Source organism: Oreochromis aureus, linkage group 3, assembly GCF_013358895.1.
Source record: "Oreochromis aureus strain Israel breed Guangdong linkage group 3, ZZ_aureus, whole genome shotgun sequence".
NCBI lineage: Eukaryota > Metazoa > Chordata > Actinopteri > Cichliformes > Cichlidae > Oreochromis > Oreochromis aureus.
The window spans coordinates 64,960,468-65,032,556 of NC_052944.1; the positions used below are offsets into that span (position 1 = coordinate 64,960,468).

Consider the following 72,089-nt stretch of genomic DNA (forward strand, 5'->3'; position numbering starts at 1 on the left):
ACACACACACACACATACACACACAGTAAAAAGAAAGCACACGCTCTTTCATCCAAACGTTTTACATATCAGGACACAATAAAAATCCTCTAGTCCTGTTAAAAGTAGTTCACAGTGATGCACGGAAGTAGCTGACTAAGTAATCTAAGCAGCTGCTCGTGCTCCCGCGGGTGGCAATAGACGATCACTTTTTGGAACAACCAGTGGCGGAGCGGGGGGGTGGCTTACTGGGCTTAAGCCCGGGTTGTTTTTTCAGAAGCCCGGGGTCTTTTGGAGTGTAATTTTTTCATAGTTAGATGCTTGGCTGACAACTGTAGAAAACAAAAAACTACACACAATATTCGAAGCACATAGTGCACACTTTGGGAATTTACGACTGTGCGTAAATCCCCCCTAATATTGGTATGATCCGAGCTCAGGCACTAAGCGGGGCGGGGCAGCTGCTGCCTGTGAGTGCGCTGTTGGACAAACGGAGCTAGGCAGACAGAGGAGAGCTTAAGTTTGACCAGGTACCAAACATTTGTACTGTACAAATAATGTAAATATGACGGTGTATCACAAAAGACTGATGTCAAACTGATCACTTGACCCATATTACGTTACTTGCTCTTCAAGTGAATCAACAATTGGCGAAATGAAAAGCCAAACAACAACAATGCTGTTTCTTTAGAGTCTTAGCTTACATGTGTGTTTATTTCATATTTTCAGTTGTTTCCCTCCACGGCTAATAAATCGGTTTCAGTAATGTACTGATATACAATAATGGACATAAGGGGCTTCTTTCAAAGAAAAAACTCTGGTAGTATTTTATATATTATGCTTTGTATGTTGTTCTACGGAAGCGTAGAGCTGCCACCCAGGCAAAAGAAAAATAGAAGTATATCACGTTATAACGTGAAAAGTTTATTGTTCTAACAAGATACTTTTCATGTTTGTACAATATACTATCATGTTTGTACAATATACTTTTCACGTTTGAACAACATAATATCACGTTATTACAATATACATAATTATCACGTTCGTACAATATAAATATCACGTTCGTACGAACGTGATATTTATATTGTACGAACAATAAAGTTATCACGTTATTACAATATACATAATTATCACGTTCGTACAATATAAATATTATATTGTACGAACGTGATCATATATTGTACAAACGTAAAAAAAAATACCATTAGAATAACATTTTTTATTGTAAGAACGTAAAACGTCTTGCGTTCGGAAACCCAAATCTATGGTAGGTGTGGAGAGCGCATGCTCTTCAGAACTGGCACTTAACTTTCAATGCCCTGCTTTCAACATGGACATAAACACTAATAGCCCACTTCTGAGATTTCTTCGGAATCGTGGTGTACCTGAGGACTGTCTCTTACGAATGCTACAAGAACGCGTAAGTGCTCTCTTGAGGGGGAAATTTGTTAAACTCGCTTTTTACGAAGTTACAGCGTCTAAAAATGTGACATATTGCTAAGTTAGCAACCACAGCGGTTTTCGCTTCTCTCGCTTTGACTGCGTAAGGACGTAACGGTAGGCTGCATTGGTGTGGATCCAGAGGTGGGTCGAGTATCCAAAAATTGTACTCAAGTAAGAGTATCATTACTTTAAAATATTATTACTCAAGTAAAAGTAAAAAGTAGTCGTCAAAAAAGTTACTCGAGTAAGAGTAAAGAAGTACTTGGTGAAAAGGCTACTCAAGTAAGAGTATCTAGTGAGTAACTGTTTGAAATGTCCGATTTATTTTATAAATAAATGCTATCAGACAATCAAAAATAAATAAATATACAAATTTTAGTATTTTCAAAAGGAATATATGTAAAAAGATCCACAAAATAAGGCACAACAATTCTAATTTCAAGATTTCAGTTTTTCACAACGTAAAGCTTTTTCAAGCAAAACCCACAGTAAATATATTCACATTTACAGCAGCCTCAGAGAAAACATTAGAACGAGGCAACTTCAACATAACAGACTGCAGCTGATGCGCCAGAATGTCATACTAGGGCTGGTTCTTTTAAATACAAGGAGGGATTAAGTAAATCAGAAACAAATGACACAGAGATGCAACAGGTATAATCAGGAAAAGTTTATTCCCAAGGCAGGCAGCAGGAATAAAAAAAACAAAAAAAACCACATCTGTGCTAAAATTCCATAAGAATAGACATTCTAACAAAACTTATTCTGTATACTAAAATACCCTGAAGTATAGACAGTGGATTAACACAATGTAATATGTAAAAATGTAAAAACTACACTCACAAATAAACACTGAAATCAGAGTAAAACTAATTATAAAAGACAAATACAAATTTCCACTATGTGGATGTTCGTATGTGTATGGCTCACTTTACCATAAATTGTTTCTTCAGTGAAATGGTGGTTCAGCTTCAGCTGAAAGATTAATTGCCTCTGTTTTCAGTTTTGTTCAAAAAAGAATGACTTCATATAGGGAAAAATATATATCGCATATGCAGGACACCTTAAACTAGTTTTTAAATTAAGCAGCAAGGCAGAACAAAGTCGGGGCTGTATCAAGACACAGGGACTAAACCCCAATTCAACCAGACCCAGAACTGATCTGGAATTAAAACAGGACTACAACAGTTCAAAATCAGGACTACTTAGGATTTAACCAAGACAGAACTAGAACCAGAACTAGATGATAGTAGCACTAAAAACCATCATAGACCTGCACTACACTTATTTTTTAATTCTACCAAAGTCCACTATTTAGATTCAGAAAAGTTTATATAATTATTTAGCCTTGTTGTGCAAACAAGCCTGCATAACTTAATAAATATAGAATTTGAAAAATAACAAACCTAAAAAGAAACACTAGGTACGAGATACATGAGTACCTATGATACGGTGATACTTTTGGTAAACAACCATTTGACTAACATGTGTGTCTCACCTGCTCTTGTTCCTCTCTCTCCCTCTTTGTGCTGACATTCATCAAATATACAGTGGAAACCAGATATTTATAAACTCTTCAGATAAAAACACAAACATTTTTAATTGTAACATCAAATCAGACAGCAGTTTGCTCTCAAGGTTCTTGCTGTGAAGCTGTGACCGTTTGGCAGTGAACAGGAGTCCTGCATGACTAAAAAGTCTCTCACAGGCTGCAGATGCAGGAAGAGCTGTATTGACTTTGATCGACAGCTTCTTGATCTGAGGAAAGCCATGCAATAGATCCACACCTCCAGTGAATGGACATTGGACAGTGAAAGGTACCTCTCCAGTTCCTCTGCTTCTGGCTTTCCTGACCCCATGGATCCATCATCTTCGTCGGTTAGGCTGCTGTTTGTGCTGGCCTCATCCAGCTCTGTGTCTAGGTGATGTCTGATGAAGTGGAGACCTGTGGAAAGACGTAAGGTTTTCAAAAGAATTCGGTCTGGTCATCATAGTGCTGTATACACTGCCAAGCTGCAGATGTTTGTTTGGAGCTAGCCTCCAAAAGCTGCCCATACACTGTGCGATTTTTGGCCCATTTTGAGACGATTTTTCAGTCGCGCAACAGTTTTGGGGATCGGCCGTGTTTTGCCTTAATCATGTGTGCATCGTGTAGTATACATGGGGTAACAAAAAGCAGCTAACACCTCACGACCAGCTCCCAATCATCAATCGTATTGTCGCATGATAATCAAACCAGTTTGAAATCCACGACTACAACAACCAAGAGTTGAATGGACATTGCTGCTCAATCACAGCTGCTTGGTCAATGTTTTTCATTAGTAATTTAGCAGAGTTGATGTGTGTCTGAGTGAGTGAAAGACAGAGAGGGAGAGCGAGGGACAGATTTTGTATGATAAGCTTCATGTTACGGACGCACAGTTTGAGCACTCAGGTCGCATCAGAGCATCAGGCCGTATAGTGTGAGACCCTGCATCGTGACCTATGAACTTCTAACCTCTGCGATTTAATTGTACAGTTTGAGCAGGAGCGGAATAACGTGACTGAAAAAAACTCGCACAGTGTTTGCCCAGCTTAATGTGGACTGTTTGAACTAAACAAGCTGCTGTTTCACATAATAAACCCTGTCAGCCGCAGTATTGCCTTCTGTTTTAACAGTTAAAGCAGTAGAGACGAGCTGTTTGCATGTGCGTGGAACTCTAGCGTCATTAACCAGGCTAGCTGTTAGCTTATAGCTCACGCTAGCTAACCAGCGAGCAGTTAAAAAGACAGCCGAAGCTGCACAAAACACCCACAAACTTATCTCACTACAACGTAGGGCCGGAAATATGACTCGTAGCTCGAGCTCGACACAGCTGCTGTAACATAAGACTGACATCCAGCTAACCACAGCTAAAAAGATATTTAGAGAAAACTTACCGTTTCCTCAGGTTAAACGAGTTGAGTTGTTTCACGCTGGTTTGTTTTGGCTCTCACTGAAGACACCGACACTGCAGACATAGCTGTTCTTTTGTGCTGCTTTTAAGCGAAACATTCTTTGTATGTGAGGCCAAAGATGTTCGTCCTCTTCAGCTCTAGCGTAGACTCTGCCATCACATTTCTTCTTTCTGTGTGTCCGCTACTTTGAAACGCTTGGGCCGCTCCGCCCGCCACGGTTTCAAACTGGTCATGTGACTGTATGGCCACGTCTCATTGGTAAAAAAGTTACCGGAAACTCCACTGACGGCATGTTATCTAATGTGTTAAACTAATTATTTTTTTTAAAGTAACGAGTCGAATTTTGCAAATGTAGCGGAGTAAAAGTACCGCTTTCTTCTTCATAAATGTACTCAAGTAAAAGTAAAAGTATTGTGCAAAAAGGTACTTAAAAAGTACATTTTTTTCAAAAACTTACTCAAGTAAATGTAACGGAGTAAATGTAGCTCGTTACTACCCACCTCTGTGTGGATCTATATGGAATCGAGAATGTAAAACAAATTAACCCGCTGTATAAAACTGGGTCGTTGTTATGACCACAGTTATTAAATGTTACTAATTGCAGATTCCAGGTTTCTTAAATATATCACTATATTATGTGATGCACAATGTTTCCTTGTTTATCTAAAAACAAATGAATTAAACTGTGTTTATATTGATATTTGGCTTCAATTTTAAAAACCAATGAGTTCAACCCTTTGTGCACTGTGCAAATGAAAGATACGTGAATACTAATTTACTTTTTCAAATGTTGTATATACTGTAATATTTCTATTAATGACATGTTAGGGAATCTGATTAATGTTGCTGGCATAGAGAGAGAAAAAGAATAAATGCTAAATATTGATGGCTGCCACTAAAATAATAACAGACAATTACACAAACACATGTGAAATGTACATACATTTTTTTAGTGAGGTACCTCATGTGGTGTGGCAGCAGGTATACCTTGTACTTCTGTATGGTAATAAATATCTCTGTTATTACAGATTGATGCCACAGTGATTGATTTCATGGATGACAAGACCCTGTCTGGTTACATCCCAACATATGGTGATCGAATAGCTGCCAGACGGTTCTGCTTGGAAAACAGTGGTGCAAGTACTAAGGAATCAAGAAAAAACTCATTGCTCGAAAAATTGAAGGAAAAGATGGGAATCAATGAAAATGAGAAGAAACCTGATCATGAGGAGGCATTTGTTTCTAAGAGAAAAAGAACATATGCAAAAAACAACAGATGGGCTGAGAAAAAGACTCGAAAAATTGAGTTAGGGTGGATCCATGAAGGTAAGCAAGTGAGAAAGCGCAGAGGAGGAGGAACAAGGACCTTTGATGTGCCCAAAGACTCCAAAAAAGCTGACATGTTACAGTATGCTAAAGATCTTTTCTTTCCAAGTGGAAAAAGCAAATTTGGAAGATGGGAGGTGTTCAGTCATGACATATTAGACTATCAGGAAGAGGCTGTATTTGATGAAGATGTCACAGTTGGAGAACTCTACTCAGCACTTAAAATGGGAATATTGAGATTTTACTTGTGCACAAGAAGATTTTCCAATGATGAAGATGATGAAGAAGTTTATGATAGAGGGAAAACACATGTAAACAATGTTACACAACTGACTGACTCACATCAAGGAGATGAAGAAGCTTTCCACACTGTTGTGATCTCATCATCAGAATCTAGGAATGCTGATGAAGATGTATTATTAGACACATCTGAGGTAATGATTGGACCCTACCTTGGAGAGCCTCTGCCTTGTCAACTTGATGACACTGTAACAGATGAACCATTCCTGCAGTTTGAGGAAGATGATCTGGTCATCACATCCATTACACTTCCTCCAACAAACACAGCAGTCAGTAGTCCAGGTACAAGCAATGAAGCAATAAGCTCTGCAGGATCATATGATGTTGTCTGCATTACCATCAAACTTCACAGGGTTACTATTCTGGAGGAGATGATCAGCCAGTTCAAAGATCCAGCACTCCTCATACACCCTCTAAAATACACCTACATTGATGAAAAAGGAGCTGATGCAGACGGTGTATCAAGAGATGTGTATGCTGCATTTTGGTCAGAGTTTGTGGACAACACAGCTGAAGGAGAGGAGTTCAGAGTGCCATCACTGTCACCTAAATGGCAGGAAGAAGAGTGGAAATCCATGGGTAGAATTTTACTGAAGGATTTCAAGACCATGGATATTTCCTTGTCGCCTTGCTCCTGTTTTCACAGTGGCACTCATCTTGGTGAGAATCAAGTATCAGATGATCTGCTGTTTGAAAGTCTTCTCTTTTACCTAAGTCAATCAGATAGGGATCTGATAACAAGGGCTCTAAAAGAAGATCTTTCAGATGAAGACAGGGATGAAGTGCTGGATCTCATGGATCGCCTGGATGTATCAGTGCTTCCAACCAAAGAGAACTTAAAAGGCCTTCTTCTGAAAGTCGCACACAAACAATTAATCCAAAAACCAGCATATGCCGCAGAGAAAATGTCCTTAGTTGCAAGCCACTTCCTAAAAGAAGCTTTTCAAAGCCCACAAGATGTCCTACAAATGTATGAAGATAAAAAGCCAACAACGAGAAAGCTTTTGAAGTTGCTTACTGCCTCTCCCACCACTCAAGCAGAGAAGCAGAGCTTCAGATTTCTGCACCAGTACATCAGAGGACTTGACGATACAGGACTGAGAAGGATGTTCAGGTTTCTTACTGGGTCAGATGTCATCTGTGTTGACAAGGTTGAGGTACTGTTCACGCCTGTGGATGGACTGGCACGACGACCTGTGGCACACACATGCGGCCCTCTTCTGGAACTACCATGGACATACACGTCCTACCCAGAACTACGAAATGAACTGGACAATGTTTTGGCTGCTAAAAGCTCTTATGAGTTCAGCATAGCTTGATTAAAGTCCATCATGTTTAAACCAAATAATGAAAGGTTTGCAATAATAATGAGGGCTATGAAGCTATAAAGTTTAGTTAAACCCACAAACAGGGTGTTCCTGTTTGTGGGTTTAACCAAACGTTATAGCTGTATATAAAAAAAAAGAGCTTAGATTTCAGGGAAGTGTTTTATTAGTAACCCCCAAAAACTTTTTTTTTTTCATATTTGAATTTATTTTCAAAAATTGTGGATAACATCAATTTGTTTCCACCATGAAAATGTAAATTTCAGTTTAAGTTTTCATACTTAAAAGTTTTACTAGTTTAAATGTTAACTAATTATGTTTAATAAGTTCATATGGTTACCAGCAAGAGGTGAACTATGCTTATTATTAGTTCTTATCATGTGTCAAGGTCCTTTTCCACAGGTCTGTGGTACAGTTTTGTAGGATACAAGATGTCTGCTAGAGGGGATGTTTTGTTTAGTAATAATTCAAAAGATTTAATATTAATTATTTTCAAGTATCTTTTTTTTTTTTTACCTTTCCACAAGTCATTTGTTTAGAACATATTTTAAGGGAATAACTTTGGAAGGCAGTGTGTTTGATGCAATAGTTGACTGGGATAAAAGACAGAAAATTGGCACATAAGTTAAGTTTTGTAGTGTTTATCAAGAATCCGTGTTTTCTTCTCCTTGAACACAAATAAAAGGGAGGTTAACATCTAACAGTGTTTGGTAATTATTACATAATGCAGAATTTTTATATTTGCCAGTTTACAAGAAACTGTTCGTGGGTGAATAACAGTTGCACAATGTTTTCAGTCAAATTGAAAACAATATTTCATGAATGAGAATGTATAGGATCAGCAGTTTAAAAATGTTTTTCAACAGTCTTAAAACAGAAATCAGATATAATAGAAATTCAGTTAAAAAATAACTGGAAATGCCAAAAGGTTGAGATTATTCAATGCACGTCTTTCTGCTGATTTATTTTTAAAACATTTTGCGTATTCAAGCATTTACTTCAATGTTCTCATTAATAAACAGGTGTCAAATGTTTTCTTTAGATGGGAAGCAAACACCTGTTTTTTGCATAAATGTCTCAGTCAAAATATTAAAAAAAGAAATGCAATACTAATACAAGGACCTGCTTTAATTTTGATTCTTCACTGAGTACACAGATTTGGTTAAATATATTTAGACATGCTTGCTTGCTACTATCTTGAACCAAAAATCCAAACAAAATAATAATAATTGTCTTTTCTATTGTTTATTGCACAAATAAAACATTGTACCAAAAAATATGTGCGTAAAAAGTCCCAAACCCAATTATATTAAGGTTTATAAGTCCTTCAGTATATAGGCTCTCAGGAAGAGATACAGTTCAATGGATTCATCTGCTGTGCTTGGTGGAAGTAAGAAGTTCTCTGACATTATAAGGCAACACAAGCTGAAAACGGTTTCATCACAGGTATAAGGTCCTCTCTGTTGGCATTCTTGCTTACAAGCATCCACTGCCTCCCGAGAAACCTCTTTCAGATGATCCTGTCCTCCAAAGAGATGAGGGATGGTGTACATGAGAATCGGACGTCCACTTGGAGCAACTGCATTTCTGCTTTCTGCGATTATGTGGGTGTTCCACATATGTGCAACTTGCTGCAGCTCTTCCTATTAAATATTAAAAATTAAAAAATCTCATATCAGTAAAAGAACACATTTCTCTTGGCTCAACATGTTACCCAAAAGCACCACACAGTGACAGTCAGAAAAACAGAGTTTATCAAAAATACTCAACAAGAATAACAGTGATAGACACGTGATACAAGTTATTAAACGTGAATTGTTTTAGACAGTGTGATTTTATGTTTCTGGTCAGTGAAATATGCATTTTTTCATATCCTGAACACAGTGATAATAGGGATGGTGCATGATGGGTGTTAAAGCAAACTTTTTATTCTCTCTCCGTGTCTCTCTTTCTCTCTAACACACACACACACACACACACACACACACACACACACACACACACACAATGACTCATTAAAAGAATATAAACATGGTTACATACCTCGATGACGTTCAGGCACGTAAACAATATGAGCTGCTTGTCCAAAAAACATCCAGAAAAGCAGTCATGGTCTTTTAGTTCCTGGAGACGATTTATCCAGTGCTGAGCATGATGTCGTCTCAGAAAGGCCCACCAGCCTTCAATACGCTGATTGTGATTGCTGGATCCAGTAATAAAACAGTTTCTGACGTTCGGATCCATAGTCCATCGCAAGAATCGTTGCATCTCCGCCATTATGACATTTTCTGTTCCCAAATCAGAGCGAATCCTAGCAGGTGTTCCCATCCTCTTTTCAACTTCTGCTATGAAATATCCAGCAATGACTTTGGGATCATTGTTTGTTGAATAGGCATGAAGCCAAATCATAACTCTCGAAAAGCCATCAATAGCTCCATTTATACAGATTCCAAAAGGCTTGAGTTTGTCATAGGAGTCAACATGCCACATGAAATTTGGTCCAGGATTTACATACGTGCGTCGCATTAGGCGATTTCTGCGTCGTTGCTCAACACCGTAAGGGTCAAGATATTTCAGTAAATGTCTCACAGTACTCTGCGTGACAACATAACCTGCCTGAATGCAGTTCAGGTGGTGTAGTTTGTATCCATGGAGCCTCCCGTGTCCCTCCAGTTGATCAATAAGAAATCCTGCCACCTCAATCGGATCGGACTCATTCTTTCTCCTGTACAGTCCCATGCGTTTTAGGTTTCTTCTAAGTGTCCGCATGCTTATCACAATACTGTCCAAACTGCTCAATAACAGCAAAATCTCCCCATGCCTCAATCCAAGCATAAAATAGAACTTAATTAATTCCAATAAACGTGCCATTTTCTCGCACTCTGATCTGTACTGTCACCACTTCACTATGTTTTACGGCAATATATCATGCTCGAACAATAAAAGATATGTTATAACATGAAAACTTTATCACGTTCGTACAATATAATATTTATATTGTACGAACGTGATAATTATGTATATTGTAATAACGTGATAACTTTATTGTTCGTACAATATAATTATCACGTTCGTACAATATAATATTTATATTGTACGAACGTGATAATTATGTATATTGTAATAACGTGATATTATGTTGTTCAAACGTGAAAAGTATATTGTACAAACATGAAAAGTATCTTGTTAGAACAATAAACTTTTCACGTTATAACGTGATATACTTCTATTTTTCTTTTGCCTGGGTGGCAGCTCTACGCTTCCGTATTGTTCAGTATATTTCTATGCAAAACAAGAGGAATTTCAATACACAGCAGTTTATTCACAGTTTAAACCAGATATTTACATACACTTTATGGAAAACACAAGAACATTTTTTTACTGTACAACATCAATTTAGAGTAAACTTGTTTTGTTTTGGATAAATAAATATTGAAATATTTTTTGAATTAGTTAAATGTCAGAATAAAGAGAGACAGAGCTGTCTATCACTTTCATCAAATTTAGGAGTACATATACACTAAGTTTACTGTTAATTAATAAGAAACTCCAGACGATTCCATTCTGAGCTGAAGAAGCTTCTGATAGGTTAGTAGAGTCCATGTGAGTAAATTGGTGGCACAGCTGTGGATGCATATAAGGCAAAACACAGAGCCTGTTTCTTTGACATGGGAAAATCAAGAGATGTCAACCAAAACACCAGGAAAAGAACTGTGGAGCTCCATAAGTGTGGCTCAATTTGAATACAATTTGGTGCCATTTGCAATTAAGAAATACAGATAGTTTCTCTCTTTACTCTTAAAGTTAACAAATATGTTTTTATATTTATCAATCTAAAAAAAATAAACATTTAGTCTGATTTGATGTTACAATGAAAAAAGTGTTTGTGTTTTGATCTGAAGAGTTTGTAAATATCTGGTTTCAACTGTATATTTGATGATGTTGGTGTTTGGCTTGATTGTCAGCACAAAGAGGGAGAGAGAGGAACAGAGAGAGAGAGAGAGGAGCAGAGATGGAACAAGAGCAGGTGAGACAGACATGTTAGTCAAATGGTTGTTTACCAAAAGTATCACCGTATCATAGGTACTCATGTATCTAGTACCTAGTGTTTCTTTTTAGGTTTGTTATTTTTCAAGTTATATATCTATTAAGTTATGCAGGCTTGTTTGAACAACAAGGCTAAATAATTATATAAACTTTTCTGAATCTAAATAGTGTACTTTGGTAGAATTAAAAAATAAGTGTAGTGCAGGTTTATGATGATTTTTAGTGCTACTATTATCCTAAGTAGTCCTGATTTTGAACTGTTGTTGTCCTGTTTTAATTCCGGATGAGTTCTGGGTCTGGTTGAATTGGGGTTTAGCCCCTGTGTTTTGATACAGCCCCGACTTTGTTCTGCCTTGCTGCTTAATTATAATATTTTTCCCTATATGAAGTCATTGTTTTTTGAACAAAACTCAAAACAGAGCCAATTAATCTTTCAGTCATTTCTACCCCCCCCCCCCCCCAAAAAAAAAAATCCCACATGCATACTACCCTTTAGGGCTAAGCCCCGGGTGTTTCAAATGTCTGGCTCCGCCTCTGGGAACAACACCGGTAAACACCTCCGAAACGCGCGTGTCCGTGTATCACATGACTTACCCTAACAGACCGAACCCTTAAGGAGCTTAATGTTCAACATCCTTTATCTATTAAAATTACAGAAGGAGAAGTGTCACAAGAATAATGTATATATGTGTGATCAGCTACATGAAATGTAGCCTTTCATTATTTGTCATTAAGCAAATTTCTAAATTACTTTTCACCTAGCAGGGCTCTAGACTAACTTTTTGACATGGGCGCACCGGTACGCCTAACTTAAAAAATTTAGGCGTACCGGCACAAAAGTTAGGCGTACCGGCACAAAAGTTAGGCGCACTCAAATTTTTCAACCGCTTCGGTTAACACCGCAGTTTTACATGTGCACCTTCTTTGGGGGGGAAGTCCATACAGACAATATTCATTTCTAAATTATTAACTAACAATCTTGTGCTTAAAGTGCTTTGTCAATATTGTAGAAAATGTTAAAGTTAATCATCATCTTGGCTCCTCTGACGACCTGTTTGCTGCTGCCTGCTGCTGAAAGGCAGTGGGGAGAGGGGACACTTGGGCAGTGCATTTATTGCAGCATAAAGTGTGTTTTCTGGATACACTGCTGCTTTTTCAGCATTCAAAGATTGATGGCACCATGTCAGAGCTGGCTATGAATTTCAGACAGATCAGGCCTTAACTTAACACAAAAGTTATCAATAGTTATTTTCATCTTTTCTTATTACCCACAGCTACATCCACTTTTCTCAAGCCTAGGCTGCTCACTAGGGCTGGGTATCATCACTGATTTCTATAATCCATTCGATTCCGGTTCTCAAAGTCCTGATTCGATTCAGTTTAGCCCCAGACAGTCAGAAATATTATAATTCTGATCGTTTATCAGTACTGATACATGTGAGACTTCATCAGAATTGTGAACATCACAGCAGATGCCTTTGTGTCATAGTAACTGAGAATAAAACACAGAAAAACATGAAGGAGATTTTCCTGGTCTGGCGTTTTATAGCAGATAACCTTAAAAATATTCTGCAATTTTGCATAATTTTAAGAAGTTTAAATTTCTTCAGTATTGAACAGCAGAAATTAGGCTTTCTTGTCGGACGTCATTTACATGAAAAATGAAAAAGACAGCGCTGTAAACAACGGTAGACTGGTGGGTAATAAGCGAATGAATAATCCAGAAAACAGAGATTTGAGACGGGAAACTGTTCTTGAAGTACACACAGAGAGCTGTGTAGGAAGTGTAATTTTTATCGTGGTGGAAGCAAAACAGCAAAAGTCAGAGGGAATTCATGACGACATTGATCAAATGTGAAGCGTAGTTTGCTGCTTCTTTTGCTGCTGGCTCGGCGAATTTTGGTTGGAGAGACAAAACCTGCAGCTCAGAATCAGCGCAAAAAGACGTAAACACAGCGCGGACCCGACGCATCAGAATCGCTAAGCTCCGACAGCGTGTCCGTCTGCGGGCCGTCCGGTGAGAAAGCCGAGAAAGACAAAGCTGATTCTGATGCGTCGGGTCGCTCTGTGTTTACGTCTTTGTGTGGAATCCGTTAATGAATTGATATTGCCTTATTAAAGCTACTCACCTCCCTCTTCTACCTGCACTTTCCACTGGACCACGGCCAATCAGAGAGGTCCCGCCCCTGACTATCTCTGATTGGTTTAGTCCACGATAGGGGCATAATGTGTGTCTGTTGTTGACCACACGGAGAGTTGCAGAGATTTTTTTTTTGTTACCCAAACAGGTGCGACCAAATGTTGGTAACAGTTGGTCGCACCGGTGCGACCAAATGTTTTTTTTTAGTCGCACCACGGAAAAATTTGGTCGCATTTGCGACCAAATTGGTCGCACTCTAGAGCCCTGCCTAGTAACTTGTGTGATGAACTTATGCAGATACTAACCGCTTCCTGTTTTTAAAGAACATTTAGATGTAGAGAAGAGAAAGCTCAGCTCTTTTTACAAGAACATACAGATGTAGAAAGGGAAAAACCCGCTGCTCTGAGTGACGTTGTTATCTTTGTAACACACACACACACACACACACAGAACAATCTTGTATAAATAAAGAACGCAGACGGTGACAAAGCGCGAGTCCATGAGTGTCTCCTGTGCGAGCGAGTGCGAGAGAAAGAACTGCAGTGTTTGTGTTTTCTAACTCAGATGTCTCAGCTGAAGAACGGCAGGGTGATTTAAAGAAATCCCCTGTCAAGAAGAAAATAATCATCAGAGCAGGAATCATGATAAATAGATTACCAGTACATAAAAACATATCATTTGCATAATTTCTCTGATAACGCTGCATTGGATGGGTTTATTAACGGTAGGCTGAAATTGTACTACAGTCTGCTGATGAGGAACTATTTTTAGTGTTGAATAAAAAGTCCTCCACAATCTGTATATGAATTGTCATTAAAACCATAGAGATTATTACTTGTAAAGGAAAAAAAGTGGGACAATACCCATCAACATATAGTGTATATTTTTGGAAACACTACAAAGATACAGGTAATTCTGGGTTCACCGGAATTGCAGATTAGACTGGTGGACAACTGGTGACAGCATCAGTGACAGGGATGCCAAAAGGAAGAACAAATTAATCATCAACGCTGTAAGCAGAATTAGGAGGCGTCAGAGTCAGCGAGGGTCAGAGGTCAATGAACAAATTGCTCACCTTCATGGATAATGCATCACCCTCAAAAGGATTCAAAATCTTGGCCATGAAGAACAGTTCAGGAAACTTATTTTATTGTTTCGTCTGTGAAACTGTACAAATGAAATGTAAATTATGTTAAAGGCAAACACATTTGTAAGCCATAAGAAACAAACATGCTTTGCATTATGCCTTTAAACATCTGTATAGATTTGATACAGTATTTATTAAATGAATTTTCTAACATGTCTTACATGGTGAGAGTATTTTCTTTTTAGACACCTCACCCTCACTACTGGAACTTCAACATTATGCACTCCATACTGTACATTAATGCCACTGTTTTGCACATACCAACCTCTGTATATTTTATATTTTATATATCTTATTTTATTGTTTACTCTATTTCATTTGTAAAACATGTATATACACACTCACACACACACACACACACACGTAGAAAAACATATTTAGTACACACATTCAGTAATGTATATACCTTTATATATGGTACATATATTTATTACTTTTTAGATTAACCATTTTTATATTTTGCTTGTTGCACGTTATTGTATTTTGCACAACTCTGTTGCTTGTGAAGCTCGCACACAAGAATTTCACTCGCATGTACTGTACCAGTGTACCTGCACATGTGACGTGACAATAAAGGTGATTTGATTTGATTTGATTTGATCAATGATATGTATTTTTTTATGACTAATTAATACTCTACTGAACACACGGCAATGACAACAAACGTGGAAATTTTGTAATTTCTTGTTTAAATTTGATAATATTTTAGGCAGTATATTTTCTTAGCCTCTGTCATACTCTGTTAACACAGCAATCTCAGAAACCGTACAGTAAATTTGTCTGTGGATGACAGGGTGAAGAGTGGAGAAGGCCTAGAGTCAGAATCCAGTGAGATATCTGTATCACCTTGTACAGTTTATATGTAATCTGATGTCAAAGATGAAGATATTAAAAGTACAGTACTGTGTACTCAATTTTGCTCTACATGGGCCTGATATCCACTTACGAGCACTGTTCCCTCTAACGTGTGCTCATGTGCAATGGCACACTGCTGACACGGCCCCTACGCACAGAAAATCTGTGCTGCGCACAAAAAAAGATCCAACCTGACTTGGAATTACAATAAATACATGTATTTATTTTAATTTCGCAGATTTTCTGTGCGCAGAGACCGTTTCAGCACTGTGCGATTGCACACGCGCACAGCTTAGAGGACATTATATATTATACTGCTGCTGTTCAATCAAAATTTTAAACGAATATCCTCATATGTGGCTTTCATTTTTCTTAAAAACAAAAATTAGGTAAAAAAAAAAAAATCTGGTAATTCTTTGTTTTTACATTCATCGGGCCCCAATGTGCCCAAATATCAAAGTTAAAGTTCGGGTCTTAGGAGGTTAAAGGTTCCTGTGATTAAACAGTTAATTCTTACCTGCAGATGTAAATGACAGGAGAAAGCCAAACATGACCCCGCAGATTAAGACAGATGTTCCAGCTTCCATAGTGCGCTGCTCTCTGGATCAAAAGGTGTGAGTCTGTCCGAAGATGCTGCTACTTATCGGGCCAACCCCGTCTGTTGACGATTTTCAACGTCGGCGTAGGCAAGATCAGACATAGTTTCTGAAAATGTGAACTAGCTCCGCTGCTTTCAGTCAGTCAGATACCATTCCATGTGCATGCTTCCTGTTTTGTTTGAGTAGAGTAGCTCAGTCCAGAGCACTTTATTTGCTTGTGGCGCATTTTAGTTATTTTTATACTGCTAATACTAAATGCTTAATAATTTATAGTTGTTTCGTCATATTATTATTGTCACATTGGCTGGTTTTGTCTCAAAATCTGTCATTTTGTTAGTATTTTAGAGAGTCTGAACACACACACAGCAGGGCCAAACATGATGAATAACTAAAGTGCTCAGCAGGAAGTTTTCATAAAGTAAGACTAAAGTTAAATGACTGAAATAAAATCTCTTTAATGGGTTTATTTAAAGTTCATAGAGGAATGAATCACTGTTTATGTGATGTTACAGCTGTCTGTGTCACTGTGAGATATGAATGAATTTATGTTTATAGTCAGTAAACTTTCACAGTATTTTACTGAGCTAACTGAAGATCAATGGACTACAGTAAAACATGTACTGAGATTGTTATGTATGTTTGCACTGATTGCCGATCACGCTTCAACTGAGTCGTCCTCGGTCAGAAGGAATGGTACTCCACAGTGACGTAGTTCAAATAACTTTAATAAGGAGGTGGCAGATGACATCAACAGGATGTACAGCTTTGGTGGGGAAGCGATGGCATTACAGCATTCACATGCAGGTAAAGGGAGTGTGAGTGTGTATATGAGTGTGTGTGGTCATCTGTCAACAGAAAGAACAAACATTTGTATTAACCCCTATGAATAGCAGTGTACCGCTTCTGCAGTACTGTGGGTTTCCAGCGTAATGTTATATGAGCTGCCATAACCTCATGGCCACTAGATGGCACCCTAAGACCATAAATGAATTTCTAGCTGGTATATACATTAGCAAACAGGATCTCTACAGATTACAACGATTCAGATAATAAACACAGTAAATAGTTACATCCACCTCCAACCACAATGCTTGACCGTAGGTCGTATATTAGATGAGATATCAGCTGCGAACAAGGCTGCCTGTAGTAGGCCAACAACGTAGCTTAGCGATAGCAACGGGACTAGCTTCTTACGTAGCAAATTACACAGAGCAGATTACACAGATAAAGTCAAACAATTATCACTCTCATCTTATAATACTCACATGATAAGCACGCACACAGGGTTAACACACACACGAATGCAAGGAAAAACGTTAATCCTCCGACACCTCCGACACACCTCTCATCTGTGCAGAACTGCGCTGAACACGTTCCCAACCGGAAGTACAGATACCGAGGTGCATCATGGGTAACGTAGTCTAAACAGTTAAAGTGACCAAGCGGACTTTTAACAGCCGCCCCTGTATTTGTATGGAAATACACACATGCTAAAGTCCTTCTATTTTGAAACAGTATCATCTGAGTCCTCAGGAACTTTGGGAAGTTCCACCAGCTTAGTTACCGGGCGAACATAGATACTGTCTTTAACCTTGACTTCGGCAGCTCGAACAATGCCATCAGTCCCTGGAAAAACTTGGGAAATGGTACCCACAGGCCAAAGGCCTCTAGGCAGATTAGCGTCCACAATCATAACAGCTTGTCCCACGGCCATGTTGTCAGTGGACTTCCTCCATTTCTGTTGGAGTTGCAGTCCTGGGAGATAGTTCTGTATGAACCGCTTCCAGAAGTGGTCGCTAATGACCTGACTGTGTCTCCATCTTCTGGTTGAAAGAGTACCTGAGGGCCGTAGAACTGCCTGGGGCAGTGCTGAATCATGCCGCCCATCAAGAGAAGATTTGGTGTGATGGGATCTGGGTCAGCTATGTCAGCTGATGCATAGCCGAGTGGTTTTGAGTTCAAAATGCCCTCAATCTCTATGAGGGCTGTGAGTAGGACTTCTTCGGCCACAACTTGGTCCTTCAGGACTACTTGCAGAGCTGACTTCACTGCTCTGATTTCCCTTTCCCAGGCTCCTCCGAAATGAGGAGAGTGTGGGGATTGAAGCAGAAGTTGATAGTCTGCTTGGCTAGCTGCTGCTTGAGGTCAGGCTCCATGTTTTCAAACGCCGCTTGGAGTTCTCTGTGACCACCTCTGAAATTGGTCCCTCGATCCGACCACATCTCGTATGGCTTTCCTCGGCGCATGCGATAAATCGGCGTAATGACATAAGGAAGGAATCGGTGTCAAGACTAGGGAGGAGATCGAGGTGCACGCATCTGGTTGTAAGACACTTGTAGATAATTCCCCAGCGTTTCTCTCTTCTACGACCTATCTTTATCGTGTACGGTCCAAAACAGTCTACGCCCGTTGACCAGAACGGGGGCTTATAGAGTCTCAGCCGTGATGAAGGTAAGTCAGCCATTTTGGGTGTAGAAGGTGAGGCGCGCCATCTCCTACAGTCCACACACTGGTGCTGGTGTTTCTTAATGGCTTGGCGCCCTCTGAGAATCCAATAGGTGCGCCCGATTTCATAAACAGCCTCTCTGCACCTGGATGAAGGAGCTGGTCATCATAAGTTTTTATGATGAGCTTGGTCAGGGGATGTTCAGCTGCTAACACAATGGGATGAATACTGTCTGGATCTAAGTCGGCGGCTCGACGGAGGCGGCCTCCGACTCTGATGAGACCGGTAAGACTGTCATATTCAGGGGACAGCACGCTAAGACGGCTGTCCGAGCGGACTGGGTGACTGATCTGGAGGGCTTTGGCCTCCTCTGGGAAGCTGTCAGTCTGAGCCGAGCGAAGCAGCATGGTCTTGGTTTCTAGTTGCTCCGCTGCTGTAATAGGAGTGTCGGCCGCCCCGTGTAGGGTACGGTGTGTAGCAGCAATCAGCTCATCTAGTGTGGCATACTGTGTTGGATCTGGTAAGGTCGGGGATACCGAAGCGTGCCCACAGAATGCAGTCTTCCTGAGCTCTGCCTCGCTGCATGCCGGGAACTCTGTTGGCAACTTAGGCCAAGTGTCAGCAGTTTGTGACAGGAAGGGTGGACCATGTGACCAACGATTGGGGACTGTTAGGTCGGCGAGATGTTTCCCTCTGGTGATGTCATCAGCGGGATTGAGGTCAGAGGTCACATACCGCCACTGTTCAGGTGATGTCAGCTCCTGTATTTCACAGATTCTAGTCCCCACAAATACCTTATAGCGACAGGAACTAGACTGGATCCACTGCAGCACCGTCGTAGAATCTGTCCACAGGTAGATCGACTGCAGGAGGATGGTGAGCTCTGTCTGGAGTACTTTGGCCAATTGGGCTCCTGTGAGTGCTGCGCAAAGCTCCAACCGGGCATTGACACCTGTTTGCGTGGGGCCACTCTGGAGCGAGCCATCAGGAATGATGTGGCGATGGGCAGTTGTTGCTCGACACCAAGATAAGCCACAGCCCCATAAGCCTTTTCTGATGCGTCGCAGAATATATGAGCCTCATATGTCGCATTGCTGGAGTTGTGAGGAGGAGCGTAGCAGCGGGGAATGGTGACGTGCTGGAGGTGTGACAGTTCACCTTCCCACTCAAGCCAGGACTGAAGTAGATTCCCTCGATGGGCTCATCCCATCCTCTCTCGGTGCTCCACAGGGCCTGTACAATCAGCTTGGCCCTTGTAGTATAGGGACAAATGTAACCTAGGGGGTCATACTGGGTAGCTAGTACCTTGTACACATTAGCAGCGTGACCGTGGAGTAGGTTATAGGGCGGTGCTTATATCCCAGGACATCTGTCGGGCAGTGCCAGCTGAGTCCTAATGTTGACTCTTGTGGGTCGAGACTTTTGAAGTTCAGCCAAAGCTCGCAGCTCTCTGATCTAGCTGAAGCGGGCAGGTGAGCAACTACTTGGGCACGTTGCTCGCCCCACTGTCGTATCTCGAATCCTCCTTGAATAAGTAAATCTCTCATCCGGTCGATGAGCTGCTTTGCCTCTTCTGGGTTGGACAGGGACTGTAAACAGTTATCCACATAGAAGGCTGTGTGGACAGAGTCGCAGATGCCCCTGTGGGTGTCTTTGTGCTCCCTTGCATGTCTCTGTAGGGCGAAAATAGCACAACAGGGGCTACATGTCGTTCCGAAGGGCAACACTCTCCACTCATATACGTCTGGGGGCCGGTCAGTTTCACAATCCCTCCACAGAAACCGTAGCAGAGGACAGTCCTCTGGGAGCAGCCGAATCTGATGAAACATGGCTTTGATATCTCCACCACGGCTACAGGGTGTTGGCGGAAGCGGAGCAATACCCCCAGCAGAGTGGGCCCCAAGGGAGGTCCTGGTAAGAGATAGTGGTTCAGGACGGACCCCTGAAACTCAAACGAACAGTTGAAGACCACTCTAGCCTTATTGTTGTGATGTACCATGTGGTGGGGTACATACCATGACTCGGAAGAGCTATGTGTCTCATCTGGGCTCAGCTTAACAACATAACCAGAATCTACTAACCTGTGGATCTCCTGGTTGTATGTGAGGGTCAGATCAGGGTTCTTGGCCAGCTTACGTTCAGTAGATCTGAGGAGGCCTTTTACTTCTTCAGGAGGGACACACATGCGTGGAAAGTCTCTTCTTCTCAGCAGCGGAGTGGCGTATCTCTCGACACCATCTACTGGGACTCTGAGGGTCTTTGTTTCCAACATAGCTACTGCCTCTCTGTCCTCCTTCGACCGTGTGACCTCCTTCTCTGTCCTGTAGGGGGAAGCATCTAGTTGCCACAAACACTTCACATCTTGATGCAGGGCCTCTGCAGGAGAAAGGCACATGTTCAGGCACTGCAGGTGCCCCTCAGATTTAGGCATACTACTGGCCGGCCCCTGGATGGCCCATCCGAGCTTGGTGCAGATGGCTACTGGCCCTTTGGATGACCCCCGAAGGACAGGACGGACGGGGGTGATGAGATGAGCATTATCTGAGCCAATCAGCACCAAAGGTTGGACCTGGTTGAATCCTTCAATCTGGGCTTTCTGCAAGTGAAGATACTTCTTCTTCAGCTGGTCAGCTGGACATGACTGAGTAGCTAGACTCAGCTGCTCGGCTGTGAAGGCATGTGTTACTTTGTACCTCACTTTGGGCTTAGCCCTTGGTGACACCTGAAATGAGACAAAGCCTCCCTCCATCTGGATTACATCTCGACGGATAGTTCTTAGTGAGAGTGTTGCTTCCTCCTGTTCCAAACCTAGAGATTTAACTGCCGCAGGAAGCACAACAGTCTTCTGAGAGTCATCATCAAGCACAGCAAATGTGTCCAGAGATTTGCCACCATGATGTAGTTGGATGGGTACTACCTTAAGCATAACACGACCTGAGTGACTTGAATAGTCTAGGTAAACCATACTAGTACTCACAGTTAGTATGTTAGGGTCCCGCTTCTTGGCCTCAACCAGGTCATGGAGCACCGACAAATGCTGGTCACCACAGGTGCTGCACGGCTTCCTCAGAGTACACTGCTCTGGAGAATGTTTACGGCCACAGCGCCAGCATTTGGCCTTCTCGGTAATCCAGGTAGCCATAGCTTTGAGGTCAGCCTTTTGAATCCATCACAGCCATTCAGATAATGCTCTGTCCCTTCACAGTATGGACAATAAGGTTTGAACTTCTGTCTCTTCTTAGGTTGGACTGTCGGATCTGGAGCTGTAGATTCTCCCTCTTGTTTTAGCTTGGCTTGGGCTGGATTTGGGCCGTAGTAGATGGACGCAGATTTGTTGTGTGGCTTGAGCCCTGCTGAGGCTTTGAGTAGGTTCTTCTCTGGACGTGGCCTGTCAGGGGCATTTGAGAGGCTTGTCTGGATAGCTGAAGGGCTTGGGATTTCCGCCCAGCCATTCTGAGAAGTCGTACATGTTGTACGCTCGGCTGCTGCCAGTGCGGATGATCCCCGGGTGATACAGTACTCGATGAAGCTGTCTCTGTAGTGCAGGGGGAGCTTGGTAAGCAGTCTGTCCACATGTGAACCACAATGGAGCTCACTGGCTGCTACTTCATCCATGGTACTGAGAAGCCCGACCAGGCTGGACACAGACAGGGACAGGTCTTCAATAGCTTGAGAGTCTCCGGTTCTAATAGGGGGCAGTTTAATATAGTGCTAAGCTCACTTTGGACTAACTGCCTTGGCTGTCCATACCTCTGCTCTAGCGCCCTCATTGCACTAGTATAGGAGTGCGGTCGTGAATGTAGCGCTTGGCTACCTGTAGGGCGCTGGGATGCTCTAGATGATCTAATAGGACCTGAAACTTGTAATCTTCTCCCAGATGAGAATGTGGCCCTAAGGTGCTGTCCAGCCCTTTCTTTAATAAGGCGAAGTCACTCTCTCTGCCCGACCTGAAGATCACCAGCTTAGGCTTTGGAATGCCATATGAAGACGCTACCATCATCTCCATCAGGTTTGGTAGAGGCGTTCCTGCTGGGTAAGTTGTGGCAACCTGTGGATTATGGTGTTCAGCAGAGGAAGATGATGGAAAGTTACTTCCTGAGGGATAAGGAACATAGTATTTGCCAGCTGGATCATGCAAAGCTTCAGGATGCAGTATGTTGGGCATAGGGCCATGAGCTTCTGCCCACTGTGATGGCTGGGTCGCAAGTTCTGGTGGACGTGAAGGTTGGTAGGTAGGATCAGCAGGATGTGGTGGTTGCTGCAAGTACACAGGATTAGCTGGATGTCTGGCTTGGAGGACGGGAGCAGCGGGATGCGACGTCTGCTGCAGACTCACTGGGTCCACAGCCTGTGATAGCTGGTGTACTGAAAGATGAGCAGGTTGTAGTGGCTGATCAGCTGGGGATGCAGGATGTAATAGCTGCACTTGGTCTGGCCTGTTTATAAGGAGCTGATGTTCCGATCGCTGATATGAGAAGGGTTCAGCAGTGCATCGTTCAGGTCTCCTGAGTGGTGTCGATGCGGCTACATAAGTGGCAGGGTGCAGCACTGGCTGAGTGTGAAGGCTCACTTCACACGGAGGTGATGGAGCGGATGTTTCCACTGGCGTCAGCATGTTCACAGGTGTTGTGGTGTCCTGCTCTGAAGGTATTACTGGCACAGTTACTGGCTCTGTGGTGTGATGTAACACCTCACTGCTAGGTTGTAGTGGTGCAACTTCTGTTATGGAGGAACTAGGTTGGAGTTGTTCTAACGCTCCTGTTTCTGGGGGGAGAGGACTGCCAGGTTTAGAAGCCTGCTCCAAACGCTCCACCCGCTTTAGTAATGTCCCACGAGTTTCCTCCATAGATACCTGCAATTGAGTCATGTGATGGAGGACACTGTTCCAGACTGATTCCATCTTCTGCCATCTCTCCTCCTCTTCATTATCGGAGCTGCTTGAACTACTTGGAGCTCTAGATGGCTCGGATGGCTCAGTTAGGTTGTGCTCATAGTCCACCAGATGTCCCGGAAGTTTCTTCTCCCGCTTTGGACGGGGGCTACTCGATGCACCTCTATCCTGAGGGTTTGCCATCTCATTAACTCAGCCAAGGCAATCCGGCTCGAAGGACCACTTGTTATGTATGTTTGCACTGATTGCCGATCACGCTTCAACTGAGTCGTCCTCGGTCAGAAGGAATGGTACTCCACAGTGACGTAGTTCAAATAACTTTAATAAGGAGGTGGCAGATGACATCAACAGGATGTACAGCTTTGGTGGGGAAGCGATGGCATTACAGCATTCACATGCAGGTAAAGGGAGTGTGAGTGTGTATATGAGTGTGTGTGGTCATCTGTCAACAGAAAGAACAAACATTTGTATTAACCCCTATGAATAGCAGTGTACCGCTTCTGCAGTACTGTGGGTTTCAGCGTAATGTTATATGAGCTGCCATAACCTCATGGCCACTAGATGGCACCCTAAGACCATAAATGAATTTCTAGCTGGTATATACATTAGCAAACAGGATCTCTACAGATTACAACGATTCAGATAATAAACACAGTAAATAGTTACATCCACCTCCAACCACAATGCTTGACCGTAGGTCGTATATTAGATGAGATATCAGCTGCGAACAAGGCTGCCTGTAGTAGGCCAACAACGTAGCTTAGCGATAGCAACGGGACTAGCTTCTTACGTAGCAAATTACACAGAGCAGATTACACAGATAAAGTCAAACAATTATCACTCTCATCTTATAATACTCACATGATAAGCACGCACACAGGGTTAACACACACACGAATGCAAGGAAAAACGTTAATCCTCCGACACCTCCGACACACCTCTCATCTGTGCAGAACTGCGCTGAACACGTTCCCAACCGGAAGTACAGATACCGAGGTGCATCATGGGTAACGTAGTCTAAACAGTTAAAGTGACCAAGCGGACTTTTAACAGAGATATTCGAAAGGGACAAGAAAAAACTGTGTTACAGGAAATGTGACAACAAAGAACTGAGGTTGTGGGCATACAGCGATGCTGATTGGGCAGCTGATGTAACAGACAGACGGAGTACAACTGGTTATTGCATAAGCTTGTCGGTAGATGGTCCTTTAATCTCATGGAAAACCAAAAGACAACCTACTGTTGCATTATCCACCTGTGAAGCTGAGTACATGGCTTTAGCTGCAACCCTACAAGAGTGTTTGTACCTAATGCAACTGTCACAAGGTATCGATGGGCAAAAATATGTACTGCCAAAAGTTAAAAGTTACTTAACAGCATCATAATATGAACAAGTCGGGGTGTTGACATGAAGAAAGAAAATGCTTTCAATTATGGAAACAGCCAAAGGGTTTATTTATGTTTGATGTGTGATTTACATGTGTGTGGCTGTTAATAAAGTTGGCGCTCTCTAGGGGGCGTGAGTGTTCATCCAAAATGGCCGAAGGCTGATGTGTGTTTATTCCTTCCTAAGTATCGTCGGTGAAGTTTGCCATAAACGTCAGATTTTCCTGCGCATTTTCATATCTCTGCTAACAAAAACACAGACCTGCTCAGCAGCAAAAACAAAGATGCTCCCATATCAGAAATATGTCCTTTCCTTTTTTCCCCCTTTGAATAAGTACTTAAAGTAACTTTATATCAGGAAATTAACAGTAAACTGCTCTGATCCTTTGCTTTTGAAACACCTGATTGAGAACCTTCATACAGGAACATAATATATTGATGTCACCTAAGAGAGCGAGTTAGCTACAAACATAAAAGGAAATGAAAGTTCTGAGAGAGAGAAAAAGCTGATCAAACTAATTCAATCATAGAAACTTGTGGCCACACTGGGATCAAACTCACTCACACCAAAGTCCGTGGGACTTTCAGTTCTGTTCTATTTTCACCAAATCACAAGAACAGTGACCTCAAAGCATTTTGTATTCTACTGCAATAGTTTACATTAATACAGAGGAAATCCTAACAATCACGGCTCCCTGTGAACAAGCACTTTGCAACAGTGAGAAAGAAAAAGTTGAAGGATGGAGACCTCACTTTGATTCTGAAGAACGTCACCATCAACGATAACGGCACGTACAGTGTCGGATTGTGTTTAGGAACAAAAACAGCACAGAGAGACCGTTCAGTGGCATTAAGTGCTTCATCAACCTCACAGTGACGGCCTCGGGTGAGTTTGGATCGTCCTACTTCTGCTGTTACTGCAAAAAATGACACAAAATGCAGAAAATCCTCTTGATTTCCTCATGGTTTTGAAATTATATAACTTAATATTCTTGAGTAATAAACTGCAGCAATATTGATCTGACTCAAAGTTCTCATCACCAAATCTGTTCTGAAACTCTTCTGATGACTTCATCTGAGCACACTTACTAAAGAGAGAAGTTTCACTTTAGACCACACAGATGTCAAAGTGAGTCTAAAGATGTTACTCTTCAGTGTCAGAGACCCACAGACACAGATATCACAGCATTAGAGTGGAGCAGACGTGAGCTCAAGTCAGAAGGCTTTGTGTTCTTCCAAAGCCGTCACTCAGATGAGAAGCAGATGACATCATCCTCACTCATGTGACTTTGAAGTTCACCAGTGTCTTCTAAATTGTCTTGTTTTTATTTAACTGTCTGAGTAAATGTTGTTAGTAGAGTCTCTAACTCGATATGGTCGTGTCCAAATTCATGGGCTGCATCCTCCTGAGGCCGCATTTGTAGACCGATTACATCACAGCGACGCGCCGAAGGCTGTCCAAATTCGTAGACTCCTCCAAATGCAGCCGACAAATGCGTCCTCCTTTTCCCCGAATTTGAAGGATGGGTCGGGTGTGTCCTTCGTGGCCCACCATATCCCAGAATTCATAGCGCGGCCCAGCCAAACTCCAGTTTCCGGCAATGGCGGCCGCTACTAAGTTTTAAAATTACTTTTATTAATCTTTCTGGGTCACAAAATAAACTTTTAACATATTTTCAGGCGAGAATGTAGCTGTGTAAACTTCAAATATCTGCTCGGTTTATCAAGGTATCGCATATTTGCAAAAGTGCTTCGACGTTTTCGGAGACGTCTGTTACCCACCAGCTCGATAGCTAACCGAGAGCTCGAGGGTCACTGAAGCCGCCGAGAACGGCACAACTCCCGGCACATCATTTTCAGATCACCGCGGACTTTCGCTACTCAGGTTAAACATAATATATAAGTCACTTAGACAACCTAAAAACATTATTGTTTGGCTTTTTTCAGTGTTTTATTTGTTCGTGAGTAAATCGGTTTGGCTGAGATTAAAGATATTAGATTAGATTAGATAAAATAAAATTTTATTAATCCCCCGGGTGGTTTTCACACAGCTGAATAAACGTCAAACAGAAAACTGATTAAACAGAAGTGTGAGATGGTCGAGAATTTATGCCAGTGTCCTGTTATATTTTACATAGCAAGGAGCAGACGGCTGAGTTTATTAAACTCCACCGAGACAGCGGTGACGTTAATCAGAAGGCTAGACCGTCCAATTTCACAGCCGTTTACTTCCGGCCTACCCGACCTTCTGAGGACCCGGCCTTCGCGGTCTACGTGGGTCGGGTCCTCAGAAGGTTATGTTGAAAGTTAAGAAACTTTGTTATTACACTGTATTCATAGACTGTCCAAACTGCCTTTACACTTTATGCATCATTTGTATGACATTTCATATAACCAAAAGTTCTGCTAAACTACTTTATCAGATCTTTGGAGGCTGTTTGTAGACAGTTTAGAAGTAGAGCTGAGCTGCTTCATTGACTGACTGAACTGTGAATCAGAATTCATTATTTTACCAAATCAAATTTTTATGTTTCTTCTTTTTTGGACACTTTTGTATAATATATAAATATACATACATTATGCCCATGGTGGTGTTTTTCTGTACTGTTGTATAAGTCATTTGAAAACTCCCTCCCTGGACAGCATGCATATAAAATGTAAAGATCTATTCCAGTTCACTGAGTGACTCAGTAGAAACAGGTCAGAAACAGCTATCAGGAAATTTAAAAAAAAGAAATAAATATTTCTGATATGTGAGGGGTGGGGGGGATGGGGGGGTGTACGTTCCCACCAATGCACAGAATGTAGAATAATCATCAATACATGATCCTGAACAGGACACCTGCAGTGTACTTGTTTATCGTATATTGAATTTGCACGCAGACTAACAAACACATGAGTTCTGTTTGTTATTTACTTGCTCTCAGACCATTAAACACCACTAAAACCAAGGCCAGAGCTAAAAGAGTAACAAATGGGACAATAATTTAATAATCATCTACTTGATTATTATCCACCACATCCCGGAGCTGTGTTATTAATAAGTCTGTTAAATTACACAGTCTGCATTTTTGCTGGCTTTCTTTCCAGGCTTTAAATAGACTAAGCATTAATAATATAGTAGCTCTGCTATATTAAGAAATGACAGAATTCCTAAAGTCATTCTCGAGACAGACACAGAGCAAACAATCGATCAATCAACAGATTTGAAAGACTTATAAATAAACGTTTTCAAAAATTGTGCAAACACTTAAAAACACAACATTTTTCAGTGAATACTAGTCAATAACGTATTGATGTAGTTTTTATACCAAAGCTTATGCAGTAAAATCTTTGTAAATATGTTTATAAGTAAAATAAGGATCAGTGTGAACAGAAAGCCGTACCTGCCATCTTGACATAAAGGGATTCTGCTGTTGTTAATTAGTTTTATTATTACTGTTATCATTGTTACATTTATTATTTTCTACTTTCCATTTTGTCTCCATTTTGGTTCAGTAATCCCACAGTGACTCAGGCTGAAAGTAATCTTCATTAAAAATAACTTTCAGCTTCAGAGGACGAAAGGCCGTCAGCTGATATCACTGTTAGTGATCTTAGGTGACGGCAGAAAGGTTCAGTGAACTAGTTCATCCTCTATGAGGATTAGTGTGTTTGCTTTGGAAATACATCACTCACTTAACAGCTTAAAGATGAAACTAATCCAATCCATTGTTTGTGTGACAGAAGATCTTTCATAAAGTTAACAAGAGATTTAGAGAACAGAACATTATCAGGTTCCAGGTTGCATCTAAGCACATGGTGCTGTGTATCATATGAGACCAGACATGTTTGTTACATCTGAGTGGATTTGTGCTTTTCCACAAACACATTTGAGTTATGTTTTTGCCTTTAACCTGCAATTTTTTATTACAATGAACCACGATAATGAAAAAACATGACCCCCTAAGAGCAAGTGCTTTGTTGACAGTGGGAAGGAAAGGACTTTTGGAGCTGTGTGACCTCTTATTTGTTCTGTGCAAAAAGCAGCTTCCTCATTCAGACTGTGGTTGGGGAGATGTAACAGAAAGGGAATGATCCACACAGTAGAAGTCAGACAGAGTATGAAAAATGTAATTTTCCTCCTTTATTGTGTGAATATTTGATGATCAGTCCTGCACGTTCTCCCTTCAGAACAGACTACACCACCCATGAGGCTACATTCTTAAAGGGCTGTACCTGTAGCACTGCTCACATTGCCTTCATATTAAATAATTTTTTGAATAATAATTTTTAAAGATATTTCTTCATGTTATCATGAGGACTGCAAGCAGAGGTGGCATAAGACGTGAGTTTAAGAACGAGGCATTAGAGCCTAGATTAGTATAGTTCAAGAATCACAATAACACATCTGAGTCAGAGGAAAGATTAAGTAAGCATACACGAGCGTTAGCTGACAAATCTGTGAGGGAGAAATGTGGAATTCTAAGTCAGGACTTTTCATGTAAGTCAGCCAGAGATTTAAACAAAGGCTGTGAATACTTTCAGTGCAGGTTTTGCTTGTTATGTGGAGCTAATCCCTTTTTGTATTCGAAGAACAAAATGAGTCACCTTTTGATATCAGCTGACGGCTCCGAGTTTATAACAGCAGTAAAGGACAAATCCCACAGAGAATAATTCACACTCACAGGTGTCAGTTTTTCATTTGGTACCACTATCTGATCGGGAGACTGAAAGATGGCGTATAGAGAAAATAAGTGAGAAAAACCCTCATCTAGCATTTAACAAGTGTTGCTATTGTTAGTTATGTTAGTGGCTTTGATACAAAGTCGCTCAGTTTTCCTGATATTTTGATATTAAAGAGACCTGAGACGAAGATTGGAACACTTGAAACCCTGTGTTAACTTAAACCTTCACTTTTTCTCATTGTGACAGTATGATATTGTTTTCTCTGCTGTCTGACGGGGATAGAGCCACTAAAACATCTTTCACTTTAGATTTTTACTCACACTGTTTGCCACAAGATGTGAGAAACACCCTGCACAAAGTGGGTTTCACCTCTTGCAGTGCTGGAGTCTCACCAGCTGAGGTAAGACACACTCAGAGGTTTACTGCTCTTTGTGGATTTTACACAACCGAATTCGTCAAACAAACAGAAGTTTACTCTAAACAGATTATTTTCCACAGCTATTCAGTGTAAAATTAGTACATAACTGATACCTAACTGACTTGCCATCTTTAACTATGAGTTAAAGATGTCATTTTGTTCTAATGCACTAAAAGATTAACTGCAGATGATCAACTTGTTTCTCTCTGTATATCATAAAAAGTCCATTACACTACAACTAAAGGGAGTGGTGTTACTTAGGCGCTGGTCCAGCAGGATACCTGACATGTATATTAGAGAGTAAGTGAACATTTTGTTCTGAAAGTTGATGTTAGAAACTGGAAAATTGGCAAGTGTAAGAATTTAAGTGAGTTTGACAAAAGGCCAAAGTATGATCGCGAGATGCAGTATGGGATGTGTATGGGATATGAAAAATGTAAAGTGAAAAAAGTGAAAATTAGATGAGCTGAGGAGAAATCTGTCCTGACATTTAAAAGGACAAAGTCAACAAATCTGCAAATACATCAAACTACAGTTAACATGCAGTCACATTATAAACATCACAACATACACAGCAGCAACATCACAGGAAGACAGAATATTATGCAAATGTTCAATGAGGCAAAAAAAATCTTTTTTTAGTTTTCAAAGATTTTAATGATAAAACATCTTAAATATCAACATTTTAATTCCCACAACAAAATAAATATTTACTCTTTATTAACAACAGTTATTATAAAGCTACATGCTGGATTCATATTTGACCACAGAAGAAACAAGGAGGCTCATGAAGATAATAAAAATATTCACACATTTCCAAAAGTCTCCATAAATAAAACTCAATTATTTGTGTTGTTGTTGTTGTAGAGGAACAAAGTGTGCAGGAGAACAGTGAGTCCTGATGTACAGGGTGGACCATTTATATGGATACACTGTAATAAAATGGGAATGGTTGGTGATATTAAAGTCCTCTTTGTGGTGGTGACCATGGTGGCCATTTAGAAGTCGGCCATCTTGGATACAACTTTTGTTTTTTCAATAGGAAGAGGGCCACAAAAACAGTCCATTTGAAGGAAGGAACAATGGGCTGTGAGGTCATTTCCTTCATCATTAATATGCAAATTCCCATGGCCACTGATCAACAACCACTGATCAATAACCATGAGTACCATTCACAGAGAGTTGGGGAATGGCTGCAATCACCATATTGTAAGATGGTGACAGATGTACCCTTAGGCCCCCTCCTCGATTCAGAGATGGTCTTTCCCTTTTCACGTAAATGGCCTCCTTGACTCCGCGCTCAAACCAGCGTTCCTTCCTGTCCAGGATGTTACATCCTCATCCTTGAAAGAGTGTCCACTGGCCTGTAGGTGTGACATTAAAACAAGCATCTCACAAATTTGAACCAGGACACCCTGATGAGAAGTGGCTACTGGACAAGAAGACATCGGTGGGCAAGAGATGAAAACAGGGTGTTGTTGGAACGCTTCTACACAAGTAACCTCATTGGAAGGAGGTACATGGATAGGATGAGAGACTTATGGAGTCTTTGATACCCAACATCCACATTGATGGTAGAACAACCAGTAGCTCAGTGTTCCAACACTCTAAAAACTATTGTTTAAGCTCAACAAAAAAAATTAACGCAACAGTTTCCATTAATCTTTTTGAGTTACGATAACTTATGTTGAAATTATATTGAACCAACAAACTATATTGAGTTAGGGGAATTAACTTTTCCTCCATAATAAAAGGTGATTTTAATTACCACTTACTTAATAATTGGTAGCTTAAAAACATGTTTTTAAGTTGTTTACTCATAAAAATTATGTTCCTCCAATTACTTTTTCCACATTACTTAAAATGATTTTTAAGTGTTATGTAATTAATTACAGCAATTACAAAAACAATTTTTTAAAGTTAATCATTTAAAATATTAAGTTGCTGATTTTCTGATTTTTCTTATTTTTTTTATTGTAATAGCTTTTAAAAAATGAATTCATTCAACATTTTTTTTTAGCAAATAACTTTTTTATTTTTTAACTGTAGGCATTTCAACACTTCATATTTAAAAAGTGAAAATAAACCAGAAATTTAGATTTGTACCATCGTAGCCAAGTTAAACAATATGCTTTTATGTATTTAAGACCACAGAAATAAATGTGTTCAATTGGTAAAAAATCCACTTAGAAAACATTTTGTTACAGTACTACTTCCAAGCAAGTGTTCAATAAATGTCAACTTTCAGTGCCTACCAAACTTTACAAGATCTTGCATCTTTCTTTTACACAATGCAGCAAACACCTTTAAGATCAATGTTACACATACAGGATTCAAAACAGTTAACAATTTTTGAAACAGAGTCAGCATCTTTAACATAATGCTGGTTCCATCAAGGTCAAGGAACAGCTTCTGAAAAACTTCAAAAGTATATTTCAGATCCTTGCATTAGCTCAGATTGAGAGCATATATTATACCCATGAGTAACACACAGCACCTTGGGAAATTCTGGCCCTCCAGGATTTTTGTTCCCGCACCACAATGGTTGCAGTCTTATGGTCAGATCCAGGGGTGTACCGGTCACCGATGATGGCAGTTTTCATCACCTGCCTTTCAAGGTTGGCCTTAAATTGTCCTTGTAAAGCAAATTTTAAAAAATAGGTTAGTGGATTATACATTAGACTTTAATACTTACTGAATCTTAATGAATTCAGATGATCAGTGGAATACACACACACACACACACACACACACACACACACACACACACACACACACACACACGATGCTGAATTACTTACACCAAACTCCATGAAAAGGTCCTCTTCCTTCTCTCCAAGGTATGTGATAAGGCAGCAGATGGCTACTTCTCTGTGTATTTCAGTTGAATTGTGCTATTTAAGAAAAAATAAAGTATGAGTATAAACTACATGGGTGACTGCCAACAAAGTGCATTTCAAAGCTACCCAAAGTCTAAATAGTTGTCCTACCTCAAGAAGCATGTACTTGATCTGCCTGATTCTCACTCCTTTAGCTCCTCCCCTTGAAAAAATGACGTCCATCAGTTTTGGGGTCAAGTGTAGCCATTCAAGGCTTACAGTGGTTGAACTCTTGAATTCCTCCTTTATCTGTAGACCACACAAACAGAAGAATTAAATCTTGCAGACTATTAGCTATTTTGCATTAATTAATGCTCTAATACATTAGTTAAAGATGATAGATGTGATCTAAGGCTACCCCAAGGGAACAAAAACAATCTTAGTGAAGAGAAGAGAGACATTCCCCACCATAACCATGGCGTAATCTGTAATGCTTTAGCAACCCTGTTTTTGTAGAGGTTTCAAATTTACACATTGTGCACTCCCAGCCCATTTTGTAAAAAATGTGTACCAACTTAACAACTCATTAATGACCCTAGATTATCATACTATACTAACTGCTTACATAAAGTCTTAATGTTAAGTAGATTCACATAGCCTATGCTAGAATAATGCTACTGGAATGACATTAACGATATTTCACACAACCTGATATGTTAAAAAGAACAAAACAAAACCAGCGAAATTAGATTGCATTGTGTAGCAAAACTTTAACCATGCTTTTCCTAGCCACAGCAGCACTCTCTAGCTGAAGACCTTTGTCAAATGAAACTTTATAAGTCTTATCCTCTCCTGTGCTAAAGTTTAGAATGGTTAGTAGCATTAGCTACATGTGGTAGTGCAAAATATTTCCTTAACTGTATGAGCATAACATGGTACACAAATCCACTACAAGTGACTAGCACAAATGCTTTGCTTTGTTAGAACAGTTATTTGTAAATGAAATGTTACTTACCTTGAAATGTCTTTTACATAAGCTTGCAAGTCCACCAAGCAATGCACCATATATGAATTTGCCGGCTAGTTAAGTGGGTAGGGAGGAACTTGAAATCAAAAGTTACAGTGGAGAAAAATAAGTTACATATTCAATTTCTTTAAGTAATTACAACTTGAATTTTATTTTGAACCCACTAACATTGGGATTTAATTTCAAATTACATATAAAATTAATTTAATGTAATTACCAACATTATTAATTCAACGCAACCCCAAAAAATAAAGTCAGCAACTTAGAAGGTCTATCTTAATCAGTAAATTAGAATTTTTATCTTGCAGCCATGGATTTAATAAAGTGGTGGTAAAAGGCCTGATGAATTACTTTTTAGAGTGAACATTCGAAAGAAGGAACTGCTCTCACAGCAAGAGATTGATGAGGTACAACACAAATGCTACGGAAAGGGGGAGCTAGGATGACAGGTCAGGGGGGAGACATCCTCACCCCCACCCAAGATTGGGTACAAAGCCCCAAGTGCGATAGAAGAAGGATCGTTGAGTGCGAGAGGAACTGAGCTTGAAACCTGGATCCCCTGTAGCTGGTTACCAAGACTACATGAAGTACCCTCAGAAGATCTACTAGATGATGTGAATGCAGCACAGACGATACTCACCACCACCAGTAAACACAGCTGAAGTTTTTACAGTAAAAAATAACTTTTCCCCAGTAGGTTTTTATGGGTTTTTGTGATTTTAGATCAGTTGTGTTAATAAAGAATGTTAATAAAAAATAGTTTGCTAAAAAAAAAATAATGATAACAAAGAAGGTAAAGTACAGTTTGAAAACTTAAGGTTAAAGAGAAATGTCAGACAGGTGGGAACCATGTACAGTCCAGGTAACAACAGAAGCAGATCAGGATAGTATTGTGTAGCAGAGTGAACCTTAAGTTAGACTTGTGTTTGTAAATGAACCGCCTCATGTTGTGTAGCTTCACCTTTTTTTAATTTAACTGAAATGTTTAATTATCCGTGTTAAAGAAAATAATAAAGTTGTTCATATAAAATGTGTATATTTTATGTATTTTAACCATACATATGACACATATGCAGATGTTACATTCTGTAATATGTGTAAAGAAATGACTTTGATTTTGCCACCCTGAGAAGATTTCTCTAGATCATCTGCTGCCTCCTCCCTCCCTCTGCTGGTGACAGCTGAGTTATGAACAGAAAAATCTTCTCTTCACAGCTTAATAGCACCAAACTGTTCGTGTGTGAGTACATCTAAAAACTAACATCTGCTTTGTCACATGACAGCAGAGGTTTGGTGACAGGAGACCTGTGTCCTCTCTGTGAGCAGCCAACAGCACTCAGCTGTTGTATGAAATGAATAAGATTTTGATATCAAACTCACCTGCACAGGTAAACCCCACGAAGGAGAAAGACCCAAAAGTCCAAGGTTCTCGAGAGTGAAAAAGAAAACAGCACAGATCATACAGATGTCAGAGTGCGGCTTGAGAGATGGTGCTTTGGCACAGATACAGTTTCTGTCATAGGTGGTGCAGGTTGTTGCTGTCCTGTCAGAGCAAGAAGGTTCTAGGTTCAAATCCTGCTGGGCTTCTTTTTTCTGTGTGGAGTTTGCACTCAGCCACTCTGGAGTGGAAGATTCTAGGTTGGTCGTGTATGTGAGGGAGATGAAGTGATGAAGATGAAAGTGCCCAGAATAAGCTGCTTTATGAATGTGCGGTTAGTTAAAAGCACTTTGAGTGGTTTGTAGCACAGTATGAATGTAAGTACATGACCTGCCTATTGATGCGTGTAGTTTGTGGGTGTTTGTGGTACAATGTAACAAAATCTACATCCCACCTTATACTAATGGCACCACACTGATGCATTGTAGACACAGCATAAAACATGGAAGCCTGCATTCTCTCTGAAGGCCACCAGATGGCGATAACTGCAAAAAGACGTCTCGCTTTAAAAGCAGAAGCAAAGATGATTTCCCACAAACTCACTTTTGACTGATTCCAGCTCAGATTATTGTTTCATTTCAGATTTACTCAAGAAGCAACAGGAAACAACATTCAGGTTAAGAAACTTTATTTACAGAACAAAAACAGATTGTACAGTTGAGAAAGGGCCTTGATGCATGTTCAATCATCCAGGTAAGTAAATCTTCAAAAGTTGATTCTGTTCATCTGGACGTGATGTTTTCAGTGGGAGAAACATTTCGTCACTCATCCAAGTGACTTCTTCAGTCCCAGCTGGCTGCAGGTTTCCCCAACCTTATAAACAGCACATTTACAAGCTACATCCAGATGAACAGAACCAACGTTTTGGGATACAGGTCAGAAAATATTTTTTATAAAAGAAAATTCATCTTTACAAAAACCCAATAATTTTTTCATCAATAATAACATAAAACAATAAAATCTGTACCAGGAATAATTTTAAAAGTGTATAAATAAACATAAATAAATAAAAGCTCCGTGTAATTTAATTTATACAAATATATATTATAGATGTCTCGTCTATTTAAACTACAGAAAGAGTCTGAGGCTTCAGCTCAGCAGGAGCAGAGGTCACGAGCTAACAGCTACACTCACAGTAGAAACAGGACACGTCTGAAATTCAAGCAAACTAAAGAAAAAGAGGAAATGTAAGACATTGAATCAATCTTCTTTTGGAATGAATCCATCTTTAAAGTTGTTCAATACAACGTGATGAAATCTTTCACAAAGACGCTGAACAACAAATGCAGGATGTCCTCGTCTGTCTCTGCTCTGAGAAGCTGGAACAGCAGCAGGAGACTCAGATCAGCTGGAAACCCTCTGAGACAGTTCAAGGAGGCGGATCCTGAATCTTTTTTGTTTGAGTTTGCATGTTCTCCTTGTGTTTGCCTGGGTTCTTTCCAGGCCCCACAGTCCAAATACATGCAGTCAGTGGTGTTGGGTTAACTGGCAACTCTTAATTGCCCATAGGTGTGAATGTGAGTGCGAATGTTTGTCTGTGTCGATGTGTTAGCCCTGCCACAGACTGGTGTTACGTCCTGCTCTGGGGGTACAGGGTTAACGCAAAAAGAACGTTTAAAAGAAAAGTGACCACAACCTGGTCCCCAAAACCATACCCAGAAGATGATTTACAAGTGAAAGGTGGTTTTACTGTGTCTAAACTGAAAGCTTAACTTAAGGGTTTGGAGGCCAAGAAGGTGTTGTCCATGATGGATGTTAGCTTAGAAAACATCCTCTTCTCCCCAACCTGCTCCATGGATTTCAGTGGACAGTCCAGGACAGAGCTGGCTCTCCTGACTGGTTTATTAAGTTCCCCCCTGTCCCTCTCTGCCATTCCACCACTCCAACAGATCACAGCATTAAAAATAGCTATTCCATCCGGGCCCATGGCCTTCATGGTTTTCATCTTCATCAGCTGACTCCGCACCTGGTAAGTTGTGATGGAGAGGCTGCAGTGTAGGCTGTGGGTAGGTGTCTCCTGATGAATGGCACAGGGGGAGGAGGCAGTAGAGTCGTTGAAAGAAAAAGGGTCAGTTGAGGTGCTGGAGGCTGGTATGAACCCTGCTTCTGTTGTTTCTGTTTCCAAAAACTCCCTAAACATAATTTACCAAATTTTGCAGTCACAGCATAATAATGTTTGTAATTTTTACTATTATATGTACAACAACTCCATGAACAACTCCATCCCTCTAGCCACTCCCGCCAACCCGGAGGTTTCTTCCTGTTAAAAGGGAGTTTTTCCTTCCCACTGTCGCCAAAGTGCTTGCTCATAGGGGGTCATATGATTGTTGGGTTTTTCTCTGTATTTATTATTGTGCGATCTACTGTACAATATAAAGCGCCTTGAGGCGACTTTTGTTGTGATTTGGCACTATATAAATAAAATTGAATTGAATTGAATTGAATTGAACAACTCCATCCCTCTAGCCCCTTCCGCCAACAACTCCATCCCTCTAGCCACTTTTGCCAACCACTCCATCCATCTAGTGTCCACCGCTAACAACTCCATGCTTATAGCCACCCACGCCAACCACTCAATCCCTCTAGCCAACCCTGCCAAAACCTCTATCCCTCTAGCCACCCACGACAACCACCCCATCCCTCTAGGCACCCCCGCCAACCACTCCATCGCTCTAGCCACCCTCGCCAACCACTCCATCCATCTAGTCTCCACCGCTAACAACTCCATCCTTACAGCCACCCTAGCCAACCACTCAATCCCTCTAGCCAACACCGCCAAAAGCTCTATCCCTCTAGCCACCCACGCCAACCGCCCCATCCCTCTAGGCACTTCCGCCAACAACTCCATCCCTCTAGCCACCTCAGCCAACAACTCCATCCCTCTAGCCACTTCCGCCAACCACTCCATCGTTCTAGTCTCCACTACCAACAACTCCATCCTTATAGCCACCCTCGCCAACCAATCCATCCCTCTAGCCAAAACCGCCGAAACCGCTATCCCTCTAGCCACCCACCCCAACCACCCAATCCCTATAGGCACCCTCATGAACCACTCCATCCCTCTAGCCACTTCCACCAAGAACTCCATACCTCTAGCCACCCTTGCCAACCACTCCATCCATGTAGTCTCCACCGCTAACAACTCCATCCTTATAGCCACCCTTGCCAACGACTCCATCCCTCTTGCCACCCTCGCTAACAACTCCCAAGACAACTCATTCCCTCCTGCCTCCTTCCCTCCATCCTCTGTGTGTGTCTGACCTGCAGGTGAGAAACAGGTGTGAGGTGTCAGCTGTCAGGTAGGTGATGAGTGAAGAACAGAACAGAATCCATTTCCTCTTCAAACTGCTGTCAGACATTATCTACTGCACTCTGATCACATCACTCAGACCAGCTGCTTTCTACAAAGTCTCATCAACAACATCTTTAGAAACAAACATCAACAACCAGGAAGCAGCTTCACCTCTGATCACACACACACTCAACTCTACTCACTCACCTGGAGGATCAACAACTCTCAGGTAGATGATGCTGATGGGAGGAATCTTTGACAGGGCTCTCCTCCTGCGCACTGTTCCTCTGTTGAACACACGACACTCGTATTTTCCACTATCAGCACTCGTCGCATTGTTCAGAATGAGAGACACGTCTCCATCCTTCATCTGTCTGTCCTGCAGCTCCACCCGGTTCTTAAAAGATGGATGCTGGTGATCTGGAAGGAACTGTCCACCCTTGTAAACAGCAACATGTTCTGGCTCCAGACCAGCTCTGCTCCACTGTACAAGTGTGAAGTTGTTGTTTGGAGCTCGACAGTGCAGAATAATGGTCCGTCCAGAGTGATCTGTAACAACAGAGCAGAGATGAAGCGGTCACTTCTACAGCAGTCAATCAGAGTGAGGAACAGACACAACTGCTCTCTGGTTTATGCTGGTTGAATCACACAAACGTGACCACAGACCTGATAAAATCTGTTAAGGAATCACAGAATTCAGACGAACAACAAAGTGATAAATTCTTGATAAAGAACAAAGTCTAAACATATCTCAGTGCAAACAGAACAACTTGTGTTTAGCTCCCAGTGTTAGAAATCAAACAAAAACACAATTTGAAAGGATTTGAGAAAAAGATGTTTTGCAAACACCTTTGAACAGCTGCATATTTGTTGTTTTTGTTCTTATGCTCAAAAATATGCAATGTTTGTCAGGTTATTAAGTAGTGACCTCAGAATGAAATTATGATAATAAGTTTATGTCTGTGTAGGCTGTCAGTCAGAGTGGTCGCCCCATGATCAGAAAGTCGGGGGTTCAAGTCCACTGAAGGGCTACCCTGAGGTACCTTTGAGCAAGGTACCGTCCCTACACACTGCTCCCCGGGCGCCTGCTCAGTGGCTGCCCACTGCTTCACTGAGTGAACAGGTCAAATGCAGAGAGAGTAATTTCCCCACAGGGATCAATAAGTAAAGAGAACACATAATCTTAATATTCTGGACTTTAGCTCATCAAACATCTGCATCAAGGTTTCTCTGTCTCCAGGTGATTGTAGAGCCAGGCTCTGAGCACGCAGATCACATGGGTGACATGAGTGCATCCTTACTGCTGTAAGACTTTGTGGGTTTGTAGACATGAAGCCACTGAGCAGGTTGTAGGTCCACCTCTGTTCATATAATGATCATCTTTGTGAACACAACATGAACTTCCTGGACTTGTGTTGACAAGGCCAACTTTCCTGATTATTGCTGCTGATTTCACCATCAGCTCTTCAGCTACTACAAGGCCAAGCTCACTGCTCCCTCTGAGAAATCAGTGTTGGATAGATGCAGGTGACGGGGCTGACTAAATGATGCAATGAGCTCCCAGTTCATACACCAGGCCCATTGAACCCCGGCTGTCACAATTTACCCAAAAAGTATGAAGGACATTGGGCTGATCCAATAACAATGCGTGTGAAACTCGTGGTGGTTTACACCTAAGCTGGCACACAGTCAGAGTTAACATTGACAATGTTTTAGGATGTGCCTATGTGTACTACTACTACTAATGAATTAAAATAGAGAACCTAAAAAATATCTGGGCCAAACGTGTGTAAATGCTCAACTTAAAACATACATAATAATATTAGCCTATAGGGTTTTGTGTCACTAGTGTACAACACTACAGTTTTGCGCACAAACAGTGTGTGTATGAGAGGGAGAATGCCTTCCTTTTTAAATAATGCTATGAGTAGATCCTACAAAGTTTCATTCTGCAGTTTTTATAGCAGACCGTTTTTATTATCTTGTAATATTAGTAAAACTTTGATATATCATTGATAAATCATCAATTCAATCATAATGTTAACTTGTGAACTTAAAGCTCATCAATAAAAGCGCATAAATGGTGGAGCCATAACTACAGTCCAGCGGAAGCAGAACTGCATGCCAAACCAGACATTTCACCAGAGAAATAACAATAGTGAAGTTAACATTCCTGCATCTGTGTGTGTCCGACCGTGGGGGCGCTGTAGTATGTACCACACTGTACACTGCCCCCTATTGCTCATCGGCTCGCCCTGCAGGCACACAGGGAACGCACTTCCGCTGCAGTCTTTGTGAGCTCGCTATACGGTTTCTCTCCGTGAGAAGAGAAGCTGTTTGTGTTATTAACGTTTGTGTTATCGTTCGTGGACGGTGGAAAACAGCTTTGCTGGGATCTTTAAACAAGGATGCTCTTTACTCGAAGACGACGTGGGCTTAACTTTGGATATTGGAGCCTGTTTTTAATCGTGACGTCGAAAAAACGAAGCTTATCAGCAGCTTTCACCGTCTTCATGTTTGCTGACGTGTGGGATCAGGCACAAAGGAGCTGCTAGTATGTTTTTAGAGCCTCTGCATGTCGGGGTAAGTAAAACACAGACACAGAGTCATAAGAAGGTCGTCTGGTTGTAGCGCTAAAACATGGCTGCTGCTCTAGTCGAGCGTTGTGCCATCTATCGCCGACGGAGCGTTACCCAGCGTCGGGAGCGCGCACTGGTCAGGATCCAGGTTACTCCGCTTTCGTTACAACCAGCTAGTCAAGTAGTGATGTTTTAATTTGGTGACAAAGTTAAAGATGGATGTCGTTACATTACCATAAAGTGGAACCTCCTAGAAAAAGAAGTTATAGTTTTGGGAAGTCTTACATCCTTGTTGGTTCAGAGGTTGGTTCAGCAAATTGCTGCGGAAATGTTAAAGTTCGAGTGCATTCTCTTAGTGAGGGATTACTTCTATCAGAACAGGCGGAACGAAGCCCAAATATCAACAGGACCTATTTTCTTTTATCCCTGACCAGGGGCGGATTTAGAGAAATTTTCTTAGGGTGGCAAAGAAATCAAATGTGCGGCAAAATCAAAGCCTTTTTTTTTTTCAAACACAAAGGGATGGGTTACATATGGTTAAAATGATTCAATATACATGCTATTCATATAAATATAGTCTACAGCTTAATTATTTTCTGTAGTCCATAACTATACAGTTTAGATAAAGTCTCCTTCCAACGTGACATGAGGGACAGCAACATTGTGTGATTCACGGAGACATGGCTGACCCTCACCGTGCCGGACCAGGCCGTAACTTCGTCAGATTCATTCTTTGTGCTCCACGCGGACAGAACGGTAGAGTCAAACAAAACCAAAGGTGGAGGAGTGTGGTAAACAGAAAGTGGTGTGATGCCAGGAGCATTTCTACTCTTTCCAGCAGCTGCTCGCCACATCTGGAATTCCTGAGCATTAAGTGCCGCCCTTTCTATCTGCCCCGTGAGTTCACCTCGGTCATCGCCACGGTGGTCTACATCCCACCCCAAGCGGACACAAGTATGGCTTTGTCCGAACTACATGATGTGCTGAGTTCGCTTCAAAACAAGGACCCGGGCGCAGCCCTCATTGAAGCAGGAGACTTTAATAAAGAGAACCTCGGACAAGTCATGCTGAATTTCTGCCAGCATGTCTCGTGTCTGACGAGGGGGGATCGGATTTTGGACCACTGCTACACGCCGTACAAGCAGGGCTACAAAGCTGTCTCACTCGGCTTTCGGGAAGTCTGACCACAACGCCATCATCCTTGTTCCCCAGTATAAACAAAACATACGGAGGGAAGAAGTAACCACGAGGGAGGTGAAACGTTGGTCTGCCCAATCAGAAGCTACGCTACAGGACGCACTCAACGATGTAGACTGAGCATGTGCAGTCAACATCAACGAGTTTACCGAAGAAGCAGTATGTTTCGTCAATATGCTAACGGAGATTATCCCCACTGCGAGATGATTGCTGCATACATGCTACTACTGCACATTCACCAAATGTATATATATTTATTTATAATGTTCTTCCTCTCTCCCCCTCTCCCCCATTTTGCACAAGTCAAGGAGCGTGTCAGGTTTACATTTCACTGTGTTATACTTGTATAACTATGCATCTGACGAATGAAGAACCTTGAATTTACACAAAATGTCAGAAATCTGCATTGTCATGAACAAAGATTTAAACCTAATTTTTCATGATTTGTTGTGTTCACCCTCTGAGGTCCAACATATAACTGGCCATTTTAACTGCTTTTGATTTAACATGTGTATTTCACCTTTAAACTGTTTATTTTTTCCCCGTGTCTTGCTTGGTATCATTCTTCTCAGCTCAACCTCATGTGTCTGAATTTAGCTTCTTTCTCTTTTTTTTTTAAATTGGCATACTGTATTAACACAACTCATCTGAAATCACGCAAAAAACATAAAAATCAAGTACTATTTTTTAAAATGCAAATATATATTGTTCATTTTGTAAACATTTTCAACTATTTATCTAAAAATGCAGCCAGTACACCTGCTGTTTTTTATTTTGTACAACCATTTAAAAATACTACTATCACTAAAATGAGAGAACAATCAGGTGTTGCAATAAGTTTTAACACTGTCTGAAATAGAGACTCAGCGTGGCTGCAGCTTGTTGTTATGTCAGCTTAAATCAGTCATGTGATTTGGAGGTGCAGCGTGTCCGTGGACCCCAGAGGGTTAATAACGATAAATGTCTTATATCAGGATATGAAATTGTGGTCATATCGTACAGCCCTAGTGTAGTCAATAGTTTTGTTGTGTGTGTCAGAACAACAAGGCGACTGCTGAATGTTACAGGTGTTACAGGAGTGACACATCTCCTGTTGTCAGGCCTGCAGGTATCAGGTTTGTGATGTTCTCATTTATCTTAGTGGACAGAAATTATTTTTGGAGTGGCACAAATAATTTGTGTGGCATCAGATTTGATGCAGAACAGCTGATTGTTCTGTAAATAGTTTGAAATGTTTGTTTAAAAACGCCTTGGCTGCATTTTAGGGGTGTTCGATATAACGATATATATCGGATGAGGATATAAAAACGTCTATCGTTTCATTTTACGCTATCGTTTGTTTCGTGGTGTTGCAAAATAAACTGTTTACGGCAATATTTTTCATTATTTTGATGGTCACTGTAGTGGCTATATTAATTTCTTAAAGTTCTTTCTTTCTCTTATATTTAATATAACCACACTACGGACGGACAAGCGCTTGTTTTTATGCGTTGTCGTTAGCAACAATGACGGTAAAACCACGGCGTGTCCGCTTGTTTATTTTCCACATAAACCTTTCACAATAAAGCTCAAGATCCTGTTGAGACTTTTCAAAAATAAACTGAATCACGTGAAAGATGCAGAGTGTTTACGGATGAGAAGCAAAAAAGAGCCGTCAGGTGCTAAAAAATAAACCTTAGACTCAAACGTTAGAACGGGCTTTTCCCCGCAGCACGCTGTGTAATAAATACTCACAAAGAAAACAGCGGCCGTTACAACCTATGTCTAAAACTGTATCGTTTCATGTATCAGTTAAAACACTCGACTCCAGGTACGCGACGCCCAGCTGGAAACACTTCACGCACGTCAAGCTGCCCGAGATTCACAGAATTTACAGAGAATGTTACATTTTTATAATTTATATCGTTATCGGACGATAGATGTCATAATATCGGGATATGAGATTTTGGTCATATCGCACAGCCCTACTGCATTTTTAGGTAAACAGCTGCAAAAAACTTTGTTTGCAAAACTCAGTAACTTTTTTGAAGAAGTAACTATATTATTAATTGCCCAACATTGGTCATTATATGCTGTATTTTGCAGACAGAGTTACAGGACTCTCTCCCAGACCACAGACTCATAATACAAGTCAGAGCTGTTTAAAAAAAAAAAGTAAAAAATAAAGTTGTGTTTTCAAAATTGGAGTTCAAGTTATTTGTACTTTCAATAGTGTTAACATATTACATCATGAACAAGATTTTTTTTTAAAATTTCTTTCTAAAGCAGTTAATTAAAAGTAATCTAACATAAATGTGAATGTTGTAATTTGATTATTTTAATAAACCATATAACTTGGATGGATTAGATGCTGGCGTGACCACAGTGCACGCGTCTGCTGTTGCTCACAGTGGCCCAAGGGATCGCTCAGGGAGTTTGTGTGTTCGCTCAGACACGTGAAACATTAAGGGGAACATTGGGTAACACTAAGCAATAGATTCAGTTTTAGAACTTCTATTCACTGATAACTGTAGCTGGGCTCAAAGTGCTATCTTATTTTAGTAAACAACATTGTCATGTGCAAAACTAGGGTGGCACTCGGGGTGGCAGGAGATTACTTTAGGGTGGCACATGCCACCCTTCTAGATCTGCCCCCGACCTTGCCAGGGTTTCTGGATGGGGACTCAGATAAACTTCACTACAGTGATGTTCTCAGCAGGTACTTGATGCAAGAGAAAAAATGGCTGTTACCTTAGCAGGCTCTGATGTTTAAATCAACCACACACAATATAAGCAAACTGTGCTACAGCTGTGCGTCTCCTCGAGTTTTAGTACTTCTTTAGTGGCTTTGTTGTTCTCCTGACATAACGCGGTCAAGTGAACCGTGATTTGTGCAGCCAGGGGTGAAGCCAGCCGACCCGCCGCGAACATTAAGCCTCGCGGTAGCGCTTCTCTCCTTCGCTACTGATCGCTAGCACAGGCGCGCTACGGCAGTGCGACACCGTGTCGAAAAGTATCTTTCGAGTTTTTTTATCCGTAAATTTCTCCCGTTGTAGGACACTGCACATGTTAATAGAATTATATTAGTACCGACTTCAGGTTTCCCGGACTAAAATCCCCTGTTATAAATGTGAAAGTAATCCGGGACCAGTCCGCTTTTGCCGGCTACTCTGGTTTGCACCGCCATGCTAACGTTATGTGTCGCTTAGCCGTACTTTGAGCGAAGTGAATGTTTTCTGTTTTGTGAGGTTTCAGCCGAAAAACTATGTCCGGCAAGTCTCGGTGGCTCTAACGGCAAATTAATTCAGCAGCAGTATAAGAGTTACATACTCACCTGTTGATGCAAACGCGAAATAACAGAGGAGAAGAATCCCGAAGAGCGACGTACGAACTCCGGTACCCATCTTGTCCGGTCCCCGGTGTAATAGCCTTCGCCCATAACGGTGCCAAATACGGTTGTGCCCCCAACTGGTTTCCGGTATTTGCATAAAAATGATTGGCCGTATTGACACTGCTGTAAATGACTTGTTGGTGTATTATATGTGAAACGTGTCAAATAACGTAGTATTTAAGATACTTTGCTAAACAGCTCATTTATAAATTTTATATATAACTTGTAATAAATGTTCACTAAACTCTACTTCCCAATATAAGTAAAGACATTAAACATAAAAATAAATAGAAACATTGGAAATTACTTCTGTTTAAATTCATAAATTCATAAATGCATTGAGCGGCTCTACTTTGTATAAAACTGTATGTTTGGTATATTTATTTATAACTGTTCATTTGTTGTTGTTTTTTAGTTTTTTTACATTGCATGCTAGTCAACAGTAAGATCCTTAAATGTGTTTATATATATATGTTGATAAAACAAAATAAATATTCCAGTCAGTTATTTTATACCTAATATTTTGTCTTCAATGTGTTTTCAGTCACATCATAATTGAGTTGTTAAAGACTTTCAGAAAGGACAGAATGAGACTAACAGGTGAAAATCGATAATGACAGCTTAAGGATTCACTATCGTTAACATAAGTGCACTGACACTTAATAATAAAATCAAAACTGTAAAAATTAGAGTCCAGATGAGAGTTACAGCTGACATAAGTGGCATTATAACTTTCATTTATTATTTTGTATAGTTTACATGTTGTGTATATTTAAAGTACCTAAATACATTTTTAAGAGGGCAGCATGGTGTCAGTGAGCGTTTGCATTCACCACCTGGTCGGGGTCTCTGTGCATGTTCTCCTTGTGTTTGTGTGGGTTCTCTTCAGGTACTCCAGCTTCCTCCCACAGTCCGCAGACATGAAGTCAGTGGGGTTAAGTTCACTGGTGATTCTGAATCGCCCAGAGGTGTGAATGTGAGTGTGAATGGTCATCAGTACCTGGTACCAGGTATTTCTTTAGTACCTGCTCGGCCGGGTTTCCAAGAGATCTGAGCAGGTACTAAACTGTGATGTCACCGATTGGCTGGTCGGTGGCATCGCTTGATGAGTCGTAACAGTGGATGGGTTTATTTTAGTTTAATCATCTAATGTGATTGTGAAGCGAAAGCAGCACCATGTCTTCTTCATGTATGCAGAGCAGAGACCACAGCCTGTTATTTAAAGAAGTAAACAACACTTTTCATATATATGTTCATCTGTATATGTGGACTCTGTATCATTTCTTGGAGACAGCAGCATGTTGGCTTTGTACAAATGTCACTTCTCTGTTCCTGACATCAGCATTATAAATCCAGGGATGGAACTTTTTCACTAGTAGGAGAAGAAATTGTTGGAGGACTCATCATTTTTTTCTCCTTTTACTCCAATTTTTAATATTTAAATGTTTTATTCTTTGAGAAAACGATTCATAAACACAAAGTTTTTCTTGTTAGAAAGTCTAACAGGGGTACTCAGGTGATGCTGAAGAGGTTCATCGAGTGGACACTGGAGTAACATTCATGATGTCGATCAGACGTCCATCTTTGAAATATTGTTTAAAAAACTATCTGTGTTTTTGTAGCAACTTTAAGTAACAGGGCGTTCATACCACGTGTTAGAAGAAAGTAACCATTACAGTGTGTTAATAGTTGTATATATTTTTACTTTATCTGACCTCGACTCTCTTTGTACCAACAGGAAGGAGGAAGAGGGCGACTTTACTTGGTGTCAGAGACAGAAATGAGAAAAAGCTGAAATGAGTGAGAAGGACGATGAAGGAAACATCTGTGCTGTGTCTGCTCTGTAAGTAGAATCTCCTGCACTACAGAGCAGGTTTATTATACCCAGGGTATGTTTCTGTTGTTCAGATTAGTTTACGCTAACATTGGTGATCAGGATATTCTGTCATATGAAGCTGATATGAGTTGATAAAACTCACTCCGTTAACTCGGGTTTCCCTCCCTGCACCTCCACATGTGCTGTTTTCACACAGTTATGGATAAACACTTCACGCAAGTCGAGCTGCCCGAGATTCACAGAATTTACAGAAAAAGTTACATTTTTGTGATTTATATGTTTTATATCGGGATATGAGAGTTTGGTCATATCGCACAGCCCTATTAAGGATAGAAAAGAATGATAATACATAAATAGAATAGTACACAGAATAAATGTGCTGCTCAAAAAACAAAGGGAAAAACTTAAACAACACAATGTAACTCCAAGCCAATCACACTTCTTAAAATCAAACTGCCCACTTAGGAAGCAACACTGATTGACAATCAATGCCACACACTGTTGTGCTCATGGATTAGACAACAGGTGGAAATTATTAGCAAGACATCCCAATAAAGGAGTGTTTCTGCAGGTGGTGACCACAGACCTTCTCAGTGCTGATGCTTTCTGGCTCATGTTTTCACTCTAGTGATAGATTGAGACGAAGTCTACAATCCACACAAGTGGCTCAGGTAGTGCAGCTCATCCAGGATCACATCAGTGTGAGCTGTGGCAGGAAGGTTTGCTGTGTCTGTCAGTGTAGTGTCCAGAGCATGGAGGCGCTACCAGGAGACAGGCCGCTACATCAGAAGGTTGGAGGAGGGCAACAACCCAGCAGCAGGACCTTTACCTCCACCTTTGTGGAAGGAGGAACAGGAGTAGCACTGCCAGAGCCTGCAAAATAACCTCCAGCAGGCCACAAATGTACACGTGTCTGCTCAAATGGTTACAAACAGACTCCATGAGGGTGGCATGAGGGCCCAACGTCCACAGGTGGAGGTTTACAGCCCAGCACCGTGCAGGACGTTTTGCATTTGCCAGAGAACACCAAGATGGCAACTTTGCCACTGGCAATGAAAGCAGAATCACACTGAGCACATGTGACAGACGTGACAGAGTTTGGACACAGTGTGGAGAACCTTCTGCTGCCTCCAACACCCTCCAGCATGATGGTTCAGCAGTGGGTCAGTAATGGTGTGGGGTGGCATTTCTTTGGAGGGACTGCACAGCCCTCCATGTGTTCATCAGAGGAAGCCTGACTGCCTTTAGGTACTGAGATGAGATCCTCAGACCCCCTTGTGAGACCATATGTTGGTGCAGGTAGCTCTGGTTTCCTCCTAATGCAAGACGAAGCTGAACCTCATGTGGCTGCAGTGTGTCAGCATTTCCTGCAGGACGAAGGCATTGATGCTGTGGACTGGTCCAGCTGTTCCCCAGACCTGAATCAACCCAGCACATCTGGGACATCATGTTTCGCTCCATCCACCAACTGCACCACAGACTGTCCAGGAGTTGGCAGATGCTTCAGTGCAGGTCTGAGAGGAGGTCCCTCAGGAGACCATCCACCACCTCATCAGGAGCATGTCCAGGTGTTGTAGGTCATACAGACACGTGGAGGCCACACACACTGCCGAGCTTCACTTTGACTTGTTGTAAGGACATTACTGTAGTGTGTTTTTCCTCTTTGAGTGTGACTCCAAATCCAGACCTCCATGGGTTGCTACATTTGATTTCCACTCATCATTTTTGTGTGATTTTGTTGTCAGCACATTCAACTATGTAAAGTATTTAATAAGAATATTTCATTCATTCAGATCTGGGATTCTTATTTTTGAGCAGTGTGCAACACAGACAGAGTCAACAGTGCAAGTGTTGGAAATGAGAGGAGAGTGTTATGTAGTCCAAGAAGTGTGTGGAGGGAGTCCAGTGTGGAGGAGGGCAGCAGGTGCTGCTCCTGATGCTGCAGAGTCGTCTTCTGGATGGAAGGAGGAGTAAACAGTCTGTGGGAGGGTGATGTGGGTCAGCCATGATGTTAGTGGCTTTCTGAATTCAATTCAATTCAATTCAATTTTATTTATATAGCGCCAAATCACAATAAAAGTCGCCTCAAGGCGCTTTATATTGTACAGTAGATAGCACAATAATATAAGAGAATAATAAGAATGCAGGGTGAGGTGTAAATATCCTGCAGACGGGGCAGAGAGCTGCCAACAATGTGCTCAGCGTTTCCCACAATCCTCTGCAGGGCGCTGTGGTTGGACGTGTGACAGTTTCCATACAGACTGTGATGCAGCTGGTTAGGATGCTCTCTATGGAGCCTCTGTAGAAGGTGTTAAGGATGAGTTTGTGGAGGCGCACCTTCTTCAGTCGTCTCAGGAAGGAGTGTGTACTAGATTACTCTTTAGGACATTAGTCCTTAGCTGCACCAACGAGACCTCAGCAACTGTTTATTTATTAATGTCACAACTTATTTTATTACAACACTGGTAGAATAAACAGTTTTTACTGAATAAAGTTACAAGTTTAAGAGTCAGTAAGTCACTTTAAATATTGTTTGTATTTGATATTGATTGAGCCTCGTCTTCATCTTTGCTGCGGCCATGATTGTGACCCTTCTGTTATAATGTCAGCACAGCATTCTTACCTGAACTGTCCTCACCTAATCCTGTTGGACATGGCAAATAGATTCATGTAACTTACACTGCATACATATTAAAATGGTGTAAATACATGGTACCAACTATATTAATAGGACACTATATTAAGAACACGGGTTAATTAAATTATTTAAACATTATATTTTGAACAATGTAAATGTGTGAAATGAAGAATACATTGAAATGATATAAATAATGTAACATCAAAGATGAATTATTGATATAGAAGATTTAATACTGAACTGGTTGCTTCATGAAGGCTGAATATGAAATATTTGCTCTGTAGGACATAACATAGCATCTATAACACATTCTAACAAACAAACATATTCTAATATTAAACTAAACAAAGGAATTCACTTTCACTCGTTCATCAGTAAAGTCAGAGGCTGAGCTGGAGCTCGTGTCCCGTCACAGCCGTCACTCACACCAGATGTGAGAGTAGTGCGTTTGTTCCGTGCAGCGTAACAAACTGGCTGATTAAAGTCTATATTAACACTTTGAGTATCTTTGAGTCATTTTATCTGAGTAACAATAACAAATTGAGCTGCACTGAAAACAGGTGAGCGTGTCAGTGTTCACAGTAATATTCACAGTAAATCTTAACACTTGTTATACTTTTTAAGCCATGAGGAGGTTTTTTAAACTCAGACTCTCCTCTAAGCTGCACTCTGACAACAGTCCAGCTCCATCAATGATCCCATTGTAGTTCTTATTTGTTACATGATGTTTATAGTGAGTGGACTTCTTTGCATGCTGCTCAGTGTCTTTGTCCCGTTGATGGGGTGTTGTTGTCACCCTGCTGGGTCCATAGGAGCCTCTACCAGGAGGCTGAGGGGCAGCGTTGGAGGTCATCAGTGTTTTTATCCTGAAGTTACCAGAAAGGCTCAACTTGACTCTTTGTTGCATTATAGAGACAGAAGTTTAAATAGTGTTTAACAGGACAATCAAAGCTAAAATGGTTTAAAAGATGAACTCATTAAAAAAACACTAACAAATCTTCATGATTCAAATACTGAGAAGCTTCAACAACAAATATGTGTTCAAGCCAACATGATGTTTGCTCCTGTAACTGATTGTTTTTCCATCTTGTTCTCTGAATATGTTACCAAAGGGCTCCATAACTAATGTCATTCATTTTGTTTCTTATCATTGAAACTGTTGTAGAAAATCCACTTTGTTAAGAAAACAGAGAAACGACCGTCTTTATATGAGACTTCAGAAAAATGTTGTACAACAAGTCAAACTGAACAACATCAGAGCGACATCATGACTTCCTGTAACTTTTCTCTATCCAGCTAAACATGAGTACCTTCCATTTTCTCCTGCAGAGGATTCTGGGAAAAGTCCATCGTGCACTGACGTCCTCTGTGTGTGTTGTGCAGATGCAGCTGCAGTCTGCTCAGCAGTGAGAACTGAAGACGGCAGTCAAAGAGAAGGAAAAACAGTCAGAGCTGAGAGGTACAGCTGCTCTTCTTTCAGTACAAACAACATAAATCTGTTGCTCACAATCAAACTTTAATTTATTTTTAAGTTTGTGTCACTTTTCAAACCATGGTTACGAGTGCTTCCCAGAGACGATGAGTGAAAGAGCAAAGAGTAAATTATGAATCAAACTACGGCCACACAGACTCAAGTGTCATGTAGTGAATAACTTCCAACAGCTGGATGAATAAGATGAGTTAAAGTTTATATATTAGTCTTTAACAATGATTTAAAAGAAGACACTGATGAGGCGAGCCAGATTTCTTCAGGCAGGTCATCCCAGGATGGAGGAGTCCTCACAGCAAACATTCAGTCGTCTTTAAGTGTGAGCTGGGAACAGTGAACAGGTTTGTGCTGCAGCATCTCAGGATGTACACACTGACTGGGACACAAGCACCAGTTCCAGTAAATATTCTGGTGCCAGTAAACTGTTAAGATGGAGCAATTTGATGTTATTTAATCAGTTTATTTTTCATCCTGCAGTTAAAATGTATCAAAACAAGATTGTGTGTCTCTGCAGATGCTGTGTGATCTGACACACCAGCACAAAATGTGTCAAAGTTCAATAAGTTACATTATTGTAACTGTGATGCGTTCACTGACATGTCCTCATGCTTTGCTGTATATAAAGAGAACAGAGAGGCTCTGCTTTGTGCTTATATTCTCCTCCTGTGTGTTTGTGTGTGCAGAGTTTCTACCAGAGCCAAATGTCATCTACTCCTCACTGAAGTCGTCCACCAGTCCAACCACTGGAATCCAGCTGCTGCTCTCTAACTGGTCCACACAGCAGCTCAGAGCTGACACATTCACTGTAAACACACTGGTTTATATTCTGTTTGTTCTCCTCATGAAGGAAACCTCACACAACCACTGAGGGAGGAAAGTTCAAACAGGACAGTTATTATTTCTTTCTTTTATAAAGAAGCTGGGAAACTGACTTTCCCAAACTTTTTATATTAAAAAGATAACATTTTCTTTACCAAACCTTTCAGAATAAAAGTATGACCAAGACATCATTTATACATAAACGGTAATAAATCTTATGTGACTAAAATGTAGATGTAATCCATGTTTTCATGTCTTCAGTAACTTTCCTGTTATTTATGTTATTTCTAAGTGTGCTGTCGTCTCCACAGCAGTGATCTGGTTTCTCTGGAGGTTCAATAAACTTTGGTCTCACTTGATCTTCTCGTGTGCTTCTGTGGGTTTCACAAAGATGTCTGATGGAAAATGTTGAGTTGTTGTGGTGAACACAAACACACTTCAGTCCTCTTCAGAACAGATAACAAAGTTCATGTGAGCCACAGACTTAAAGCAGCAGGAACACTTTCACTCATGAGTCTTAGTTACTGTGAAGTTTCATGTCTGTTGACAGCAGAGCTGAGAGTCGTCTGCTTATCAGACATTACATATTTGATTGTAACTCATTTAATAGAAAAAATAAATCTCAGATACAGCTGGACTCAGCTTCTGTATCTACACGATGGATCGTAGTTCATTATAAAACATGATTTTTAACCTTATTTTATAACTAAAATGTTCAACAGCGCGTTTCAATGAAGGAAGAAAAAACATGGGGCAACTCTATAAGATGACTCATAATAGATCGTAACAAAGTCAAACTCTTTTTTTTTTAATAGATACATTAAAATTTGGGGATATGAAGGAAACTCCATTAATAAACTGCCTGCATATACAGTGTGATGGAGTTTCTTCTAACCATACTGATGAAACTGTCTTCAAAAGAAAGCTCAGTGAATGCATCACAGACGCATCTGATTGTGTTAACGCTCGTTCCAAGATTAAATCATGCTCCAGTGGTGCCATCTACTGACATTAACCTGCAACAACAGGCTGTCAAACTGATTCTGCAGCACTCAAACTTTTAAAAATCCACTTTGTGAATGAGCAGCAGCTGTTTTGTTTCTGATATGGAGCAAACGTCACACTAACATATGTAAACTATGGGTCACCTGCTCAACCCCTAGAATATGTGGCCATATTGTTGAATTAGTTATGGTGTTATACACACACTGGCCACTTTATTAGGAACACCTGTCTAGTATCAAGTTGAACTCCCCTTTTGCCTTTGGAACTGTTCACTTCTAATACTAATAAAAAATACTACTACTAATAATAATAATACATTTTATTTTAGGGTGCATTTCTAAAACCCAAGGTCACCTTATAAAGAGACAAAGATGTCAATAAAACAGTAGATTAAAATAGATTCTAATCAATTAAAATACAAAAAAAAAACAACAAATAAAAACAAAACACAAAAAAATGAACAAGATTTGACATCAAGTAAAATCAGTATCAGAAACAGTGGTGATATGACGCAGATCACAGAGATAAGGAGGGGCAAGGTTATGAATACACTTCTTCATGTCATAGATTTAAAAAAAATATACTGGAAACATTTCTCAGATATTTTGGTCCAAATTGACATGATACCCAAAGTTACTGAAGATTTCCAGAACATCCTAAAGGTTTGTGTTTCATAGGGTGACTGTGGAGGTCGTCTGATCACAGTGAACTGAGTTTGAAATCAGTGGTGTGTTATCCTGCTGGAAGCAGCCATCAGCAGATGTGGTCTGAAAGAGACGGACAAGGTCAGCAAGAACACTGAGGTAGGCTGTGATGCTCAGCTGGTACTAAGGCAGGCTGGATCCATGGCTCCTTGTTGTTCACACGAAATTCTGATTCTACAGTCTGAAAAAACAAATATTTGGTTGGTTCCCATCTTCAAATATGAACCATGTGTGTTCACAGCGTGGTAACATCCAGTCAAAGACACCGCCTGTCGACGCTCGGCTCTTTTATTTTTCTAAAAGAGGAAACAACTCAGAGCAGCGAGGTTAAAGAGGTCAAAGGTAAACAGTTCACTACTACAGCAGCCAATCAGAGTGAGGAGCTGCAGGAGGAGATCATACAGGTCTCTGAATCCCTCCATTCAAACACAGAATATAAACAATACACTGTGAAGCAGATCCTGACAGTCTGCAGTGAACACAAGTGTAAAACTCATTTCAGTGCAAATAAAACATCTTCCTGTTACCTCGACGTTCTCAGAGTCACAAATAAACCAAGATAACATTTTAAAGGATAAAAGACAAACAGGAAACCAACAGCTTACTGCAGGCACAGCTTTTAGTTATTTATTGAGAAAAGTCACAAAATCATTTAGTCATGTTTAAAACAATTTCATATTTTTCAAGTTAATAAGTTGTGTTGTGATTGTTAACATAAACACCTGCTCTGCAGAGCAAGGAGGGAGGTCAGCCACCACCACCAAACTCGACAAACTCGTCAACATAAGAAGCAACATCGAGTAAAGCTTCCTACTGAGGACTCAGCTGAAGTGTAATAAAGCTTTTACAGAAATATAAAAGCATTCTTTATTAAAACTAAAACATTGAAAAGCACGTTGTTACATTATTTGTTACATTAACACATTTTATTACATTTATTTATATACAGCTTTTAACAAATTTATTAAACCACATTCATAAACATAAATGTTAAATACTTAAAGAACATCCACTGTACTGGTAAAAGCATTTCAAATGGCCTCAAAAGAGATTGTTTTTAATGTATATGAAAAATGTACTTATTCACATCCGAAGGTTTGATGTGCTTTTCTATTTAAAATGTACATTTATTGGGGAGAGTAAGTCAGTACTCACAGCGTGGAATAGCAGACGTTCATACAGCCACTTTCTACTGGTTTGTGTGACACCTGGCAGGTCCCAAGTCAGGGCTAGCTCGAGAACATTTCTTCGTTCCAGTTCTGTTAATTCAGCAGTGCCATCAAGCTAGGACAGAGAAAAAAAAGTAGGTACTGATGGCTATTCAATCATGTCTCTAAATTCAATATTTAGTGAGATGGTAATTCTTTAAAATAATGGTACAAAAATGCAAACCAGCTGAATAGTGCTGCGGATATCAATATCAGGGCAATCCTCAATCTGAACCGTAGCTGTTTCAGGTGAGCCACCAAAAAGGACATGGATGATTGCAGGACTTATACCAGACACACACGGTCCACCATGAATGAATGAATGTCCCATTATTCTTCCTAAGATCAAACATAATAAATTCACTTAGAATAACATTGCACGGGGGTAAAAACAAACAGTTTTGTAACTGTATTCAATCTATTTTCCATCTTTATGGTTACAGTTAGGATAATGTAACTTAGGATAATGCTCACTGTCAAACAGTCTTGTAAGATCTGTGTTCCCTGAAAAGAGTACAGCTAGGTTATGTTGCGTATGAGAAATCCAGGCAGTAATTTTAACACGATTAACTCATTTACATAACAAACACATTTTCTGTACATGATTACATTATTTACATTATTTAATCCACTATACATGTGCCCAGTCTAGTTTCATACATACATGCCAAAATTCAAATGCAAACCAGACTGTACTAGAGAAACTGCCTTTGAGAAGAAGAGTCTCTTCACCCCTTCTCCAACAGCAACATCCCCTAAAAGGAAGAAGAAGAAAAAACAAAAACTGGAAGTTTTGGATTAGTCAATCACTGGATTTCTATTGTTTTCCCAATACAGAAACAATACCTTCCAGTTTGCATCTGACAGGGCCCGCCCACAATACCTTCTCTGTCGTCCAGGTGGCGCCAGCGGGCCCTCGGGGTGAATGTCAGCCGCAAACGAAGCCGAAACGAACGTCGGCGTCATTTCCTGGATGCTGTACGACTAGCAACGGTAAAACTCGAAGCTCTGAACGCGGTCCTCTGTCATATAAATCTGTGCGTGGTCTCTGCGTGGGCTGAGCGGCTTTTCCCGGTGAGTGAGAGATTGAGCGTGAGGTCCTGAGCGCGCATGAATAAAAAGGGCTCTGAGAAAAAGCGCCATGTGGTACCCTGGCTTAACAAAGCGGAGTGGGAGCAGGTTCGAGACTACCTTTTTTCCATGGACTCCTCTCTGCAGAGGTTTGCGTTAGAGAGGATATCGGCGTGGAGGGCCAGGTGCACTGATAGTTTCCCCCTGACCGTGGAATCCACAGCGTACCTCGTGCGCTGCCAGATGCGGGACCGCTCCGGACAGCTTACCGGCGAAGACTTGATCATGATGTACGCGATGGCCCTGGTAAAATTTGTTAATCTTACCGTGGAGTCCCGGCAGAGGAGAAGGGGCAAGCCGCTGAGGCAACTGGCTAGAAAGTTGAACATCCCCGAGTGGGTGGTGGATCTAAGGCACGCAATCCTGCATCACAAGTTTCCTTCTTTGAAATTGTGCCGAAAGGGATGTAAGGTGGTCCTGGAGTGGCTCCAGCAGGAGTTTTGGTCCAGACAGCTGGGAGGAGCCCCCGATGAGCGCTGGGACTTGCAGTCGGATGGCGAGGATGAGGAAGCTGATGTCAAGCTCATCCAGGAGGATGAGCTCGTTGCCAGGCAGAAAGAAGTGGACGCCTACAGAAAAGCTCGGGAGCTGCTGATCTCTTATGAGAAGGACCAGTACCAAGCTTCTGATGATGGGTCTTTTGAAGACAAGGAGAAGAGCTTGTGGCAGGCCCCCTTAGCTGACATGAGTCGGTTGCTGGGTACGATCAAGCAGTTTGCACTGGAGTCCAGTGAGCTTTTGATTGATGTGCTGCTGGAGGACGGATTTCTTGTTCCCACCATGGAGCAGCTGGAAACATTAGGCTGTGCAACCTCTGACAGTGCCAGTCCCACTGAGCCCAGAGTCCCACAAACCTTCCTGCGCTTTTGGCTGCTCCTGCTGAAGATGCTTAACTCTCCATCTTTCATTCACCTGTTCCTGGAGAAGGTCTTTGTGGAACTGAAGCTGCTCAGTAAAAAAGAGCCCAACGGTCACAGGTGTTTCTATATTTCTGCATGGATTTCAGAAGTGTTCCTCTGCAACAACAACAAATTTGAATACCATTTTGAGACAAAGTTGCAGAAGAAAGCCAGAATGAAGGACAGGATTTTTATCAACCGCATCCAGCTGAGGTGGCAGCAGCTTCTCTCTGCATGTCTGGATGCCCCCTGCATCAGCACGCCTCACCTGATCCAGCTCATCCTGGATGACATGGAGCACCCCCCCCCTCAGGAAACCAAAGAGAAGCTGTTACAGCTCTGCTCCATCTACACACAGACAGAGCGCTCTGAGGACAGCACACCTCTGCAGCAGCAGCCCATATATACTGTGGAGATGCTGCTGGACAAGATGCAACACTCCCGGCAGGACGCCCGTCCCTTGCATTCCTCACCGATGGACACGGAGAGAAGTGAGGAGTGCAAATGGGCAGAGGCTGCATCCCCGGGGGCCTCGGCTCCAGCCCGGCCAGCTGAGGGCCTCCGCTGGAGCAACAGAGACCTCAACAGACTGAAATGTGGACTGAAGCTGTTTTAAGTCTCATTCCAGCCTCCGCTCACTCTTGTTGTGCTAGAAGCAGTTTTGAACAAAGACAAAATGTTGTGGGAGCTTTAACCATGAGCACATGAGCATTAATGATGAAAACCAGTGCAGAGCTGGGAAGGGAGATGCACCCAGGGCTGTTCATAAGGACAGCAGTAGACCTCAGAAAACCCTGGAGGGTGATAATCAGACCTACATCCAGCTGCAGAGCCACACTAACAACCGCAGCAAGCCCCACCATGAACGTAAACACCGGCAGACCAACAGACACGCCTCCAGCAGGGCAAATACAGACAGAGGTAGCAGCGGCACCAGCAGTAGCAGCAAATATGGAGTCATAAAGGGTTCAGAGTGGATTTGAAACACGACTATGTAAAACAGCTTAGCTATTTAGCTCAGTTCAGTAAATAAGCTTTGTATAGCAGGAAAATAGAGTGCGGGAAAGTATCAGAAATAATATCTTGAATACCTTTTGCGCTAAGATTTTGGTGCCCTGTTTTTGTTTACCTTGTTTAAGCAGAGACTTTAATGCTGCAATTGAAAGTGCCTTACTTAAACCATCTAAAAGCAGCTTCATTCAAACTGAGCAACCCTTTATGTTACAGAATTAAAGTTTTTTTTCATTGCCATCCACAGTTAAAGATTTGAATAATTTTGTTCATGAATATTCAAAATTGTTCTTCAGTTTCTTTTTAGTGTAGATCGTTTTCCCACAAGCAACAAAAAGGCTGTTTTCACCTATGTACTGCAGCCCTAAACCGTATGAATCATTAGATCTTGTCTTTAACATGCCAGTTCTCTAGTAAAAAATGCATGATGTTTAATTGTACAAAATCAAGAATAGAGAATATTCTGCTGAGTTCACAGTTAATGAGGGGTCATCCTGTTTCCTGCCTCCTGCACGCTATAGTCAGGCAGTGCCCTCCTCACGACCACAGGGAGTTTGTCCGGTAGTCTAAATGCAGCTGACTGGAATGTCCTGCTGTCTGTTTTATGTAAGTTAAAACAACAATGTCCTGGTCTAATTCTGATGATTTTTTTTAGAAGTTGTGTTTGAAAACAGCTGACAAAAAATAAGACAGTAAGTTTCAGCTGGTAATTTCACCATATTTTCCTTTTGGTAATTTAAAAGCATTCCCACTATTTTTTGAGAAAGAAAAGAGAAGTTTTCATTATTGTTTCGAGAGGCAAGCTTAAAAAAAGTCACATATTATAGTACAGGTATTACCTTTTTTTTAACATACTTTATTTTTTCATTCATCCAGTAGTGTACATTAAAAAGAACGAGTGTATCAAGCTTTTTATATGCTTCATTTGTTTCTTTCTTTTATCAATCTTTTACTTTGATTTCCATATTTTCAGTCTGTGTTTGGTTTTGTTAAAATATATTTTTAGGAACAAAAAGTTCATGTTTTGAATAAAGAGTTTGTATTTGTCTCATAATCTTTGTCTTGTTTTCAATGGTTTGATTGTCAGTCTAGAATGAAAACTATATTATTAATTTAATGCTGAATATTTGAGCATGTGGGTAATTTACACTGGTAGTCAGCTTAAGCTTGCATTGCCCTCTGCTGGGCACAAAGAGGGAATAATATAATAGTTCTATGTCTCTTTCTTAAAGAATAATTCTAGGAAATCTTTAAGCTGAAGCGTGTCGTTCTTCTGCTACTTCTTACCTCTGGGAATGTTAAACCACATCATATCCATCTTGGTAGCTTATGTTCCATGATGGATATGCTCTGTGTATGGGCACATTGGACTGGTTAAACAAATCTATTACAAGTGGTCTTATAAGTATTGATGGCTATAATGTATATAGGACAGATCAACCCAAAAAAGGTGGAGGTACTGCAATATTTGTCAAAAGCAAGTTCCATGTAAACGTCCTGTTCTGAGTCAGTGAGTCAGCGATCTGACCTTTTGGCCCTCGAGGCCTCCAAACGTTTGCAGCTGATGTTGCTATAGAACACCCTCAGGTGTTAGTGATGCCGTACACTCTTCAACGAAGCTTTTATCTGATTTGGAAGTTAACAAAATACTTCTTATGGGAGACTTGAATTGTAACTGGCTACATCCAGTCTGAAATGAACTCAAAGCTTGCTGTAACTCATTGATATTGGCCTAGGTTCAAATGAAATATTACCAATGTTCCACATAAATACACCTACCTACCTACCTAATCACATGAGCCAATGTGTCACGCCCACTTTCACACCTTGGCTCATGTGATTAGAGGATCATCAGGGGGTCCTTTGTCCCTCTTTGGGGGGAAACTCCCACTGGGTTTAAATCTGGGACTCTCAGCCATTTGACCTTAGAACTGAAGAAGCTTCTCGGATAAGAGGTGAAACGTCTTCAAGCAACTCAAAGAAGTCCAGACGCTTTTCTTTCCAAGCTGCTTAGACTTTGGTGCTCTCCACCGTCGCTTTCCGTAGGTACCAATGTACTTGACTCTGGGTGATCACCTTAACCCCTGTTAGGCACGACAGTGTGTTTGTGGTTAAGTTTTTTAATGGTTTCTTCTCTTTGCAATGAAAGAAAAGCTGGTGCTCAGAGGAAGAGGGCGGGCTTTACTTGGTGTCAGAGACAGAAATGAAAAAAAGCTCAAATGAGTGAGAAGGACGATGAAGGAAACATCTGTGCTGTGTCTGCTCTGTAAGTAGAATCTCTGTGTTTGTTTGAATTCTTGTACTTTGACTGTCTGCTCTCCTGATAACTGATGATGGAGGAGAAGACATGAAAAACAAATCAGGCTGAATAGAAACTCTGCAGGGTGGAAGGTGTCCCATGTAAACACACTGATTACAAAGGAAGAGTAAATATCAGAATGACACACAGCAGGTGTGTAAGTGTGTAAGGATGGGAGCACATGTCTGAGTGACCGAACAAAGACACATACAGGGACAACACTGTCAGATATTACATTGAGTGGGCCAGTGGCAAAATATGAAGAAAAATACTTCTTGTACTCCGATCCACACCTGTCCTGTGGTGAAAACACAGGTGGGGTTCAAATGCTTTGACAAGCGTTCTACACCCGTTGTGCGCAGTCACCATATTGACCTCAAAAGGTCTCAATCACATCGTTCTCCTCCCCTCATGGAAAAAAAATGTGATATCACAGATGTCACCAATTACAAGCAAAATGTTGTGTATTACAAATGTATTATTATCATGTAATTGTAAGTTTGTATGCTGTTATCATCACATCCTAAAATAAGAGCTTGGTCCACCTGGTTGGTTTCATGCAGGGCTCTTTAACACCTCAGCCTAGGTGAGGCCTGTTGTTCTTTTGAACACTTCACCTTTTAAAACACCAGAAATTATAAGAAATTAGAACACAGGGTTCACTTTGTTTACAGATATTGAGGTAGTTAATATTAGTAATAATTTATTACTGTGTCTACACCTTATTGGGAGAATACAATACAATCTTATATACACAGCAGTGTCTATGTATATATATGGGGCAGAGTGAAGAGAAGGGGGCTCAACACACATCCTTGGGGAGCCCCGTGTTCAGTGTTCTTGTGCTGGACGTGTTGCTGCCGACCCGTACTGTCTGCTGTCTTCCTCTCAGGAAATCCAGCAGCCAGTTACACAGTGAGGTGCTGATCTCCAGCAGATCCAGTTTGTGAATGAGTTGCCTCGGGAAAGATGGTGTTGAACGCTGAACTGAAGTCTATGAACAGCATTGTAACGTATGAGTGTCCAGATGTGTGAGGGCTGAGTGCAGAGCAGTTGAAATTGTATCATTGTCGTTGAAGCAGGAGGGACACGACCTCTTCGGTACAGGAATGATGATGAAGACTTTGAGGCTTGTGGGAACGACAGCCTGACTCAGTGATGTATTAAAGATGTCTGTGAAGTAAGATTGGAATAAAATTTTCCAGCCAACATTCATCAGTCGTATAAATGAGATGTGATATTCGCACAGGTCACTTTTTGATGGGCGGAGCAATGTAATCATGCACAGACTGATTTGCTCGTTTAGAATTTATACGTTTTGTTTTTAACTTCTTTTGTTGTTTATTTCACTATTAATATAGCTACTTTTTGGATTATTTATGTATTTATTCATGTGAGATGTGTCACATCGCAGAAAATACTTTGTTTTTGTTTAATTTTGTATTCGTTATTTGGTCCATTGTGTAAGACAGACAAACACTGGAACGGCCTGTAAACACAGTTATAGTGGAAAAAAGAAGAAAAGAAGTTTGTGTTTCCCCACTATGGTGTTTTACATTTAAATAAAATGTTTTTGTTTTTTTCTGAGCGTAGACTACTGCCTATGCACTTGTGCCTTAATTAAAAAACACATATTTGATGGAAGTTGAATCTCTGAAGGCACACAGGTGTTTGTGCCAAGCAGGAGCTTTCTTTAAAACACTTGTTGGTAAAAATAAATCCATGTAGCGTGACTGGAGCTTCATATTCTCTACCTAATCTCCCCTGATGGCTTTTTTTTTTTTAAACCAATGTTACACTACAGTCCTGTTGATCCATATCGATCCCCTCCCTGCACAGCATTACCACCATCACTGTTAGTAATAAAATGTGTGTCCTGTGGGTCACTTTGGGTTGATAAACTTTTGGAAATTGGAACTAACGCCACGGTAATCCTGGCTAATGCATACTGGGAGGAGAGTACAGTAGGGTAGAGTGTGTGTGCGGGAGCATCATCATCATCACAGTGGAGCTTCATCACAGCTCAATCTGTAAGAGTTGTGAGGGACTGTGGGTGTTCAGAGAATTTGAAATGGCACTGCCTCTGTAATCTGAGGTTTGTCTTTGACAGTAAGAGCTAATCTGCCTTTGGGGCCTGTTAAAGCAACAAAACAGTCTATTCATGCAAGGCTGCTACTAAACGAGATGCGCAGATGTGGGCATACATCGTTCTCCATATGTGATCCTCTCCGGCACCTTCTTTCTTCACCTGTAGCCCCCCCCAAGAGGCACAAGAGAATCAGTGTAATCTATCAAAGGTGGACAAGAGGACAGATGATGATGCACATTCACCGCGTCATTAGTTGGGAATCTAGTCAGTCCGGTCCCACCAGGTTCCTGAGAGACTGAGCTCAGTACTGCTGGTTTTCATGTGTACATGTTTTCAGATCCATTGCAGCTGTTTATGTTTTTAAACCCATTTTGCACAGAGAGACATTTTTTTTTATATGTATTCATAGCAATGTTGAATATTTTTACACAGTAAAAAAACAAAACAATAACTACATGTAAAATAATTACAGCATAAGGACGCTTTCTTTTCAGGTTATTTAAAGGAGGTAGTAGTTTATTTTATTGCAACCTGTAATTGATTGCAGTTTACTTTTATTTAATTGTTCACAAAAGGTTTGAGGGTGAAATAAACTGCAGTGGAGTTTGAAAACAAAATACGGGTGTGTGTGGTTGGAGGAGGTGTTTGTGCTGGGAGGGCGCAAAGATTTTATTGTAAAAACAAAGGAGGGGCTAGCAAAAAAGTTTGGGAATCACAGGCTTAAATCAACATTATTAACAAACTTACTCATGGACAAATAAATAAATAAATCACTCTTTTAAAAGCGATCAGTGAAACGCTTGGCCTCTGGTTGTTGGTCGATAAATTTGTGCAGTTGCCCAACTTTACTGTGAAGACATCTGTGAGTTCATTCAGAGCTGTACGTTTTAATTTTTCAGAAATCCCTCAATCAGAACATGGTATATATTATTTAATCTTAAAACTCTGCAGATTCCCACATACTACTAGAGGGAGCCCACAAACCACCAGTGGTACATGCACCACAGTTTGAGAAGCACTGTTATATTTTAAACAGAAAATGAAGAAAAACACTTCAATTAAGCAGATGGTAAACATGTTACTACAAAGATGTTCATGTGTTATTAAATATGACAAAATAACGTGAAAAACTGATAAAGTTGAACGCAGCATTTTGAATGACACACATAAAGAGAACAGAGAGGCTCTGCTTTGTGCTTATATTCTCCTCCTGTGTGTTTGTGTGTGCAGAGTTTCTACCAGAGCCAAATGTCATCGACTCCTCACTGAAGTCGTCCACCAGTCCAACCACTGGAATCCAGCTGCTGCTCTCTAACTGGTCCACACAGCAGCTCAGACCTGACACATTCACTGTAAACACACTGGTTTATATTCTGTTTGTTCTCCTCATGAAGGAAACCTCAGAAGATCTGAAATGTGAGTGTGTGTCTGCGCCTCACTGGTTGTTTCTGTCTGATGGAAACATGAATTCTTGTGGCTAACAAACACACCTGTCTGAGATAACAAAGAACAAACATGAGTCGACTTCAGCCACAAAGTAAAAGCTGCAGGAACGTTTGTTCAGTTTTTCTCTCAGGAGTCATAAAGAGAACATCTGTAACATCTGTTACTCTGACGATCGTTGTCAGAAAGGGAATCGGTCAATAACTGTGATGGCTGCAGTTACAGCCACACAGTGGTAACATCCACCTAATTTTAGTCTAAAGGCTTACACAACACTAAACTCGCATTTTTGTTTCTTTAAAGGTCCTGCATCAGTGTTTCCCAAACACAACATGTTTAACATTAAAAGAAACACCACCAAACAAAAAAGTCACAATAAGTGTATTGATCATTTTTCCCTGTGCACCAGCCATTGGCTCAGTTTTTCCTCAGTATATCTTTTTTGCTTTCTTCTGACCACTAATCCTGCTAGGGCCTGGGTCAGACTGACTACTTTTTCTTTTCAGATACTTATCTATTGCTATTACGCGCCACGTTGTCTCACTCACAGCATGACTTTTATGTAGCAGCTGTGTTACTCACCCCGACTCCTTAGAGTCCTAATCAGGTGGAACCAGATAGTCTTCATAGAGGAATGAATCACTGTGATGTCACAGCTGTCTGTGTCACTGTGAGATACGATGATTTAAAATCTGAATATTAACACATCGATGTGTAAATGTAAACAGTGTACAGATATAAATATTTATGGATGATTTGTCACATGGATTCATATCTTATGAATTTATATTTATCACTTATTTTAACAGGTACAGATGTGGTTTGTAAAATGATGGAGATTCTTTTACTCTATTAATAAACTGCCTTCATCTAATATGGAACGCCAGGACGTGAAATGGTCTTCAACACAGTCACGTGTATATGTTAGAGCGCCCTCCAGTGGAGTTAGACTGTGCTTCTGTTTCTATGTGGCCCACTGCGCATGCTCATCAGGATGTTCCTCACATACAAACAACATGTGTGTCTCTGAGCAGCTTTTACCAACCACCGTGGAAATTCATGAGACTGTAATAAGTGTATTGATGCTTATTGCAGCTCTGTCAGCAGTCAGGGCTGCAGGGGGGTTGTATTCAAAGGAAGTGACCACTGCTACCAGAAATATCACGGTGTGACAGGTAACAAGTGTGACGTCACCTGAAAGGAGGTTATACTTGATGGTGGTATTTATTTATTTTTGTCAAGCTTGATTCTTTAACAAGAAACTGATTTGCTGCTGTGCCAAGATTAAACCATGGCCTCGTGCTGCCATCTACTGACATTAAAGTGTAACAACACTCTGAGTCTGCTCTGTGCCCATGAAAGTTTAATCTTTCTACTTTAGCGAATGTGCAGCAGCTGTTTTGTGTCTGATATGGAGGAAACTTCACACTAACACATGTAAACTTTACAAAATGTCTTCTGTAAATACTTTTTATGATATAAAAACAAATGTGTTCACAGTTTTTATTTAATTTCAGTAATATAGACTCGCTGGCCACTTTATTAGGTACACATTTTTCGCCGTCAGAGCTGCTTTAATGCTTCACAGCAGAGATTCAAACATTCAAACGTGCTGGAAACATTCCTCTGATGCTCTGGTTCATGTGGACGTGAGAGCGTCACACAGCTGCTGCAGATTTGTCAGCTCCATGATGTAACTCTTCTGCTTCACCGTGTCTCAAAGGTGCCTAGTTTGTACTAAGAAGCCCAAAGTGTGCCAGATAAATGTGCGTTCACCAAATTCTTGTAATTCTCCTCTTACCTCTGAAATCAAAGAGTCACTTTCTCCCAGAGAACTGCTGCTCACTGGATATTTCCTCTTTTTCACTCTCTGTGAACTCCAGAGGTGGCTGTGTGGGAAAATCCCAGCAGATCAGCAGTTTGTGAAACACTCAGACCCGCCTGTCTGCCAACAACAACCAACGTTTAGATTCATTTAAATCACTTTTAAGGTCTGTGTTCTTTTTCTGAATGACTTTTGGTTGTGAATAAATTAATTTGAAGACATTTAACTTTATAAATTTAGGAAATGATGGTGATACAAATGTCAAAATTCATATCTTCGTTTTCCTCCATTGACAGATCCAAGCAGTTTTGGCTCCAGACAGGTGAAGCGACTTTCCACTATTTGGAGTCACGATGGAGTAATGTCTTACCCACCAGGGTAGTGAGTCGGTCATGTGACTTAAAGCGATGGCTAGAGCAGAGAGCAATACCGTGAACGGGAAAAGTTCAAATCCCAATAAATTAAGCCTGAAAAGCACAGACAGTGACAGCAGTCACACTTTTCATTGTTTTGAACACTTCAGCTCTTTGCGTGCTACAACTCTGCTCTCCTTCACCAACAACAACACGAGCAGTGGTGACCCACAGGTCGGTCCTCCCCTTCTGGTAACAGAGCTCACTGCAGGCAGACAAACAGACCCTGGACTCACACTGTCCTTGGTGCTGAAGCACCTGAGTCATCAGAGTGCAGATGGCCTTGACTGTAAGTTCCTCACTCACACCTCAGTGCTCTGTGGAAGAGGTCAGCATTCAGCTGCTGGAGCCTACAAATATGTCCATTACACACTTTAAATAGAAATAAGTCCTGTTTCACATCCATCAGTCATAAAATCATTGTACAATCCACACTGGTGTCTATATCACAGCCAAATGTGGGCCACAAAAAATGCCTGTGTGGATGGTTTGTAAACACTTCACGTCAGTAGCACCTTTATAAATATATTTACTTAGAAAATTTGTAACATGTTTAATGCTTATTTTACCCGCTGTACATAACCAGCACATATTACCTCACAGCAGTGACCCTGTGCTATCAGAACACTTGATTATTATTCTTTATACTGAGGAGATGATCGTTATTCTCTCACTGATAAATTCAAAAACTGCGGAAAAACAGCGAGAAATGCACAGGAGGAGTCAACAGTGCTGATCAGACCAATCAGATCAGACCAATCAGAAAGATGAGAAGGTCCTGAACTGCTGAGTGTTAAAAACCAGTAAAAGGATCTTAAAGACGACTCTGCATGCAGAGACGATAACATTGGTGTAATTAAGGCTGTGGAGTTGATTTATAAGCAGCTGCAGTAACAAGGGTTTCTTTGGAAAACTAAAAAGACGAGCACTGCAGCAATCAATCCTGCAGCAGATGAAAGAAGGAGTCCGTGTCTCAACATCCTGAGTGAGTTGGAGGAAGTTTGCTGCCATCCAGGATTTAATATGTAAGATGCAGAGAGATCTGATTGGCTCTGTGTCATCAGGAGACACAGCAACATAAAGTTGTGTATCATCAGTGTAATCATGTGTACTCATTCTGTGTCTCCTGATGACATCACAAAGTTACAGCCTGTAAATGTTAAAAGCACTGGTCCCAGATCTGACCCTGTGGAACACCATAGTTCAGTTTGTCACAACACTGGTGCCTCACAGCAACAAGGTCCTGGGTTTGAATCCATCACCTGACCCGGCCAGTGGAGTTTGCATCTTGTTCCCGTGTTTGTGTGGCTTCACCCAGACAAAGACATGCAGTTAGTGGGGTTAGACTAGCTGGTGATTCTAAATTAGCTAAGCACATTTATGTTTTATTCATGTTTACTGGTATTTATATTAAGGGGAAAAAAGTGCAATACTGTACTAACTGCAAACATTTCTTTTTAATGTTCAGTCATATTTTTTGCGCAGGCTCATTTCTTCCCCCTTATAACTGTTTTTTCCACAGTGCGTTTTGTTTTAGGATTAATTTTACACACAACACACTTTTTGTGTATATACATTACAGGGCAATTTTAATCATCATGTCTTTTGTGACTCTTTTCCATAAACCTGGTGTATAAATGTCTCAAGTCTTAATCTGTGTACATAAGTCAAAACTTTATTTATATCATACTTCTAAAACAGTAAGGAAGCCACTCAAAAAGATGGACACATTAAGGGCAGACATGCACATCACCTTCACTGCACACTCTCATCACCACCCATCCCCACTCCCACACCTAGACATTACACTCATCATACACAAACACAGGAGATGAAAAAGAAACAAATAACAAGGCTACTAAGAATCCATATATAATAAATAATAAAAAGACAATAAACAAAATTTGCAAAGAAAATAACAAATAAATGAAAAGCAAAATGAAATAAACAGACACAAAACCTTAAAATAGTAAAAGATACCATAAACTTATCAGATGGTGTGATGTAATGGCGATATATTCCTAACCGTGTAGAAATGTTGGCCAATCAGAAGTCTAGAAGCCTCGGTGGGAAATAGTAAACAAAGCTGGGGCGTAGAAGCAGAACCGAGTCGTATGTGTGGAGGGACAGTAACTGTGTGTGTATATGTAAGCATTTAAACACTGCAGAGAGGACAATTAACAGTAACAGTATTGTAGAAATAACGTGGCGCACAGTGTGACGTCAAAAAAGGCGCACACCTTTGACGCTGCGTTTTCTCCGTTTTTCTCGTCCACATGTAAATGCAAAAACGGAGTTTTGGAAAATATCCACCCTGGCAGGCGTTTTTAGAAATCTCCGTTTTCAGTGACTGAAAACGCCGTTTACGTGTGGACGAAAGGTGCAAACGGATAGAAAAATCTGCGTTTTCAAAAATACCCGGGTACGTGTGGACGTAGCCTATCTATCTATCTATCTATCTATCTATCTAGATAGATAGATAGATAGATAGATTAAATGTCATTTTTAAAGTTAACCATTTTCAACTGGTTTTAATGTGCTCTCTCACTCTACTGTCATGCTGCTTGTTTCATCCTTCTTGTACTTTTTAAAGATCAAAACAGCGAGCACAACAACGATCAGAACAAGTAATAAAACAGAAGCTACCACTGCACCATAATGTCCTCTAGCAACTCCATCTTTCACCTCTCCATCCTCTGTGTCTCCTCCTGGTGGAGCTGCAGGTGAAAAAGATGTGAGGTGTCAGCTGATCACATCACACATCCTCAACAACATCTTTAGAAACAAACATCAACAACCAGGAAGCAGCTTCACCTCTGATCACACACACACTCAACTCTACTCACTCACCTGGAGGATCAACACTCAGTGTGATGATGCTGATGGGTTTCCACAAACGGGTTCCTCTCATGACAACACGACACTCGTATGTTCCAGTATCATTAATCGTCACATTCTTCAGAATCAGAGACACGTCTCCATCCTTCATCTGTCTGTCCTGCAGATCCACCCGGTTCTTAAAAGATGGATGCTGGTTGTCTGGAAGAAACTGCTCATCCCGGTACAAAAGAACATATTCTGGCTCCAGATCAGCTCTGCTCCAATTTACAACTATGATGTTGTTGTTTGGAGCTTGACATGTCAGAGTGACATTCTGACCAGACTCAGCTGTGATGATTTTATGGTCTGAAAGGGAAACAACACAGAGCAGAGAGAGTAAACAGAGGTCTGAGTATAACTGTTCATTTCTACAATTTCCAGCTTCTGTAAACCTGCATTTCTGTACAACAGACAAAATATTGTTCTTAATAAAAGATAAAGGGTGAAATATATTTATCAAATTTCATGTTTTATTAGCTTTTATCAATTTGACCCAACTTATTCAGACCCTGTAACAGAAAGGGTGAGAGGAGAGGCTGCAGAAGAAGCTGTAATCAAAGATGTACAGATGCTTTTATGTTTAACATAAACGAAGTGGGCAGATCTGCAAAATGCAAACCATGGAGGGAAGAGAACTCTTTAAACAACTTTTGTCCATGAGTTTTAATGTCCTTCAAGGTGATAAAAATGCATTTCCTTCAATGTACGTGTGCATATATAAATCTACACACACACACACAGAGGTAGATAGATAGATAGAGAGAGAGAGAGAGGGAGAGTTTACTGCTGAAGGAGTGGCTCAGTTCTCAGTTCTCACTAATGTCACTAATGTGTACACACAGAGGGACATTAGTGAGCTTGTGTTAATAGTACAGAGTTGAGGGGATTTAAGGAGTGATAGTTGAAGTAAATGCAGATTTTTATTTATAATCAGAAGTGTCTGAATCAATAATAAACAAACCCAGTAGTTTTTCCATGTTTATCTGACATTGTTTTTACTATGTTTATTATTTTATCATATTTATTATTCTTATTGTATCTCTTATATTTCTGTTGTTCAGCACATTGGTCAGCCTTGTGTGTTTTTAAGGTGCTATATAAATAAACTATGATAATGATGATGATGATGATGACATCGCTTTAAACTGAATGACAGTACTAACTGCTCCCTCTGCAGGTCAGAGTTGTGAAGAGAACAGCAGACTCTTTTCTTTAACAACTTAATTATACAAACTGTTATGTAAACGTGTGTGAGTACATCTAAAATCTAACATCCACTTTCTTACATGACGGAAAAGTTTTGGTGTCAGGAGACCTGCGTCCTCTCTGTGAGCAGCCCACACTAAAGCAGCAATAACATCTAACAGCGGGTAAGAAATAAATTGATAGGATTTTAAAATCAAACTCACCTGCACATGTAAACCTCACGACGGAGACAGACAGTAAAGTCCAGCAGAGCAACGGAGATGTTACAGCAAACATGTTTCATTAGGCAAACTCAGCCTGCCAATCATTCAGTGTCTCGCTATCACTGGCAAATTTTTACTTTGACTTCTGAAATTCCTGTCCTGACGTCAAAGTGGATGTGTGTTGTGATTGGCCACAGCCAGTGGCCAATCACAACACACATGCAGGGACAGTTTGTCTCTGTCTTGTGATTGGCCACAGCCAGTTTTACACCCTGCGCTTGTCTAGTAGTCCTGTAATGACTCTAGACAAGTCGAAACTGTCTACATTGGAAATCAGTTTCCTTTTGGCACAATACCGGTGTGGCACAAACTGTGCCTGACTGCTTGCACTGACAGTCTGAACTCATGAGTGTTAACAGATTTCCTTTAAAGAAAAAACAAGTGTCGGCTTGAAACGTTTGGTACAGCATTGTTTGCCAGACATGAAAGCAGAAATTTTCATTTGTCTTATTTTAAGATTAGCTTGTAAACATTTAGATATCTACTTCCTTACATCACACTTAGATAATATAATGTAAATATGATATGCCAATATTAAATGTATTGTATTAACATATGAAACGCATTAATTCGCAGTCAAATTTAACTCTGTGTTAGATTTGTGTTCTCACGAGTAAATATATTAATTTATCTTATGTTGTAAAATATGTTTTCTGATTGTCATTTTATTTTGAAAATGATTTTATTTTGGTGATTATAGGTGACTTCACTTCCTGTTCCGTATGTTGTGAAGCGCGAACTGCTAAAGTGAATGTATGGTTTTCCCTCTGGTGTTGTTGTCAATAAAAGAAACGGGAAAAGTAAGCCACAAACAAAGGGAGAGAACATGGGCGAAGAAGAAGAAAACTCTTCGAGCTCAACACTCTGTTTCAAATGCTGCTCTTCAGGAAACATTCAAGGCGCATTTATTTCTGTTTCTATATTCAAATATTGTCCTTTTAATACACTGGCACCACTACATCTGAAAGCTGACTTATATGGGTAATAAGAAACTTTTCAAGCTGTGGTTAACTGAATAAAGTCTGGAGTGAAATAATTAATTCAATGTGAATCATGTCATATCATAACTGTTTTTAAATCAGATGGAAAATGGGCTTAAACAGGCCGATTGTTGCTAAATTAGTCTAACCTTTAAACAGCACGACTGTCGATCCTCATACGCATGCGCACAGAGCAATCATTTCGAACCTCAGCAGCTTCCTGTTTTTATAAATAGCTAAAGACTGAAATTTTTTGCAGAGATTCTTGAATGTCGCCTGTAATAACACTCAGGATGTCTGTAGTTATATTTTTGTTCA

The 72,089-nt window shown here is 40.8% G+C and overlaps 4 protein-coding genes and 3 long non-coding RNA genes across 7 annotated transcripts in view; 3 read left to right on the forward strand and 4 right to left on the reverse strand.

Moving 5' to 3' along the window:
* Positions 1-184, reverse strand: part of LOC116311856 — a 3,309-nt gene extending 3,125 nt beyond the window's left edge. The window contains exon 1 of the mRNA XM_039607665.1: positions 1-184. This exon is cut by the window's left edge and continues 149 nt beyond it. The gene's annotated coding sequence lies outside the window, so the exon portion shown is untranslated.
* A 2,847-nt stretch (positions 185-3,031) lies between these two features.
* LOC120434113 lies at positions 3,032-7,307 on the forward strand. The gene is made up of 2 exons (XM_039601631.1): positions 3,032-3,382; positions 5,391-7,307. The coding sequence occupies exon 2, from the start codon at positions 5,415-5,417 to the stop codon at positions 7,305-7,307; it is 1,893 nt and encodes a 630-aa protein (XP_039457565.1). The 5' UTR covers positions 3,032-3,382; positions 5,391-5,414.
* Positions 7,308-16,810: 9,503 nt separating this feature from the next.
* LOC120437023 lies at positions 16,811-17,903 on the reverse strand. The gene is made up of 2 exons (XR_005610767.1): positions 17,367-17,903; positions 16,811-16,946 (listed from the first exon to the last, which is right to left on the reverse strand). It is a non-coding gene; the product is annotated as an uncharacterized LOC120437023 (long non-coding RNA).
* A 4,410-nt stretch (positions 17,904-22,313) lies between these two features.
* On the reverse strand, positions 22,314-24,483 carry LOC120434115 (extensin-like). Its single transcript, XM_039601637.1, has 2 exons — positions 24,300-24,483; positions 22,314-23,880 (listed from the first exon to the last, which is right to left on the reverse strand). The coding sequence occupies exon 2, from the start codon at positions 23,619-23,621 to the stop codon at positions 22,314-22,316; it is 1,308 nt and encodes a 435-aa protein (XP_039457571.1). The 5' UTR covers positions 23,622-23,880; positions 24,300-24,483.
* Positions 24,484-31,935: 7,452 nt separating this feature from the next.
* On the reverse strand, positions 31,936-33,807 carry LOC120436996. Its single transcript, XR_005610740.1, has 4 exons — positions 33,745-33,807; positions 32,901-33,038; positions 32,712-32,804; positions 31,936-32,545 (listed from the first exon to the last, which is right to left on the reverse strand). It is a non-coding gene; the product is annotated as an uncharacterized LOC120436996 (long non-coding RNA).
* A 6,936-nt stretch (positions 33,808-40,743) lies between these two features.
* LOC120436920 lies at positions 40,744-52,774 on the forward strand. Its single transcript, XR_005610672.1, has 3 exons — positions 40,744-41,069; positions 47,371-51,566; positions 52,280-52,774. It is a non-coding gene; the product is annotated as an uncharacterized LOC120436920 (long non-coding RNA).
* Positions 52,775-56,333: 3,559 nt separating this feature from the next.
* On the forward strand, positions 56,334-58,263 carry LOC116324509 (ribosomal biogenesis protein LAS1L-like). Its single transcript, XM_031745117.2, has one exon. It carries the CDS (start codon positions 56,443-56,445, stop codon positions 57,976-57,978), a length of 1,536 nt encoding a protein of 511 aa, XP_031600977.2. The 5' UTR covers positions 56,334-56,442; the 3' UTR covers positions 57,979-58,263.
* The last annotated feature ends 13,826 nt before the right edge of the window (positions 58,264-72,089 follow it).

Coding starts and splice junctions, on each gene's coding strand:
- LOC120434113 (XM_039601631.1), top strand. CDS start 5,415: ATGGATGACAAGACCCTGTCTGGTTACATCCCAACATATGGTGATCGA.
- LOC116324509 (XM_031745117.2), top strand. CDS start 56,443: ATGAATAAAAAGGGCTCTGAGAAAAAGCGCCATGTGGTACCCTGGCTT.
- LOC120434115 (XM_039601637.1), bottom strand. CDS start 23,621: ATGGCAAACCCTCAGGATAGAGGTGCATCGAGTAGCCCCCGTCCAAAG.